Here is a 70,055-nt window from a genome sequence, read left to right as displayed (position 1 = left end):
CAAACAAAAAAGTTCAAAAGTAACCCAAAATAATGCATCAAATAATGCAGGGGTATTTTTGTCATATAAACAGTATTTCTTTAATAATTAAATTTTTTGTACAGTGTCTTTTTTTTAGTTTTTTTTTGTTAGTACCTCACAATGGGCTAATAATAATGTTATTCAATCAATTGTTTATTAAATATTATTTTCTCTATTTTTAAACACGTTTAAAACATCTTAAGAAGCGCGTAGTGCCGATTATAATAAAGGTCATTTGCACACGCATAACAATGTGATTCAATTAGTTGTCAAATTTTTTTTTTTTAACAAACGATATTATCTACACTAAGGGAGATGGGGTGAGCTTAGCCTCACAATGGACTAGCAATAATGTGATTCAATCAGTTGTTTATTAAACATTATTTTCTTTATTTTTAAACATGTTCAAAACATGTTCAAAACATCTTAAGAGGTGTGTACCGTTGGTAGTAAAAAATGTCTTTCACACGCACACAATAATGTAATTCAATCATTTGTTTATTAAATAGGTCATTTTGGTTTCGGTCCTTAATCAACCTAGTTGTTAGAATGAAACCTTATTTGTTTAAATAGTTTAATCAATGTCCCTAGCATCATTTAAGGGATTTAACTCATACATTTATGCATTTAATATCCCACAAATTATAAAATTTAAACAAATTCAAATAATATTGTTACAAATATAACAATTACTTAAAAAATCAATAATAGAGTAAATCATTTTTCTCATAGTTCTAGCAAAAAAAAATGTATTCATGTAATTATTAATATAGTGCAAGAAATAACTTTTGACATATTTTAAAACATAAAATAAACACATATAATTAGCATGGGTACGTTCATAAAAAAAAATATTGGTATAAATTAAATTAAAAATTTTGGGTACATATTAAAATTCAAAACTATGGGTACAAATTAAATTGAAAATATGGGTACATATTAAAATTCAAAATTATGGGTACAAATTAAAACTAAAAAGAATATTGGTATAAATTAAAAAAAGGGTACAAATTATAAATAGAAATATATGAAGAAAAAAATACTAAAAAGATTATATTTGAAAATGATTAATATTTTTTTTAGTACATCGATATTTTACGTTAGGGGGAGCAGAAGTTCAGCTAAGCCACACAATGGGCAGCCTAATTTGGTATCGAAGTCGCCATCTATGAGATTCGAACTAAGACCTCTCACTTCTAAGCGAAGAGAAAAAATAAAAAAGGAATAAGGTTTAATCAACCTAGTACTAATTTAATGACTTGTAATTAAATTTAATATTCAAATAATGATGTGATGACCCGTCCCGAATAATTATATATTTTATCCTTGAATACATGGAAATGACTATTTTACCCTCGTTGGCCTTGTGAAGTGGATGTACGTAGATAATCTTAAATTATTTTTCGCCGACGTAATTAAATTGTGCTCAACATCACTAGAGAATTGACGCGAATTAGGGTCGCATCGGATTTGTAACGAAAATGTTACAAATAGATAAAGATAATTTGGGTTGTCATCATATGCCACTAATCGCCTTAATTCCTACAATCCATAACCCAATCAAAATTGGATTGGTTTTATATTCAATTGGACCCAATTGTTATGCCCTAATTTCCATAGCCCAATTAGGGCTTATGATTTTGTTTATTGCTGGCCAACCTGTGACAAAACACACACACACACACACATGTAACCTTCATCTTTCCTCTCTCTTCTCTAAATTTCCTTCCCGTCCTTATAACTGTGATCTCCAACTCATAAACATCACCTAAACACCACAGATCGAACCTTTAAGGACTTCCATCGTGTTCCTCGTAAGCTCATGATCCCATTTATACCATTTGTTTGACGCAAAGACCTCGAGAACCCTGGAATTCGTGAGCTCCAGCGAGACACCCTGTTACTCCGACGTGATCGTGGATATTTCACGGGATTTTAAGGCTCAAAAAGGGTCCTAAGAAATTCTATTAGGATCCTAGGCTAATTTTGGAGTGGTTACAACGTCGGAACATTTGGGTTTATCAAGCTTCTAGTTTGGCATGTTGTGTCGAGCTACTTTCTGACTGTTTTCCATCGGTTTTAGGACCTTTAAGAGGTAAGAACATGTTCTTCTTGTTTAGGGCTTCAAATTGATATAAAATTCGTGGAATTTGGTTGAAAACTGAGTGAGATATTGAAATTTTAAATTTTTCCAGAAACCGGCGACGCAACGGCGACCGGCGACCCACCGGAGAAGAAATGAGAATATTCCATCAACTTTGACGGAATATACTAACGGCATCAGGTATATTTAACGGAATATTCTCTAACGGCGTTAAAGTTTCCATCCAACGTGCCTGCACGTGGCCAGCGCATGAGGGTGTGTGGGTCATCGAAAAATTATTCTAAAAATATGGATGCTTGTGGTGTTGAGTAGGCCACGATGGTATATTCAAACACCCCAATTGAGCAATGTATGAGAAGTTATTATACGGTTTTGATTGTGTGCTTAAATTAACGTTAAATTAGTGGTTTCACATATAGGCGAGACGTTCCCGGAGGATGAGCTTAGCCAGGTGAGACTTGGGGGTTACGACCCTGCTACATACCAGTGAGTGGGCTTTTGTTATATATATATATATATATATATATATGTTTTACATTTTCCCAAAAATTGTTTTAAATGGATTTACAATCTTAAATGCCATGTCGATTGCAATACATTTTAGTATGTGCATTACTATAGCTATGCATATTATAGCATGACGTTGTGGACGCCCATGTAAGCTTCAAGTGAGTATATATTGATGGTAGTGATTGCAGTGTGTATGGTATTGTTTAAAGGCATTTAGTGCTCATTATCCTGCACCCTGGTGTTAGTGCTCCGCCCAAGGCCAAGGCCTAGCCTTCACGTGATCATTCACTTCCCACACCGTATGCTCACCTTGGATCCAAGGCAGGTGTCAACCTGTCGTATAGACCACATTAGGTGATTCCGACTCGTAGGTGACTTGCGATTCATCGCACAACCTTCACATGATCATAGCACTTGAGTGTATTTAATTACACCTAGCCTGTCGTACAGACCACATTAGGTGGTTCCGACTCGTGTGTAGGATTTGGTAGATGAGCTATAGGTTCAGCCGTACAGGTCACTTTAGGTGACTCCGGCTGACATATCACTTTATATTGATTTATTTCACCTGGCTTACTTATTTCATTGTTGGAATACTTGACATGGCATATACTTGGTTTTCACTACTCTCGAGCATAATTTCTATATACATATGTATTATTATTTTCTGGGAAATTATACAGATTTTACAGTGAAAGGTTATTGTTTTTGGAAAGATAAATGATTTTAAAAAGCTTTGTTTTTGCCCACTCATGTTTTCTGTTTTGCACCCCTCCTGGTTCTAGTTAGAAGTTCATGTTGGTGGCTCATGAGGACTCTACATCGGTTCTGACAGACATCCATCAATGTAGGGTTTTCTTTCATACCCTGTATAATTAGTATTTAGCATGTTGGACTGCACTTTGATATCTACGCTCTGATTATGTGCATCTACAGTTCCACTCGTACTTATATACTAGTCTAGTGTAAGTTAGTTTGATTTTTATTTACCCACATTATCTTATCACCTTCACTTCCGTACAGCGGACATGGCTATGTCACCCTCACATGATGGCCATCATGCCTCGATTTAGGTCCAAGTGTGTTAATAACATGAAGAAAAGTCAAGGGACCTTGATCAAAAAATGAAAAAGGAATAAGGTTTCAATTAATGAGAAGGAGAAATGAGAGATGAGAACCTAATTTATCATTATTAAATATTATTTTCTCTATTTTTAAATACTTAAGAGGCGTACTGCCAGTTATAAAAAAGGTCTTTCGCATTCCCATAATAATGTGATTCAATTAATTGTCAAATGATCTTTTTTTTTAATAAATGATATTATCTACACTAAGGGGAGAGGGGTGGGTTTAGTCTCACAATGGGGAAGCAATAATGTGATTCAATCAGTTGCCTATTAAATATTATTTTCTCTATTTTTAATGTAAATTCAATAGAATGTAGATGAAAATTAAAAGACCGATTTTATTATGTGGATTCAGTTGCTTTGATTAGTTTATGAGGAATTTCTTCTAGCAAGATCTAATATTATTCATTTAGTCCAAATAGTTGACTTTCTTTTTGTCATAAAAAAAAATATTGAAGCAATTCATGCATATAAATATATTTAAAATGTGTAAGTTGTGTGTAGCATGCCGTGATTCAAAAATGGATGCGCTTGTATGAAGGCTAGTAATATATAAAATGAATAAGGAAATATTGAAGAATTAAGTCACCACTAAGAGCAAGTCCACCAGAGGTGGAATAGCCCAGCACCCAGTCAAAAAACTGGCCTGGCACATAGCCAATTCACTCCAGCCCACGGGATTGACTGGCACCCAGCCTAAGCTGGTCTCTAGGCCAGCCCAAAATTGACAGACCTGGGGACCAGGTCATCTGATGCCATGCGGACGCCAGCGTGGCGTCAGACACTTTTTTTATATTTTATTCGGGGTCATGGAATCTGCGGGATATACGGATGTGATGCAGCCGTGAAGTGTGAGTCCACCGCGGAGAGGGAGAGACAGAGACAGAGCGTTCAAACCCGGAAAGGGATTCGAATCGCTGAGAGAGATCTAGCAGCACCGAAACCCTTGGACCCGCAAAAGCGAACAAGGGGAGAGAGATCTAAGGAGAGGTCAAGCTCTCGGCTTCAATAGTAGGACCTCCCACCATGCACCGATGCCGCATGCAAGGCCATGGTTGGGTTCCTTGAGCTCCAGGGATTACAAAAATAATATTTTGTGTTTGATTTGTTGAAGATTTTGAAGAGGAAGAAGAAGGAAAGCTCACGGGAGTGAGCTGGAAAAGAGAGGGAGAAAAAAATAGAAAGAGAGAGAGAGAAAAAGAAAGGACCGGAGAGAGAAAGGAAGAAAAAAGAAAAAATAAATTAAATGATAAAATATTAATTGTTTTGAATAAAATAATATAATATTAGATGGGCTGGATGCCAGCGTATTTTTAGGGGTGGAGATGCTTTGGCCTATTACTGTTCACTGTGATCTATTACTGTTTATTTAAGTAAATAAATGCACTGGATGCTGACACAAAGTCTTTTGAAGTGAACTTACTCTAAAGGAACTCAAACTACAGCAGAACACATTTGGGGTTGCTAAACCCAATACAGAATTGTTTAGTTGGGCCTTAGAAAAAAACTATGGGCTTAGTGGTCCAAAATTGAAGTTATTTTGGGCCGTTTGGGGTGGGTTAAAAAGTAAAAAAGTGGAGTCTACGGGTAGGAAGAACACACGACTCAGTCTCAGACTCTCAGGGGACCTTAATATTAATATGGGGTGTGTTATCCACACACATTTTTTTACATCTTACATACCTTATTAATTTTTATCCGTTGATCTTCTTCAATTCATCTAATCTGACAGCTGAAAACCAAAAAAATATGAAAGAAGTAAAAAGGGATGTAAGAATATCACAACTCTATTAATATCTGGCGGTTAATATTTCTTTTGGTCAGAAATTGCACAATTGGTGGTTGAGGCTTTAAATTGGAGGCGGCTTCGAGGTTTGAACTTTGAGCAGCAAATCAAATATACATTTTATTATTTTGTGTGTAGAATCGAATTGAATTAGAAACAATCAGAGAGAAAAAAAGAAGAGAGCAATGGTATCATGGGGAAAGTGGGGGAAGGACGTAGGGAGAGTGGTGAAAGGGGTGTCTCTAATCGCCAAGGAGTTGGCGAATCGATCTCCCACTTTGCAGAGCGCCAAAAATGGCGATTTGGAAGCCCTAATCAAGAAAGCCATTGTGTCCGCCACCGACCTCTCCGGCCTCACCAAAGGCACCCTCTCCCAATTCACCAACAACCACCCCATTGGTACTAATGACTCCAATTCCAATACGAATACCAGAGGCCAAGATTCCGTCGTATACTTCACACATGAACAAGTTGAAGTTGAAGCAGCACCAGCACCTCCTCCTCCTTCGTCTGCTCCTGCGGCGGAGCATGAACAAGAAGAACACAATCAACAACAGTTGCAGCAACCAGTGCAACAACAAGAAGAACATCAATCCACCACAGTGGAGGTCCTTGATTCCGCCAAGAAGGAGAATTTGGTGGAACAAGAGCCACAACCTCAGCCATTGCAGAGGCGGAAGCCCAGAGAGAGACGAGTTCCTTCCACCCCCTTCTCCAGAGCACTCGGGTTTCTACTCTTCTCTTTTTTAGTTTCCTTATGAATGATTGCTTTTCCATATGAATGATATCATGAAAATGTATGTGATTTGTGATTGTGATTGATAATCTAAAAAGGTTTGCTGGTCTCGGAGCTGGGCTCGCGTGGGGAACCATTCAGGAGTCTACTAAGAGGCTCGTTTATGGTACACCAACCTCATCAGACAAGCAATCTCCTCTTTCTCCATTTTTGTCCCCCCAAAATGCAGAACGTTTGGCTCTCGCACTCTGTAGAATGCGTGGAGCTGCCCTCAAATTGGGACAGATGCTCAGTATACAGGACGAATCCCTCGTCCCTGCTCCCGTAACATTCTACTTCTCTCTTTCTTTTTTAAATAAAATTCATATGCATTACAGCACATTGCATTGCATGTTTTCAGTTTCTTAATGTCTTTTATATTCATTTTCTTCTAGATCTTGGCAGCTCTCGATATTGTCCGTCAAGGTGCAGACGTCATGCCCAGGAAACAGCTTAATCAAGTTTTGGATGCTGAACTAGGACCTGACTGGCAATCTAAGCTTTTTAGTTTTGATTATGAACCTTTGGCATCTGCAAGTATAGGCCAGGTGACAGTAACAGATACAATACTGCTTGTTTCTTGTTACTTGTTACCTGTTACAGACACTCACTCACTCACACCTACCCACTGTATATGTACAACCTCTGGGGCATCCAAATTGCCGTGTATTAGAAAATTAACCACATACTCTAAAGACTCTGCATGCTGGCAATCAGTGTACTTGTAATGCCAACTTTGTGCCTAAGAGCACGATCATAATCCAACATGAACTTCTGCATCTCTTGATAGATTTCTGTAATAAAATTTGTCATGTATTTTACTTTGTTCAGACAGTTTGTCTTACCATCTATAGCATTTTTAGGTTCATCGAGCTGTCACAAAGGATGGTATGGATGTTGCAATGAAAATTCAGTACCCTGGTGTTGCTGATAGCATTGAAAGTGACATTGACAACGTCAAACTTCTTCTAGATTATACAAATCTAATCCCCAAGGGACTTTATCTTGAAAGAGCTATGAAGGTATTTTTATTTTGTATGCCTTTGGTTATTGCATCTGCATGACTTACATTGTATATTAGGAGTGAGCCTAATTTTACTAATTGCTTCACTTACAAATTTGGCCATTATACTACTCTTTCTTTAGTGTGGATGTGTATCTAATCCTCATTGATCATTCCCTTATGCTCATGACTTCAGAACTTGATTCCATGTGGAATGTATCGGGATGACATGGAATTGTGGAGGATGATTTCAAACTCAGAAGATGATGAGATATCTTAAAATTTTCAAAATGCATGCTTATATTCTTCCTTGGAATCCTTTTTAGGTGGCAAAAGAAGAATTATCCCGTGAATGCGACTATGTGTTGGAGGCACAAAGTCAAAAAAGGTTTCGTGACTTGCTATCCAATGCACAAGGATTTTATGTTCCATTGGTAGTGGATGATATATCGAGCAAAAGAGTCTTAACTACTGAGCTTGTTTCCGGCAAGTAAACTATGCCAATTATGCTATTACATTGTTTAAACTATGATATAGTGATTTTTACCCTGAAAAATTTATGTTGTTGCTTGGGGTGATTTCTCGATGATGAGAATTTAAAGAACTGATTCCCAACATGTTTTGCTTTGTTTCGGGACTTTCTCATGGACAAAATCCAAAGCTGATTAGTTAATCTTCAAACACACTTACTTGAAGAAGCAGTGTATATTTCAAGATTTGTTTTGTAATATTGAACTGTACAACATGTTGTGGGCACACAAATACTGGTCGAGAGACCACCTTTTATTTTCTACTAGTACAGCAATCGGAATTTATATCAAAATTGTGTGTGAAACTAATTAAGCTTATGAATCAAGGGATGATATTGAAAAGCAAGCTACTAATTGGATGATGTCATATTCTTTTCATGCTCCATATGCACAAGTCATCTTCTATCATAAATGACTGTAATTACGGACTGCTTATAACTTCTGGAAATGAGTTGCAACATTTCCTTGGACCCTTTTGTTTTTGGTTAGAGATTTCCCTTCAATCTTAAGTTACACAGATTCAGAATTTTATACGTTGAAAGTTGCATTGCTGCAATTTGAAGCACGCATAAAATGGTAATGATTAAAAATAATTAACCAGCTCTAATGATATTTTTTTCTGTCGTATATATCACTTAACTTAGCTGTCTTTTCTAGGTTTTTCCTATTGTTATCATTAAAATGGAGCTTTCATTGTAGCATTGGTTGTATCATCAATAGAGAATTTGTGTTGATAACTTGATACATCTTTGAACATGATATTGCTTTCTCTTGCTGCAGGAATACCTATTGACAAAGTGGCACTCTTAAACCAGGAGACTCGCAACTGTGTTGGCAGAAAGTTGCTAGAGCTCACTTTGAAGGAGTTATTTGTTTTTCGTTTCATGCAGGCATGTTCTGTGTTATATCTCTTCACCAATGCAAGCATACGTAGCGTTTTATTTTAATCTTTGCTTTGCTTTTCTTACGTTATTTTTATAAGCATTCACTTTGCACAACCTTAAGAATAACTTACTCTCAACAATGAAGTTGATGTCTTAGTATTTTTCCATCCATCGAGGTTTTTTTTCATTTTATTAGTCAACTTAAAGTATGTCTCCTACTAGCAATCCCACCAAGTTTATTTGTAAGGGACACAGCGTAACAATATTTTTTAGCGGCAATAGCCAGTAGTTTGATGTAAAGTTGATGTAGCACAAGTGCACAACACAAAGTAAGTGTCCCTATGATTATGGTGGGCTGAAGATGACAGAAATTTTAAGAAAGACGAGCTTTAGAAGAAAGAATAGGCTGGCAATGATTTATGAGTGCTTCCATTGGAAAAGAAATAAGTAAAGGAACCAACGGAGGCTCAATGGGAGTGGTTGAGGCACTTAGGTTTGCCCTATGTGGTCTTGGGTTGAAGTCCTTATGCAGCACTTGCTAGTGCTTTCTTGCCCCTAAAGATTGTGGGGTTTGGTGATGGGCCCCAGTTTAGAAGCTAGCACATATGCTGAGTTTTAATCTCCAGCTGCAGATTTAAGGTAGCTAAGTTAAGCAAGACCTATGGTCTAGTCCAGTTCCTATGTATGAAAGATATTTAGTTCATTTAACATATCAAAATTCAGTGATATCCATTTTGCTGGACAACTGATCCAGCGTTATTCATCATGTGAACTTTATTGTATGGTTTCTGTCTTATATTTTTTTCTACGCTATGCGTATAGGAATTAACATTCTGAGATTTTGTAAGTCATGCATTCTTCCTAGTTTTAGGCTTGCAGCTCAACTTGCTTTAATTGTGCCTTATGGAATACAGACTGATCCTAATTGGAGTAATTTCTTGTACGATGAGGCTAAGAAATCAATCAATCTGATCGACTTTGGAGCAGCTAGGGATTACCCAAAGAGTTTTGTTGATGATTATCTAAGAATGGTGAAATCTCCTTACTCTCTATATTTTACTGAGTTTTGTGGTTGAGTATTAGTTGTTTGTTTGTTATTTAAAACGTTTTAGACTGAGCTGCAAGTTGCTGAGGACTTTGCATTGCATATGTGACTGATCAGGTTCTTGCCTGTGCAAATGGTGATAGAGATACAGTCCTAGAAATGTCTAGGAGACTTGGATTCGTCTCAGGAACGGAGTCAGAAATAATGTTAGAAACGCATGTTCAAGCCGGGTTTGTTGTGGGATTGCCATTTGCGAAGCCTGGTGGGTATGACTTCCGTGCATCAAACATCACTCAGAGTGTTTCAAACCTTGGGGCAACGATGCTGAGACACAGGGTGACTCCACCACCTGACGAGGCGTACAGCCTTCACCGCAAGCTTTCGGGTGCCTTTTTGGCTTGCATCAAGCTTGGGGCGGTTGTGCCGTGCAGGGAGCTCTTACTCGAAGTATATGAGCATTATCAGTTTGGCCAAGGAGGGGAGACGTTGTCAAGTGGGATGGGTTTTTAAAGGGCTCATAAATTATTTTGATTAAATTTTAACAAGTAAATTGTAGCAATGGTTCCTTAATTTTAATCAAATTGAAGTCATGGTCTCTCAACTAAAAATTCATTACCATTTGTCCCTCAACTCATCAAAATGTATAGCTATGATCATTTTCGTCAATTTCGTAAATTTTTTGTCAAAATAAGTTATGTTGGAATGATCATTGTTACAATTAGGGTCCCTCAATTCATAAAAATGTGTAGTTGTGGTTATTTTCATCAACTTTGTCAGAATTTTGTCAAAATGGGTTATGTTGGAATAATTATTGCTACAATCGAGTTAAAGTTGAAGAACCATTGTTCCAATTAGGTTAAAGTTGAGGGATCATTTTTTCAGTTAAATTAAAGTTGAGGGATCAATGGTAATGAATTTTTAGTTGAAAGACCATAGCGGCATGTTTTGATAAGTTGAGGGACCAACGATAATGAATTTTTAATTGAAAGACTATTGCTTCAATTGAATTAAAATTAAGAGACCATTAACTACAATTTACTCAATTTAAACATGTAATAACTGGGGGAGGATGAAGTGTTCAAACTTTGGGGTAGATTGATAACTCATGGCGGACGCGCTAGTTTTGCCCTTGAGAGAGATAATTTGTTTGTATATTCATTCAACCTATTAGAATTTAGATATAAAAACATGCTTTAACAGTGATTCTGATTCATAAGGAGGGAGGAGTCCACTCCACTGCTACTGACTACTGCCTACAAGTACTTTCCTTAGAGCAAGTCCACTCCTAAATACTTTGCGCCAGCACCCAGCGCATTTATCTACTCAAGTGAACAGTAATAGACCCTAGTGAATAGTAATAGGCTAAAGCATCGTCACCCCTAATAAAAAATAGCCTAGTCAATATTATTATTTTTTATTATAAAATAATAAAAATAATAATTTTATATATAAAAAAAAAAGTCAGGAACCTCTTCTCTCTCAATCTATCATGCTTTTCTCTCTCTGGTTTCTCACATCCCTCTCGTCGCCTCGTCTCTCTCGCTCTGTCGTCCTTCACTCCTCATGGACTCGAATGTGCGCTCTCTTTCCTTCGAAAGGTAGGTGGCTTTCAGGTTCCACTACCCTCTATAGTTTCACCTCTACATCCTCAACCAGTTCTCTTTGTTTCTCTCTCTCTCTCTCTCTTTTCCAGCTCACTCCGGCGGTTCATAATTTCGACGTTAAAGCGGCATGGGAGATCGTGCATGTAGACCTTGAGAGGCGGGGAAGTGGTGGCGTAGAGGGACCGGACAACCGAAGGCGGCAATGAGAGGAAGAGCGGGAGGAAGTAAGAGCGGATGTCGACGGTGCCGATGAAGATTGAGTAGGTGAGGAGAAGGAGGAAGGCGAAGATGAGGGCATCGGGCAACGGGTCACCAGCTTGATTTCGCCGGCGCCACCAGCTGTTTTTCTTCTTGCTCAGTCGTCTTGCGTTTCCTTGGTGCCATTCCCAAAAAAAACACGCTAATAGCCCGGTCCCTGGCTTTGTCAATTCTAGGCTGGTCTGGAGACCAGCTTGGGCTGGGTGCCAGCCAATTGAACGGGCTGGAGTGGATTGATTGAGTCCCAGCCCTTTTTTTTTACTGGGTGCCAGCCTAATGGTGTTCCGGTGGAACTACTCTTATAGCTCTTCAAATGCAAACGCCTCATCTCTTTGTAAAGTTGTATTGGATCATTTGATGGAAGCAAATACGAATCTCAGTTTGGAGAACTGATTAACTGAATTGTTTATCTTTTTCAAAATAATACTTGTCTATTAAAGGATTAGTAGCAGTTTTTGTTCAAAATTTTTAAGCACTGATTTACTTAACTTGGTACTTATAATTGGAATTAAAATTACTCTGTTTGGATGAGGAAATATAAGGTTACTAAAGAATTTTAAAATGACGGAATTTTATTTTCTAGAATATATAAATTTTCTTATTTGGTTAACCTAAAAGAACAATGGAATTTAAACTAGAATTTGTTATTTTTAAACCCTTACTCATGAAAATTTAGAACTGACACATATTTACATGAAACTTAAACTTGGGAATTGGAGGTTCCAAATTCCAAGATTTTTTTTCCACGTGGAAATTTTGAATTTCTATGTTTATGAATCTAAACAAATGAATTGGTGCATGTTAATTTATAAATTTTGATTTTTATCGAAATTTCAAATTTATTTTTCTTATCCAAACATAGTGTAATTAAGATTTTTTTTTTTTTTTTAGTTAACTCTGTTGATGCACAAAATCAGTGAGGACTTTGGTACAACAGAAAATGTTAAGTTTGTGACCTTCGCTAGATTGTTCCGGGCACTAGTGTGGATAAGTATGTAAATGGATAGGGACAGGGAAGCAAACACAAGATGTACGTGGTTCACCCAGATTGGCTACGTCCACGGAGTAAAGGAGTTCTCATTAATTGTGAAGGGTTTACACAAGTACATAAGTTCAAGCTCTCATTTAGTTAGTACTAGTGAATGATTTAGTACAAATGACATTAGGAAATATTGTGGGAGAATGATCTCTTTTTATAGAAGAGTTTCTAGCTTTGTTCTGACATTAACACATGTCGTGTTGTGATTGGCTTCTGATGTTGATACGTGTCGCACTGTGATTGGCTTCTGATGTCGACACGTGTCGCACTATGATTGGCCTCTTGGTTGGAGGGAAACTCTTCTGGGTCCTTGACGGTATAACGTTGACCGATGCTCAGTAGTTTCGGGATTAGTCAAGTATGGTACAAATAGTGCTCCCTTAAGTTCCCGAGTAAGGGAAACTCCTCAGTTGGGGACTTGCAAGATTCAAGCCGTTGAGTAATCACGAAACTTCTAAATACTGAAGTGTTGTATTGTTTTCACTTGCCTTATCTGTCTCATAGGTAGATGTGGCATCTTCTCTTAAAGTACTTTTCCTTCATCCAGGGGTGGTATCTTTAACCGGTGGAGATGCACAAGGTAATATATCAATTTCACTTGAAGCTTACTTGTAGTTTCAGGCTTGGTCAAGCACGATACAAACCATGTAATAGGAGTCCCCCAAGTCGCCGAGCTAGGAGATCCGCCGAAAGAGGTGACAGACAAGGTAAGCAATCAGAGCTCCCAGCAATCAGTCCCAGATCAGAAGTTTGATTTCGAGTTCCGGCTGATTGTTCTCATTCTCCCTACCTTGCAGGCAGCAGGAAGGATAAAGAGAAGAAAAATGAGAATAGATGATATGAGATACTTTTGCTTTTGAATAAGTAATTTTCCACAGGCTTATTCTTGAACTAGGCTTGAGGGTTTTCTGGTTTCCTCCAGAGTATAAGGTCGACTCAAGAATTTGAGGGTTAAAACAAGTCCATCAAATCAAAAGTGTGTTCAACCTTGATGATATGAGATACTTTTGCTGTTGACAAAGTAATAGATGAATCGGCACGTGTTCTGTTGCGCTTGTCTCCACATGCTTCCTTGTATCCTTCTCACTTGCCCCTATATGTTCCTCAAGCAAATGTGGTATCTTTTCTGGAAGCATAAGATGTTGAAGATGAGTACTCGAGAGCAATGCCAGGTAAGTAATCAGGCAAGGAGTTTCAGGTAGTCAGTTCCTGACTAGAAGCTTAATTCCAAGTGCTGATTGATTGCTCTCATTCTCATTATCTTGCAAGTAAGAACAAGGCCAAAGGAAAAGACAAGGAAAAAGCATGATATGGGATACTCTTGCTTTTAACCCTGATGATATAAAATACTCTGGCTCTGGTGTTGCTTATTTGCAGAGGTATTATCGGGGGGAAAATAAGCTTTGCTAAGAGTGCCCTCTCGGATGTGAAGAAAAGTTGAACATTTTTTTTTATTTGTAGGTTTGCCTGGCTGTGGAGGATGAATGTCGACATATATAGGAATTGTCCCAACAACGAGTAATAACGCTGTTCTTTTACCCTTCTCGGTCATAGCAATGTAGTGGGAGCTGCAAGATTCACGTGTTTTAATTTTGTCAAAGCACTTTGAAAAAGTAGTCTGTGGTATCTAGAAAGCTGATGTTGCGTGTGAAGATTGCATATAAGCTTTATCCAAGGAAATATGGCTCTCAAAGTTCAGAAAGCGATGCCTCTTCGATTTTCGAACAAGCAATCCTGTCGGGGACCTGGTTTTCGAAATTTGGAGAACGATGCCTCTTCGATTTTTGAGAAAGCAATCATGTTGGGAATCTGTCTTTCGAGATTCGAAGAGCGGTGCCTCTTCGATTTTTGAGAAAGCAATCCCGTTGAGAGTCTGGCTCTCAAGATTCGGAGAGTGGTGCCTCTTCGATTTTTGAGAAAGCAATCATGTTGTGAGTCTAGCTCTCGAGAGTCAGATAGCAGTGCCTCTTCGATTTTTTAGAAAGCAATTCTGTTGTGAGTCTAGCTCTCTAGAGTCGGGGAGTGGTGCCTCTTTGATTTTTTAGCAAGTAATCATGTTAGGAGTGTTTTCTCGATGTGAGTAAAGGTTGGGCATTTTTGCCAGTCTGCCTTGCCACGGAGCGCGGAGGTTGACCACACATGGACTTTCTAGTTATCAAGCAGTGGTGTTTACCCTTGTGGGTAATTGTAGGGTAGCTGGACCTTCAAAATTTATGTGTCTAAACTTTGTCAGAGATCTTTGGCAAAGTTATCTGTGGTACCCGAGGAGCTGATGTTACGTGTGGGGATTGTCGACATATTTTATTCAGGAAAATCTGCTCCTTAAAATCCGGAGAGTGGTGCCTCTTCGATTTTTAAACCAACGGCCATGTTGCCCTTTCTTTTATAGGGGCACCAATTGTGTGCAAGAAGTACGTTCAGAGAGTTATTGCTTGTAGGAATTTTCCCTTTATTTTTGTACTTCATAGATTTATTGCACCTCATTTCTGAGAATGTCTGGCCCATCCGACCGTCGTTTTGACTTGAACTTTGATGAAGAGACAGCCATGCCTTCTCAAGACAACATATGGCGTCCATCTTTCTTATCCCCTACTGGTCCTCTTACCGTTGGGGACTCTGTGATGAAAAATGATATGACCGCTGCGGTGGTGGCCAGGAATCTTCTCACTCCCAAAGATAACAGACTACTTTCCAAATGGTCTGATGAGTTGGCTGTTAAGGATTTTCTGGCTCTCAGTGTTCAGTGTGCAGGTTTTGTGTCTAATATGGCCCAACGCCTATTTGCTTGAACCCGCCAAGTTGAATAATTGGCGGCTGAAGAGATAAGTCTCAAACAGGAGATCAGAGGGCTCAAGCATGAGAATAAACAGTTGCACAGGCTCGCACATGACTATGCTACAAACATGAAGATGAAGCTCGACCAGTTGCAGGAATCTGATGGTCAAATTTTACTTGATCATCAAAGGTTTGTGAGTTTGTTCCAAAGGCATTTATTGCCTTCGTCTTCTGGGGCTGTACCGCGCAATGAAGCTCCAAATGATCAACCTTCGGTGCCTCCTCCTTCTGGGGTTCTGCCTAGTACTGAAGCTCCGAATAATCACCCTTTGGTGCCTCCTTTTTCTGGGGCTCTGCCGACTGCTGAGACTTCTCCTGAGCAACCTTTGTTAAGGCTCCCTCTTGTTTGTTTATTTTGATTCACGTATATGTACATATTTGTAACTTATCGGAGATATCAATAAACAAGTTTTGCTTCATTTCAACGTATTGTGTTATATACACCAAGGCCTTCTTCACTAAGTTCTTTGAATTTTTTTTCTTTTGTTGAAGCTTGTATGTTGAAGCTTTGAGATTGAAGCATGTACATTGAGGTAGTGCTCCCTTAATTTCCTGAGCGAGGAAAACTTCTCAGTTAGAGACTTGAAAAATCCAGGTCACTGAGTGGTCGTGAGACTTCTGAGTATCAAGGTGCAGTAGCATATGGTAGGAGTCCCCCAAGTCTCCGGTCGAGAGAATTGACGAATGAGGCATTTCCTTTCTAAGTGTAGCCCAAAACTCCTCCTTCATATATATTTGTTATGAAAGTTGTTAAGCCCAAAGAAGAGAAGGCCTAGGCAATTTTGTTTTGTTTTTATTTATTTATTTATTTTTTTTTTTTTGAATTTTCGAATTTTCAAATTTCCGAATTTTCGAATTTTCGAAAAAAAAAAAATATATATATATATATATATATATATATTTTAAGTTTTGTAGGTGAAACTTTGGTGTTAAAGCTTTGTAGGTGAAGCTTTGAGGTTGAAGCTTTGTTGGGTACCATGAATTGATTTTGCTTCACACTATCTTGATCAAGATAGTGTGAAGCTTTTGTAGGTGAAGCTTTTGTGTTGAAGCTTTTGTGGTGGGTGAAGCTTTTGTTGGTGAAGCTTTTATGGGTGAATCTTTTGTGGGTGAAGTTTTTGTAGGTGAAGCTTTTGTGGAGTAAAGCTTTTGTAAGTGAAGCTTTTGTGGGTGAAGCTTTTGTAGATGAAGTTTTTGTGGTGGGTGAAGCTTTTGTTAGTGAAGCTTTTGTTAGTGAAGCTTTTGTAGGTGAATCTATTGTGGGTGAAGCTTTTGTGTTAAAGCTTTGTAGGTGAAGTTTTGGAGTTGAAGCTTTGTAGGTAAAGCTTTTGTAAGTGAAGCTTTGAAGTTGAAGCTTTAGAGTTGAAGCTTTTATTGGGTACCATGAATTGATTTTGCTTCACACTATCTTGATCAAGATAGTGTGAAGCTTTTGAGAATTTGTAGTTGTCCTTCATTGATGAAGCTTTTGTTGGTGAAGCTTTTGTGGTGAAGCTTTGTTAGGTACCATGAATTGATTTTGCTTTACACTATCTTGATCAAGATAGTGTGAAGCTTTTGAGAATTTGTAGTTGTCCTCCATTGATGAAGCTTTGTTGAATTTCCCTTTATTTTTTTTTTTGGGAAAACTAGAAATTTGTTGAATTTTCCAATTTCCTTTTTTTTTTTTTTGGAAACTAGAAATTTGAAAATGTGGGAGAAACAACATATACAAATTTTGCTTCCACACTATTGAGCAAGAGATTGTGATGCAAGCCACACCTTGTAGTAGTCGAAAGATTGGATGAACCATACAAATTGAATTTGATTCGAATAGTCTTGATCAAGAGTGTGTGACGCTTTCTACGAGTTGTAGTTGCCCTTCATTGATGAAGCTTTTGTTGGCACCATAAATTGGTTTCGCTTCATGATGTCCTGATCAAGAGTGTGTAAAACTTTTGAGAATTATGGTTGAACTCCTTTGATAAAGCTCTTGTTGGCACCATAAATTGGTTTTGCTTCACACTGTCTTAATCAAGAGTGTGTGAAGCTTTTAAGAATTGTGGTTGCCCTCCATTGATGAAACTCTTGTTGGCACCATAAATTGGTTTTGCTTCACTGTCTTGATCAAGAGTGTGTGAAGCTTTTGAGAATTATAGTTGAACTCTTTTGATAAAGCTCTTGTTGGCACCATAAATTGGTTTTGCTTCACATTGTCTTGATCAAGAGTGTGTGAAGCTTTTGAGAATTGTGGTTGGCCTCCATTGATGAAGCTTTTGTTGGCACCATAAATTGGTTTTGCTTCACACTGTCTTGATCAAGAGTGTGTGAAGCTTTTGAGAATTGTGGTTGCCCTCCATTGATGAAGCTCTTGTTGGCACCATAAATTGGTTTTGCTTCACATTGCCTTGATCAAGAGTGTGTGAAGCTTTTGAGAATTGTGGTTGAACTCCTTTGATGAAGCTCTTGTTGGCACCATAAATTGGTTTTGCTTCACACTATCTTGATCAAAAGTGTGTGAAGCTTTTTACGAGTTGTAGTGTTTGCATTGTTACAGAGGAGAAATGTTTAAAGAAGATGCAAGAGAGCTGAATAGCTTGATCTTCGTATGCCATAAACTGAAGTTGTTGTTGGCTTGCAATAAGACTTTGTTGGTGACTATAACTCTTGTTGGGCATAAGTGCTCCCTTAGTTGAGTTGTCAAGCTTGAGAGTTTTTTATTATTTGTGAATGTTAGGAGTTCATATATACAAGTTGTACCACTCGTCTTCTGGTAGGTGGAATGAATGGTGAGTTGCTTTGATCACTTGGTTGGTGGTACGAATGTGAGTTCCTTTATCACCTTTCATCACATTTCATCATCTGGTTGGTGGCACGAAGATGAGTTCCTTCTTCACCTGGTTAGTGGCATGAATGGCAAGTTGCCAAATGATATTAGAGTACGGGTTATACATTTCATCACCTGGTTGGTGGCATGAAGATGAGTTCCTTCTTCACCTAGTTGGTGGCATGAGTGGCAAGTAGCCAAATGATATTAGAGTACGGGTTGTACATTTCATCACCTGGTTGGTGGCATGAAGAAGAGTACGGGTTGTACATTTCATCACCTGGTTGGTGGCATGAAGATGAGTTCATTCTTCACCTAGTTGGTGGCATGAGTGGCAAGTAGCCAAATGATATTAGAGTACGGGTTGTACATTTCATCACCTGGTTGGTGGCATGAAGGAGAGTACAGGTTGTACATTTCATCACTTGGGTTGTGGCATGAAGATAAGTTCCTTCTTCACCTAGTTGGTGGCATGAGTGGCAAGTTGCCAAATGATATTAGAGTACGGGTTGTACATTTCATCACCTGGTTGGTGGCATGAAGGAGAGTACGGGTTGTACATTTCATCACCTGGTTGGTAGCATGAAGATGAGTTCATTCTTCACATTTCATCACCTGGTTGGTGAGAATAAAGGCAAGGTGTCGAGTCACATTGTAGCAAGTGTCGAATGACACAAAGTATGTTGAACCCTTTCGAAGCACAGTTGGCTTATGTATGAATGTGTTTGAATGTATGATTGAACGAATATACTGTGAAGCTGTTCGTTTATTTGTATAGTCTTGTTGACGTATACTTAGACTTTGTTTCATGTTGGAAACATTCATGTTGAAGTTTTGAACCCGAGTGTTTCATTGCTAGGAATGTAAGAGAATTAGGACCGAGTTATTTAAATCACCTCTTTATTGAATTCATGCCAAATAGTCTTCGTTACATAAGATGTCGAACGGCTGAAGCTTAACACTTGTACAATATTAATTTACTTGTAATAGTACTTTAAGTGATCAGCGTTCCATAGATGGCCAAGGTTCTTGCCATCGGAACTTCTAAGCTTGTAGGAGCCAGGGCGACTGATGCCAACAACTTCAAACGGTCCATCCCAGTTTGGACTAAGTGTTCCTTTACTCGGGACTCTGTCGCAGAGTAATCTTTTCTTCAATACCCAGTCCCCCACTTTGAAAGAACGAGGTTTGACCCTTAAGTCATAGTAGTTAGAGATGCGCTGCTTGTAGGTGACATTATTTAAGTGAGTCTGGTTTCTGTGTTCCTTGACTAGATCTAAGTTGAGGGTAAGTTGTTTGTCATTTTCGTTTTGCACGTAGTTCTGGACTCGGAACGTTGCTTGCTCAAGCTTAACTAGGACAACTGCCTCTATACTAAAGGCAAGTGAGAATGGGGTTTCTCTTGTTGATGTTCGATACGAAGTGCGGTATGACCAAAGAACTTGGGGTACAAATTATGGCCAACAACCTTTAGCTTTGTCCAAGCTGGTTTTTAAAGTTCGCTTGATTATTTTGTTGATAGCTTCGACTTGTTCATTAGACTGAGGATGAGTTGGGGAGGCAAAACATAAGTTGATGTTGAACTTAGAGCAAAACATCCTGAACTTATTGTTGTTGAACTGTTGTCCGTTATCAGTGACTATCGCATTAGGAATGCCGAATCTACAAAGGATGTTCTTCCATACGAAGTCTTCTATTTATGCCTCAGTAATGGTTGCCAAGGGTTCTACTTCAGCCCACTTTGTGAAGTAGTCAACTGCAATGATTGCAAAGCGGACCTTACCCTTCCCTGCAGGCACTGGGTCGATCAAATCAAGTCCCCATTGGGCCAAGGGCCAAGGGCTGATCATATGAGTAAGCAGCTTGGGAGGGGAGTGAAGAATAGTTACGTAGCGTTGACACTTATCACATGAGAGAGATATTCTAATGGCATCTTGGTGGAGTGTTAGCCAGTAATATCATTGGCGAAAAGCCTTATGTGCTAGGGATCGAGATACAGCATGATCTCTACAGACCCCTTCATGTATTTCACGAATGATAATTTTCGCCTCTGCAAGCGTAAGACATTTTAGGTATGGTAGGTTAAAACCCCGCTTGTAGAATTGGTAATTAATGATCAAGTAAAGGGTAGCCTTGTATCGAATCTGCTTAGCTTGGACTTTGTCATTTGGAAGGGTGTCATGAGCAAAGAATCTATAAATCGGGGTAATCTAACTATCCCCATGTTGTAAGTTACACACTTTTGCAGCCATGGTGCTTAGTGCTGCCAACAATTCGACCTGAATTTTTCTCCCAAACTTGTCTTCCACCGCTAAGGCGAGGTAAGCCAAAGCATCTGCATGACTATTTGTCGCTCGAGGAATTTGGGTGATCTGGTAATGGAAGTGCTTAAGCAACAATTGTGTTTGTGCCAAATATACTGCCATGGAGCTATCTTTAGCGTCAAAGTTGTTGGTGACCTGGTTAACCACCAATTGGGAGTCACTGAAGATATCAATTCGTTTAACCTCAAGGTGTTTGGCTAAACGTAAGCCTGTTATGAGGGCTTCATATTCGGCCTCATTGTTCGACGCCTTGAATTTGAAACGAAGAGCATACTTCATCGCCACTTTGTCAGGGGTCATAAGGACTAGTCCTGCTCCACAACCCTGTTGGTTGGACAAGCCATCAACATATAGACTCCATGCTGGGGCTGTTGGTTCTATTTTCTTAGCTTCCGAGGGTAATAAAACCACTTCTTTAAGCATAGAAACAATGTCAACAGGATATGTGAAGTCAGCGATGAAGTCTGCCACTGCTTGGCCCTTCTCAGCTGGCTTTGGTTGGTAGGAGATGTCAAACTCAACCAATGCTATCGCCCATTTTATCATTCATCCCGAAGTGTCAGGACTTTGGAGTATCTGTCGAAAATTATGATTGGTAAGCATGATGATGGAGTATGCTTAGAAGTAAGGGCGAAGTTTTCGAGCAGACATGACCAATGCTAGAGCCAATTTCTCAATGTTGAAGTATCATATCTCTGCATCTTGTAAGGCCTTGCCAGCATAGTAGACATCTCGTTCGACATTACCATCCTTTCAAATGAGAACGGAACTTACTGCTGAAGCCGATACTAATAAATAGATAATAAGAGTGTCACTAACCTCAGGTTTAGAGAGCAGAAGGGCTTTATTTATGTAGTCTTTGAGGTTCTTGAATGCCTCAGCACATTCATCAGTCCATGTAATGTACTTCTTACTTCCCTTAAATGTTTTGAAGAAATGAGCACATTTGTTTGATGCCTTAGAGATGAACCTAGTTAAGGCTGCCACCTTGCCAGTAAGGCTCTGGATGTCTTTTGAAGTTACCGGTTCCTTCATGTCAAGGATTGCTTTGATCTTCTCAGTATTAGCCTCAATGCATCGTTCGCTTATCATGAAGCCTAAGAATTTCCCAGAGCCTACGCCGAAGGCACATTTGTTGGGGTTCAACCTCATTCGATACCTATTTAGAATGGTGAAAGTTTCAGATAGGTTAGTGATGTGTTAGTCAACATGTTTGCTCTTGACTAGCATATCATCAACGTAAACTTCCATGCTCTTCCCAATCTGTTTGGCGAACATTAAATTGACTAGTCTCTGATAAGTCGCTCCTGCATTCTTTAGGCCGAAGGGCATGACTTTGTAGCAATATAGTTCGCTGTCAGTAGTGAAGGCTGTGTGTTCTTGGTCTGGAGGGTTCATGAGGATTTTGTTGTATCCTGAGTAAGCATCCATGAAGCTCAGAAGTTCACACCCTGCCGTAGAGTCTATAAGTCTGTCAATGAGAGAAAGAGGAAAGCTATCATTCGGGCATCCTTTGTTTAGGTCGATGTAGTCGACACACATTCTCCACAAGACCTTTTGGAGCAGGAGACTTTCTTTGGTCGGATTTTTCTTAACAAGGACCACATTTGATACCCATGTTGGGTAATTAACTTCGCGGACGAAGCCTATGCCTTTAAGTTTTTCAACTTCTGCCTTCATTGCTTCGTATCGTTCAGCGACATAAGATCTTCGCTTCTGTCTCACCGGCTTGGTCTTGGGGTTAATACTCAAGCAATGACATATAATATCGGGAGAGATGCCTGGCATGTCCTCGTATGACCAAGCGAAAACCTCAGTGTTCTCTTGCAAAAAATAGATCAATGCCAACCGAATGGGTGGTGACAATCTTCAACATGCGATCTAGATAATCTTTTGATATAGAAACCTTCTCCAACTCTTCAGCGGGTTGTGCTTGCTAGGTGAAAGAGTCATCTCGAGGATCGTCGAGTTGACTGTTGCCACCGTGAACATCCAAGTTGGCTTCGTCCGGGCTGGTCTTTATGACTTGGTCATGTATAGAAAAGGTTTCCTTGGGCACAGACAGGTGTTGTTGCTTGATCGAAGTGTTGTAACATGATCGTGCACTAAGTTGATCTCCTCTGATGTAACCATTGCCATAGAGGGTTGGAAATTTCATCAACAACATATATGTGGATACCATGGCCTTGAGATCATTGATGTCTGTGCATCCAAAGATGACATTGTATGCTGTTGGGCAATCAACTACCAGGAAGTTAGTGGTAATGGTAGCTGTGTAAGGGTATGTACCAATGGTGAAAGGTAAGTGTATGCTCCCTATAGGTTGCACGATATCATCGGAGAAGCTTATCAGAGGAGCAAGTGTTCAGCTACATTAAGTGCCCTGAAAGCTTCAACAAACATGATATTTACCGAAGCCCCCGTGTCTACCAGGATTCGTCATACTTCAAAGTTGGCTATGTGAGCTTCCACGATCAATGGGTCGTTGTGAGGGTAGATGATATCTCTTTCTTCCTCATGGTAGAAACATATTGGATCCCAGTTAGGCTTTTGATACTTGCCTCCTCTGATGTCTTCCACGTGAAACACTTGGTGGCCAGGCCTTAAAGCTCGTTCGCTGTTTTTCATGGCCCTATTGGAAGATTCAGATATGGATGTGTCGCCACTTATGGAATATATCACATTCATTTGGCGTTGGTTACGATTATCCCTTGAAGGGTGAATGAGGAATCGATCAATTTTTCCTTCACGCGCCAAAGCTTCAATATGATCATGAAGGATGATACACTTCTTGCCGTCATGACCGTTATGCTCGTGGTAGCAGCAAAATGTGCCCATGTTCTTCGTGGGCTTGTAACCCTACTGCCTCGGCATTGGCTTCGGTATCAGGTGTGTTATACTGGGGTAAATGGCCACACATGTGGCGTTCAAAGGTGTGTATGTCTCATACCTCGGGGTAGGGCCTGTCTTGACACGTGCTTGGCCCACTATGTTAACTGCCTGAGGGGGGCATTATCGTGGCAATACCCTTGGTTATCGCAATATTGTCCCTTACTCCTTACTAAAATGAGACTGGTAAGGATGGAAATCTTTCCTTTTGCCCTAAGATTGATATGTCTGTTGATTTGGAGAAGTATTAAGTAAGGCAAGGGGAGGCACCACTGCCGTTTGGAAGGTCGAGGTCTTCTCATTTGGTTGGATCTGGCTTCCACTCTCTACTTGCTGATAAGGGGTGGGTGTGGGGGGGTTTCCCTTGATATGTCCTTGCCTCAGCGGAGGCATAGTTGTAAGCCTATACCATTACCTCAAAGTAAGTCTTCCAAGTGTTGGCATTGATTATGTACTTGAAGAAATAATCACGTATGCTTGCCGTGAAGGCTTTGAGGGCAGTCTTGTCGTCTGCCTCGGCACGACGGGAATACTCATGGCTGAAGCAGCCAGCATACATACATAATGACTCGTCTGGCTTCTGGCAAATAGTGTACAAGTCATCCGTAAAGTGTAAGCGATCGGTCTGGAAAATATGTTGAGAAACAAACAGTTTCCTCAATTCCTCAAATGAATATACCGTCTCAGGTGGAAGATGGCAATACCAGTTTAGAGCTTTGTTAGATAGGATGGAAAGGAAGAGAAGACATCGTTTTTCGTCGGTGTGCATCTGGTATGCCATGGTAGACTCAATGAGGTTAAGGTGTTCAATCGAGTCCTCATTTCCAGTATAGAGTTGCAAGCCAAGCTTCTGCTTTGTCTTTGTTTGGAGGGGGTGTCGATGATCCTCCTTGTAAGAGGGCCAGACCTAGGTTGGTTCCAATCAGGTATCTTAGCTTGTCGTTCGGCCTTCAACTTGTTTACTTCCTTAAGAAGCTGTAGGACAAGAGGGTCCTGAGTGGAGTCATGTACCACTGGAGATTTCTTTCATAAATCTCCATCTCCTTTTGGAAGTAGGAAGGTTTGGTCAAGAACATGTGATTTATCCCTGGACTCGTCGTACTGACTTCCAAGGTATATCTGTCGGAACATCTCTGAGTCCCCTATACCTTCGTGTTTTTCTAGGACTTGTTGCCCCTTCCCTAAATTGATAGCTGGCATGGGACATGGGAGGGGACCGAGTCTTTCAAAGACCATTGGGTCATTGATCTTCAAGCTTACATGGATGAGATTGTCTTAATGTTACTTTAGGAAGTCTCAATGAAGGAAATTTTGTGAAAAACATGTTCATTTGAGCAACATCTATATAGCATGCAATTAACAATTAAAGGCGGAATCATGCTTGCATGCACTCAAAACAAAACATTACCTATGAAATTCAAAGCCTAGTAGTTAGGTGAACCAAGACTCAACTCAAAACAAAGTGAGTTGAGAAATTTATACCTTTGTTGATTCCTCTTTGCATAAGCAAAGGATAATCACCCAAGAGATAGGGCCTTCATTCCTTGCTTCTTATCTCCATGGATTTAGATGGAAGAATTGGTTTCTCCAAGTTCTCAAAGTTGATAACCTCTAAGTCTCCACACCAAAGAAAGATTGATGAAGAAATGAGTGACCTAGAGGAAGTAAGATTACTAGCTATTTTCTTCTAGGGTGGCCGGCCTCTTTAGAGAGAAAAGAGAGTTTGTGTTCTCATATTTTCTCCAAAAGAAACCCTAAATGAATTTTGGCTATAAAGTCATATTTATACATACATTCATTGGAGTGACAAACTTGTAATTAAGTCCAAAACCCACTCCTTTATCAATATGGCCGGCCATAGGGTTTCATTGGGCTTTTTAGGCCTTTGTGAATTATTTGTCATTAAGTTGTCATACAACTTAAGTCAATGGGCTTGACGTTCGAAGCCCATTGGGCCTTGAGGCCCAAAACTAACCCGTGCTCTTTTAACGAACTTTATTTGTTTGATTAATTAACATATTAATTAATCCTTGCCATAAATAAATAATTAAATCATTTAATTATCCTTACTCATCTCCGTTGTTTCTTCAATCTCTACTTACACGGTGTACGATCCATTAGGTTCCTTTTAGCGAGGCAGTGGGCGATTAGAACTCTTTCAAATTGATTGTGAATTGAAACTTACTTTCAATTCTCCCTTTAGTGATTATACACGTTTAGGGCTTCCACAAACCATGAGTGACACCTAGCAGTATGTCATGGTTACCCAAGCTAATCAGAAGAGGTGGAGAACCTATTCAGTTTAGGATTACAATGCAATACGGTCCTTCTCTAATACAATACTCTTGACCACATTGTTTGGTTTGATAGTTTATTCATGTCTACTATCCAATGTGATTCATTTACTTATATGATTACCTTGAATGTGATTTGGAACGACTTCCTAAATCTCATTCATACTCTGGCCAGAGATTCTTAATCATATCATTGAGTATTCTCCCTCAAACGGTTTGAAGGTTAGAGATCCCTTGTTGCGCATTCACTTGCCTCCATGGCTAAGTGGCTTAACCCCAACTATGCCGTGGACACCCGCGAATGGAGTGACTTTGACATAATCAAAGATCAAGGACCTAACCACAAGACAACTATGATGCCTTAGGTCAAAGGACTACTTTGCATTATCCCAACCATGAGTTCTCATGTGACATGAGTATGAGAACTCTTCGTTGATCGTGTTCAGTGAACTCATTCCTTATTGAGCACCTACGTACTTGTCTTGGTGTCAGTCACACCAATGACTCGAGACCAGTCACTCTAATTAAGAGAAGACATAGCACATACTGATCTTAACGGACTGTCAATGCCCAATTGGCAATCCTATGATCATGAACGTTTAGGATATGTATACGAAAGATAATGGTCTCATGAATCTAACTTCTTTAAATTACATTCTCCTAATTACATATTCCTTGGACTTATCGTTTAAGCATATAACATTTATATGAGACGGCTTAAAACAATAATCTTTGCCCTTGATATTAAACTAGATTGGTTTAACATGTGAAATGTCCGTAAAGTATCATCATATGATTGGTTTTAGGGCACATTTCCAACACTCAATAGTTACGAAAGACGGTTTTCGATCCTTCCACTCATTCTGTAAAGAGGTGCCTTCCTCCACTCCTCCTGCTTCGGGTCGAAGCAGCTGGGTTGAGAGAAGTCTCATGTTGGTCGCCATTTCGATGAGTAGCTCACTCCTCAACAGGAATACCCATGTCGAGGGCAAATGACCCTCCGTGTTAGGGGGCACCCAGTTGATGGTTGACTTCCACAGGGGTGATGAGCTCATGTTTTTTAGTATATCTAGCCTCGTGGAGCATCTCGAAGACCTTCTCATACTGCTCTTGGAGGATTTCATTCTTCATCGCTATCTTGTTATTCCGAGCCTCCAGCTCATCGACTTTAGCCTGAAGAGCAAACTTCTTTTATTCCTTCTTTCGTTGCTTCACACTAGGTGCGAGGGGGGTGTCATTCTGCGTGCTGTGACTTCCTTCGCTCCCCATGTTGGAAAGGGATGCTTGGTCAAAAGAGAGTATACGAATAGTGGAAACCAGCTTAACAAAGCTGAAGAGAGTGGGAATAAGTGTCGTTCCCACAGGCGGCACCAAATGTTGATGCACAAAATCAGTGAGGACTTTGGTACAACAGAAAGTGTTAAGTTTGTGACCTTCGCTAGATTGTTCCGGTCACTAGTGTGGATAAATATGTAAATGGATAGGGACAGGGAAGCAAACACAAGATGTACGTGGTTCACCCAGATTGGCTACGTTCACGGAGTAGAGGAGTTCTCATTAATTGTGAAGGGTTTACACAAGTACATAAGTTCAAGCTCTCCTTTAATTAGTACTAGTAAATGATTTAGTACAAATGACATTAGAAAATATTATGGGAGAATGATCTCCTCTTATAGAAGAGTTTCTAGCTTTGTTCTGACATTGACACGTGTCGTGTTGTGATTGGCTTTTGATGTTGACACGTGTCGTGTTGTGATTGGCTTCTGATGTTGACACGTGTCGCGGTGTGATTAGCTTCTGATGTCGACACGTGTCACACTATAATTGGCCTTCTGGTTGGGGGAAACTCTTCTGGGTCCTTGACAGTATAGCATTAACTGTGCTCAATAGTTTCGGAATTGGTCAAATATGGTACAAACAAACTCTAATAAATAGTTAAACGGTTCGTTTAGTCAATCAATTGTATCATATTACTTTGGCAATCCTTCCCCAAAATGAATATTGCTATGTTAACTTTGAACTTGACCTTGGGCAATCATCATTCACCACTAGTAATAGGTCGCAAAAGAAAAAGGATGATGGAAACAGCTGTATAAAGGAGAATTATTAAAATTAGATAGACAAGACGAGTCTCTGTCTCTTTCTCTCTCTGCTCACTCAGCAGTAAGCACAGTCACTGTTATGACTGACTAATGACCACTTTTACGGATGCTTTTTTGAACATATTCGAAGAAAAATAGAAAAATAGAAAAATAGAAAAAGAGAGAGAGTTTTTTCTCTTTCCTTTTTTGGACTTTAATGAATTCACTTAACCCACTCGATTGTTATTTTCTGCGTAATTAGTTATATGGAGCTAAATTCTAAATTCTAAATTCTAAATTCTAATACGAGTTTGAGAATTCCAAGTTGACAGAAAGCTTGCTTGAGGAGGAGGAGAGCAGAGAGGATCGAGGAAGAATGAAGCATGTTGTGTGGTGGTGGCTGTGGTTGGTGGTGGTGACGGTGGCATTGGCGGCAGCGGATGCAAACGGATCCCAGAAATATGAGAAACAGCCATCTTCGTTAGAGTTTCAGTTTGCCGACAAGGAGGATGCGGCGGCAGCAGCGGCGGCGCCTGAGCTCATGGTTGGCCTCACTCTTATCGACTCTGCGGCTTCCAAAGGAGCTGGTTCGTCTCGTCTCTTTTGAATTGATTCAACTCAACGTTTATTTATTAACTAATAACCCATTGATTAAATTAAATTAAATTAAACCCATTGTTAATTATTAAATGAATACTTAAATGGCAGTCTGTTTGGATGGCACATTGCCTGGTTACCATCTTCATGGTGGGTATGGATCGGGTGCAAATAGCTGGCTGATTCAGTTGGAGGGAGGTGGGTGGTGTAATACAATAAAAAATTGTGTTTTCCGTAAAACCACTCGCCGCGGTTCTTCCAAGTATATGGAAAAGCAATTACCGTTCACTGGATTATTGAGCAATAAACCTCAACAAAACCCTGGTTCGTTGGTTTGCTTTGTTTTCCCGCTGCTGCCGTTTTTTTTTATTGTATCAAATCAAAATCAAATGCATTTTCAGCTCCTCTCTCGTTGTCTTGGTTAATTATTTGCACGTGCTTAATTTTTAATTGATAATTTATATGTTGCATGTTTGCAGATTTCTTCAACTGGAACAGAGTCAAGCTCCGTTATTGCGACGGGGCATCTTTCAGTGGAGACAGTCAGAATGAGGTTGGTGTTGGAATCGATCACCTTCATACTTAAGACCTATAACCGCTACAACTTTAAGGGAATCATTAGCAATTCTGGATTAGTCTGGTGACCCACAAGCATTTTGTAACCCTTTAGCTTCGCTTAATTCAAATCTGAACCCGTCACTGCATCGTTGGCCTAATATTTTCAACATGGTCAACTAGAGATAATATCTACATCGACGAATGAGCATTTTTAATTCTTGAGTGAACCACACAACCATTCTTCTGAATGCCTATTTAACGCATGAGGACTGCAGAGTTCATTATTTTGAGAACTAAAAGCTTTTGATTGTAAATCTTATTGAATATTCTAATCTCTCCTTTTCAGGCTGCACAACTTCAATTTCGAGGGCAAAGGATATGGTTGGCTGCCATGGACGAGTTAATGTCAAAAGGAATGCAGAAAGCTGACAAGGTTTTGCATTGAACTTGCTTTTAGTAATGGGAGTCAGCTTCGATATTTTTACTTTCTATTCACTAAATTGTGTTTCAGGCTTTTCTTTCTGGATGCTCTGCTGGGGGTCTGGCATCCATACTACACTGTGATGAGTTCCGGGACATGTTTCCAGAAACTACCACGGTGAAATGTCTAAGTGATGCTGGAATGTTCCTTGATGCGTAATGAGCTGATCTTCTATAACTTCTATCAATTTGCATTCTTCAGTTGAGGTTCCAGTGATTGTTTTTTATTTTATTTTGCAGAACTGATGTATCTGGTGGGCACACATTAAGGAATTTTTATGCAGGTGTAGTTAGCTTGCAGGTAGGGTTCTTCAGTCTCTGCTTTCATGGTTGACTAACCTCCAATTTTAAATTAAAAACCTAGGTTTACTTCTGGGTCTGACCTTTGAAGGACAGAGCTTGTATTATAATTGTAAATTTCTTTCTAAATTAGTCTAGCTTTTTCTATGTATTGCTTGTGAGCTTGTCACAAGACTCGCAACAATAGTAGTCATGCTGGCCTACAAATTAATTGCAATACCGCAGCTATCTGTTCACAACTTCAGTTTGAGTTGCTTTTGGTCATTTGAGATGAGTAGCACAGATTTGGGACATTAGTATTTGTTGACTAGTAACACAGACAATATGGACTTCAATTGTCATCTTATGGGCTTCTTTTATAGAACTCTCCAGTCACTTTGCTTGTTCTGATGTTGATATTTGTTATGAATTTTAGGAAGTGCAAAAAAATCTGCCAAAGACTTGTCTCGATCATCTAGACCCAACTTCGGTAATCCTCTGTTTAATTGAATTTTATGGTATGTGTGTGAATACAATTTTAACTCCCTCCCTCCCTCCCTCCCTCTCTCTCTCTCTCTCTCTCTCTCTCTCTCTCTCTCAGTGCTTTTTTCCTCAGAATTTGGTTGCAAATGTTAAGACCCCCATGTTTCTTCTCAATGCAGCCTATGATGCATGGCAGGTAATCTTCTTTTTATTTTTTTTCATTATACGATTTGGAGGGCTTGTTGTTATTGGTTGACAGTATTTATCTATACCTCCTCAAACACCGTCTGCTTGGTGCAACTACTGGATTGTCAAGCCACTGCATTGTTTATTCTTTATTTTTAAAATGCTCTTCTTATAAGAGGCATAGTTGAAAGCCGTAGTTTTTAACCATATGACTGTTACTTTTAGGACAACAATCAGTACTAATAAGACCAATTGCCAAGGACTTACTGGTATTTCATGGCCCCAATGATTAACAAAATCTTTGATAGTTTGACCCAAGTCCTGTATATGTTTTCTTCAGGTGCAAGCTAGTTTAGCCCCTCGATCTGCTGATCCTCATGGAGTATGGAACGAATGCAAAGGAAATTATGCACTTTGTAACTCATCCCAGATCCAGTTTCTCCAAGGTGATTCTCAGTTTTTTTGCTTGTCTTGATTTTATTTGCTTTATTATCATGTATTCATAACTTAAACAGGCTCACATAATGATCTTCTCTTTTCTCTTCTCTTCTATGGAGCAGACTTCAGAAATCAAATGCTCAATGCTGTTAGTGATTTCTCAAAGTCTAATAAAAACGGATTATTCATAAATTCCTGCTTCGCTCACTGCCAGTCTGAGAGACAAGATACATGGTTTGCTGATGATTCTCCTCTTCTTGGAAACAGGGTATGACCCCATCTATGTTTTCAAATGGTTGTGGAAGTCATAGTAAGAGTTTGAGATGAGAAAAGGTTACTATAGTGAATTCTCATCTGGGGCAGAGGCATCCTTGAACTCACATAATTGTTTCTGTAATTATCTATTTGAAATATTTCGGTTAAATGAGAATGGCAGAAGCATTCTGTTAATACCGTATTACAGGCAGTAAAATGTAGCAAACACTTTTCATTGAATGATTAAATGTAGCATTCGAAATCTCAAGATGCACATATTTGGCTTCTAGTCATTTATGATGAAATGAAATTAGTTTTTGAAAGACATGGATTAAGTTACATTTCTTTTATGCAGGCAATTGCTGTGTCTGTTGGAGACTGGTATTATGATAGAGTGCCGGTTAAAGCTATTGACTGCGCATACCCCTGCGATAACACCTGCCACAATCTTATGTCCAAGTGAGTGAGAATTCATGGCTTACTCCATTACCATTTCTGGAATTTGTATCTATTCATTTATTGGAATAAACTTACTACTTGTTTTTATGAAAGTTTTTGTAATTGCTGGAGTCATCCTCATTTTCTCTGACATTAAGAGATTCTGGTGGCTCAATATGATTTAGAATCTTTTCATGATTTTAAATCTGATGGCTCCTAAGTAGTGTACTCCTTATGACTCAGTTAGTTGCAACTTGTAGTAGATTCTATTGCTTTTGTTTCAAAAGGTCAATTGGCCCACAAATCACTAGATTTGTAGTGACCAAGAGATCCTTGTGGTGAGGCACTGGCCAATAAAATGGAGAGCTTTGAAAGAGTGCCTCCGTCCTCGAGTTGGGAAAGTGTTGGTTTCGATAGTTGTTCATGTGTTTATTCGGTGTCCAAGTTTTCAACTTGTTAGCAACATACGAGTAAATTCAGCATCCAAATGAGCAGATGTCTTTCTCTTCTCAGATTTCTACAAATTCTTCTCTCGATTTCAATTTTGAGAGACTGAAATGATTCTTCTACTATGCAGCGAGGATTTATCTTCGTCCGTGACATATTCTCAGTCCACAAGGTTGTCTTTTACCGTGCTAAATCTGCTAAGTGTCTTGACGGTGCCCATAATTTGCTCCAGATGCATCATGTGGTTACAGTATGCCCAGTGATAATAGGTGGTATCTCTGTCTCTCTGTGTGCAGAGACTGCAAAAAGCTAGGGCTAAAAACTTTACCTCGATTTTATCTCCTGCACCCAGAGTTTCACCCAAATAAGTATGACGTTGTTTCTTCGTCTGTCTCTGTTTTAGTTAGTCATTCTTGTTTAAGAGCTTTCGAGCAGTTTTGGTAGTACAACATTTTTGGACAATAATAGGACTATGCAGAGAGGAGAAATTTTTTGGATACATGTTGCATAACTAATACAATATCAATGCCAATCCTATTTAGGATATATACTTAAACCAATATCCAATTGGAAACTGAAACTTCCAAATCTTTCATACACGATAAACTTAATCAAGCGTGTATCTAAGTCTACCATCATGAGACAATCATTGATCGTGTCGTATTTACAATGTGGAGAAGCTGCAGAGGTACGAGCGAAAGATGGTGAACTCGATACAGATGGAGCGTCAATCATAAATTCCGACACTCACAGGAAGAATCTACCCAAAAGGCAGAAGAAAGAAAAATGTGCTTAGCGGAAGGCTACTACTATACTATCACTATGTTCAATCCCCATACTGGGAACTCTCCCTGCGGACCCGAAATGCCTCATTGTTCTGTTCTGTACTCAAACAAAAGTGTCAGGACTCAGGAGTAAACTAAATACCTATTAAGAAATCAAAACTGAGATGATAGACGATTTTTTTGTGAATGAGTCAGCTAGCTCAGCTTCCTGGTCGTGATGTGGATGCCAGTGCCACTGCCTGCGCCCAGACCTTGAGTCGAGCCTTGACTTCCCGTGGGTCGTCACCTGAAGCAGAGACATTTAGTACTTGGGATGATGCAGTTTAGAACTCAAAATTTCAAAAAGAAGCAACTCGAGGTCTGGCATACATACCAGGGCTGGAGATGCGCCAGTTAGCAATGGGGGAGTTGGCACCGCTACTGCAGGCAGTGTTCGTGTCGACGGTGGAGGCGGAGTGAGAAAGACGGGAGGGGGTCTCGTGCAACATCTGGTGGTGCTCCAACTCAAATCCAAGATCTCTGCAAGCCTTTACTTCGTCCAAGTCCATGCAGAGGGACCTCCTCCCTCCCTTGGGCCTGGTTATGACCACCACCCCTGTACCTGGACCACTAGTGCCGCCCTGATCACTCTCCCCGCTAAAGCTGTGACAATGATCAAGCTGCTGCTGATGATTACTAATAGTGCACATCCTCATCATCATCATTTTCATGCTCTCCTTATTGTCCTCGTCCTTGTCATTTTCATCTTTCTTCGTAGCAAGGGTTCCTCTCTCTGGTGATGCCGATAGCCATGAGTGTCGGTTCCTCACTATTCTCCTCCTGCTTGTCCTCCTCCTGCTCCTCTTGGGATGGTGGCTCGTTGCTGTTTGGTCTTCATTCTCGCTGGCATACTCTTTGACCAAAAAGGGATTGGGATGTTTATAACTGAACAGTTGGCCCGGAGCAGCAGCAGCTTGAGTCCGCCTTCGCCTTGGGGGTGTTGAGGGAAGCGAGTAGCATCCGGGTTCCCCGTCGGAGTCGGATGCGAGGCCAGCTTCTGGTAGGACTTGTTTGGGCCGTTTGTGATAGGATGTGTCGTTCTCCTCGTCGTCTATATAACCATCGTCAAGGGTTTCGATGGACAAGAGCGACATTTGCATAGTCATGCCTTGTTGCCGGGCATGAGTTTGATCTTGTTGCTGTTGGCCTTGATGGTAGTAGTCGAGGGCGTAGGTAGCAACCTCCTCCTCATCAGCAATAATAATATCTTGGTCGTCATCATAGTCGTCATAGGTGGAACTCCGACTCCGAGTGCACATGGAAAGCCTGGACAAGTTGTGGTGATGGAAATAATGATGATCATACCCGTCATCGGTATCACCGTCGTCATACTCGTCTTCCTGCATGGAGATGCAAGAGCGGATGGTCATACTCTCATCCGACGCCATCATATATATGTGTGTGTGTATGTCAGTCTGTCTTGACTCTCCGGACTTCCTCTTCCTCCGATGCCGCTGCCGCTGGCGAGGTAAAGCGTTTGAGGAATGGATAGCTAGCTAGTGGTGGTAGCTGTTGAGTAGTAGTGAAAAGAAGAAGAAGAAGATGAATTGATGATTGAGGAGTTGAGTTGAGCAGAGTTGGTTGATGGTAAGAAGAAGGTAAAGGCGTGGTCCATGGTCATTATATTTATATCCATAATCCAACCCCACCTAGTCCTCATCTCATCTTTACCCTATTTCCTCTTTTTTCTAATACCTTTGTGTCTCACTCAGTTAATCCCTGCAATGCCCTCCCCCTTTATAAGATTCTACTACTAATTTTGGAGCACTAGCCATTTGCGATACAAGAAAAAAGTTTCCTCCCCACGGTGGTGCTGGGTCCCTTGTGTATAATCTTCTTTATATAAAATACCACTGCTTTTCTCTTTTCATTTTTATATAAAAAAAAAATAGTACTAGATCGTAGTGTTAAATAACATTTTGTTTCAATTTTTACCGAACTGAAATATATAATTGGTCATGAGTTCAAATCATATACCTTCACATTACATATTTGTAACTCTAATTAATATCCCACATAAGAATATAGATTTAGATACAAGAATTTGTCGGAATCAAATTAATGGCCTCCGAACAAAGAGTTGGTATTGTTTGCATGCTAAGAGAAAGAACAACTCACATGACATTAAGAAAGTGTACTCAATTCTTTGCAAGTCATTCTTGCTTTAGAGAAAATGAGGAAACGAACAAACATAAACCCAATGCATGAACAAGATTGATTAGCCGGATTACAAGTACTTTCGACACACGGTTTTTAGAGTTATTTATTTATTTATATTTTATCTATCTAAGTTCTTGTTTTGATTTTAAGCAACATTTGCATGAGATTGAGTTATTTTAGTTTTTATTGTGAACGATACTATTAATTAGAACTTACGAAAAGAATAATAGAGTTTAAACTCGAAACACAATGAATTGACAATCTAGTGCTTGCATTTGAGTTTTAAAATCTAATAGAACGTTGCATTATTGTATTGAGGGAGGGATGAGTGAGACTTGTGACTTGTAAGTGAATAATTAAGATAGTTTTTTGAGGGAAAATTTTATTTAAACTCGTATAACCTCTTTCTACACCAAACTTACCCTCTACACCCATATTATTTTTAATGAAAGTAGTAATATTTCTTTAAACCCAATTTTATACCTAAATTTACAAGAAAACTAATGAAATGGGCTTAAAAACTTTGAGTTTTAATGATAAGGACAAAATAAATGGTCAAGTGAATAGTATCAGGATTGACTTTTTAGTGTAAAAATATGGTTTTTCGTTAAAGTGAACAGTACCGAGAGCTTTTCGTTAAAGTTCCCTAAATTTACCCTCACTAACGCAATTGAAACTGTGAATTTATCTTTACACCCATTTAAAAAATAAAATCTCAATTGAATAATTTGGTGAAATTTCTACTTGTTTACGAATCTTCCATATACTTTCTTGACATCCATGTCCCCCATGATTGTATTTGCATAAGCATAAAGTACATGCTTTCATATGTCTATACTTAAAACACCATAGAAAATAAACTGATATTAACTTTTCTTTCTATGCAGATATTGTGATATGCGGCTGTTAGGCGGGAATGCTAGGGGTATTGACAAAGCTGTCATAGGTGTAGAGAATGGTGATGCACAATTTGTGTGGCCCGTAGCGGTGGAGGATGAGCTTGCCAAGCTCTACCATGGAGATGATGTGTTATACTTAGAGGTGACTTATCGTCGGGAACACTCACCTCCTTCTCAAGCTGGGAAACTACTTCTTTTCCGTTTGAAATATTCAACCAAGAATATAGTCTTAAGTCCAAAGTGAGGCTTCGCCACCACCTACACAGCGAAACCCAAACCCCCCAAACCCATCTTCTCAACTTTATGTGTTGATTGAAACTCAAAAACTCTCATCTTCTCAACACTATAAAAAATAGAAATCAAACGAGAAAAAAAAGCATTTCAACGTAGGATCAATGTAGGGTTTTAGCCAACATAGGATAAACATTATATGATGTGGGTTTATTGATAAATTTCATTTTATTATTAATTTCATTTTGTACTTAATAGTAATCATGCAATAAGATAAAAAGGATAATTCACATTTAAAGTTTAAGCTGAATGTAGAAAGAGGTTATACAAGTTCAAATAATTTATTTATTTTTTTTTTAGTTTTTTATAAAATGAATGTTTCCATGTTTTTGATAACATATAAAATTGCTGAGTAATGGGTATTTATGTAGAAAAGAATCGTAGATATGGACGTGTGATGTAATATACAAAACCGCGTTTGAGAAGGACGCGAGACACCTGTCCGCCTTTTAGCTCATAACTTAACATGGAAGACAACAAGTGGTTGTGGTTGTGGGGTCCGTAAGACTGATGGATGGTTTTATGGATGTCCAACACCTCTTCCCTCCTCCGCCTCAAATTAATACCAAATTTGGCCCATTTGTGGCCCATTTGTCCATCAACTACCACTCGCAGTCATAGAGAGACAGGTGGCAGGCAGGTAGGCATGGTGGTCAGACCTCATCCCCACAGGCCACAAGTGCCCTCTCAAGTTCCAACCACGACAAATTTTTCAGTAAGCACTAGGTGTTGCACTACAAGTCACTATAGAATGAAGAAAGTTTTATTTTTTAAACGTCCCTCCACTTGCATAATAAAATATGTTGTGCTACTCCATATTTTGAGTATAATGAAAAATTTCTACCAACCTAGACCACCATTCTATTTCTACCTTGCTTTCAGAGGCAGAGGCAAAGGCGGTTTATCTATTTATCCATTAACATTAATTATAATTAAATATGATTTCTTGAGCAAGCCAACGCTAACCCTATGAATTTGGAATTTTGGAGGGAGGGAAACAACTAGTAAAACCTTATGGGTTAAAAGGAAATTATTATTGACACTCTAAACATCTCATTTAGTATTCTAAACTTTTTAAAGTTAGAATGAAAAATACACTTATTGACAATATAGAATAAGATTTTCGAAGTACTAATAACAATTCTTTAATTAAATAACTCAGTAGACCTGTAAACGGGTTGGGTTTATTGGGTTTGGATCAGGTTCAACCCAACCCGTTAAGTTAACGGGTCATCCGAACCCAACCCGCTAAGCTAACGAGTCACCCGTTAACACCCGTTAACAATTATTATTATTATTATTTTGCATAAAGTTTATTTTTTGTTATTAAGGCTTTACTAAAATTACTAAAATATCCTCAACTAACGGATGTTAATGGGTCCTAACGGGTCTAAAGGGTTGACCCAAAGTGACCCGTTATTTAACGGGTTGTTAACGGATTCACCAGTTAGCGATCCGACCCGTTAAGCATTCATCCAAATACAAATATTAACAGGTTAGGTCGGATCGAATTAATGGGTTGGGTCCAAAATGCCAACCCTATAACTCAGCTTATATTTTAATAAAAAAAAATAACGCAGCTTATTATTATTATAACTGCCGTTAACCGACCGTTGATTATTCGTCATCCAATTCCTTGCTATGACCGATCGCCTTCTCAATTCTGATTGCAAACGACGGCTCCAGGCTCCAGCTGCTACTGCTGGGTCATCTCATCTGATCATGCATATATCACAGTCCCTGGATCCCTATCTTCTAATTTACCAAATCAGGAAATCCGTGCCATTAAAATTTGATCCAACGACTGAAGTTATTATAACTTTTCAAGTGAGCTCCTATTTGTAGATGTTCAATCAAATTTCAACGACACAGATTTCTGATTTGATAGATTAAGAGGAAATGATCTGGAGAAAGGATCCCTTGACGTGTGTTGACGAGAGGCCCCCTCCACTTCCAGATTAACAAAGACCTTATATTCTACTGCTCATCGCCTTATGAGTTTGATACATAATCATTATCATTGCTTGAGTGTGTGATTTAATCGTTGTGTCCAAGATAAAAAATAAAAATAAAAACAAATGGAAACTAGAGGATAGGAAGAACAGGTGTTCATTTGCTAAAACCCAAAGAACATGGAGTAAGGAGGGTGATTTTTGGAAGGATTGGATCCGAAGCAAAGGTCCCAATTTCCATTCTTAAAGTTTTATTTCGGATCACAATTTTCAATTTTGAGTTTTTTTAAATGTTTGTATTCTGAATTTTTCAGGTAAAAGAATTGAAGGGCCGAATAAAAAGTTCCAATAAAAATTGCACCCCTAGGCAGTAGGCAGGTCACAGGACATAGAATGATAGAATCAAAGAAACTATGGAACGTATGACAGTCGTCCATTTACAAAATTGACCCAATCCGTCATTCACTGGGTTAATTTTGATATTCTTGACAATGGCTATTACAGGGTTTTTACTACTTATGTACAAATACTGTACAAGGAATTAGTAAAGTAATACTCACCAGTTGATTCTGTCATGTGGGAAATCTTAGGCAGTTTGAAGCTCAGACCTCTCTGTTTTCTTGTTTCTCTTTGTTTCAGCAGTGCCCTCCTCAACTGCTGGTATCCTTGCTTGACCATCATCTACAAGCTTCAGATTATATAAAGAGTCTATCAATGAATCAGCTGAGTCTGAAGCCTCTGTTTTCCCCGGGCTGTTAACCCTGCTGCTCAGGATTGGTTCGTGAAGGTTTTCACGTCCTATATCCAGCTCTAATTTCTTCAACTCCTCTTCAATGCTTTCTTCATCATTAACTGTGTAAAGGGAAGTTGCTTCTGTGAAAGCCAAATACATCAGATAGGATATTAAATACCAAACGCATTCCTGACAATTCAACCACTGCTTAATTGATTTTAACTCAAGAAGAGAAATTACCTAGAACATTTTCTATTTCCTTTTGTGTATCAATGCATTCCTCTATTTCTTGTAAGCTATGCTGGACTTCTTCCACACTAATCTTATTTTCCTTGATAGCTTGAGCTCCAATTTGAATGGCTTCAGAAACCTGCCAACAAGCCAAAATGGATCAGCTTACTAAAGATTCCCCCATTTCAAAAATTATTCAATTGCTTCAATTATTTACACACTAATACATATGATTATCTTCACTCCTACAATTACCTTCTTCGTTGATTCGGCACTTGCAATAACATCAAGGACTTCCTCCACTCTATTCAAGAGAGCTGCACATTTTTCTCTACTCTCATTGGCCAACTTTAACTCCCTTGCATGCCTCAGCGCTGCTTTCTTGTTTCCAGATTTCAAACAAGCTAGTGCTGATTTTCGTGACCTGCACATGAAATAAAACACACTCAATCACTAGGACAAACACGCTTGTTTTTATCCACATAAGAAAACAGATATAAATCAAGGGAGCATAGAAGACAACAATTATAATGTAGATCTTTAACAGTTCTGCACCCAACATTTCTGTAACAAACAAATCCATTCTAATTGTCCATGGTTACTAATGTTGACGGAACTTTCCAACCAGCTGGCACAAGCCAGAGATATCAAATAAGTCCAGAAATGATGAGCCAAGGTAATGATAACGTAAATATTATCATGATACAGCAGAGGCAATCTCTGTTACAGTTCATATAAGCCCATTTGTTTATAAGTGATTTGAGCTACCATAGATGTCATCATGTCACACAATGCCATTGACTGAGAAATGAGTGAGTATGTTGATTGAGATCTATGAAAAGATGGTCTCACATTCTCCAACAAGAAAGTCAGAAAGTAGAGTAATAAGAGTGAGAAAAAGTTACGTTTCATAACGTTGGTCAATCACATGAAGTTGCTGTTGAAGCTTTTCTGTTGTCCAAATCAAGTGCAGAACATCACAATCTAGACTTGAAATACTTGGAAAGGAAGATGCTGAGAGGGAAAGTTTCACACCCTGCAAAAGAAGAAAGCCAGAAACCAAACAAATCTCAATTTACGTGATCATATGAAAAATGATTTTCAAAGCTAAAGGAAACAAATCCATTGTGCATAATTACAAAGAAATAGGATAGAAGAATGACAAGTAGAACTCGTACTACCTACCTCTATGAGGTCTCCCTTGGAAAGAGAGAGATAGCGTGCCTTGGCTTGCTCTACCAAGTGAGACAAGACCACTGAAGCTTCATCGGGTCCTCCACATAAGTCCTGGAACCTCTTCAGGGTGATGACGCATGAAGAAGTCCAATGGCATTCAGATAAAAGCTTCACAACTTGAGCAGCTTTATCCTATACATTCACACCCAACAAAAACCCCAATCAAATGACCAAGAATAAGAAGTAAAAACCAAAGTGATGGAGATGGAGATGGAGATGGAGATGGAGATGGAGAAGAGAAAAACGAATGCCTTCAAAAGTGAGGTAAGGATGAGACGATCTTGGGACATAAGAAGCTCCGGATTGGACCTCCTGGTCCCAGTCCTACTGAGCATTGCCATGGAATTGGAAAGTCTGGTAAAAATCTGGGAGAGACGCCCTGCAGTGGGGTCCACAAGATCCACACTGAGAACAACCTCACCTTCATTATACATTTCATACTGAAATAACAAACAAAAAAGAAATCAAGAAAATGTTGATGTTCCTAATCCTTAGTCCGTAACCAAAACATGCATAGATGATAGGGAGGGATACCAGAACTGTGGGGAGGCAGAGAGGGGCGAGGCCTCCTCGATTGAACCAGTGGGTGTTGAGGCGAGAGGGGGAAATGAAGAAAACGCCCAACTGGCGAGCGACGCAGAGGATTAAATCTCTCCAGAAGAGGTAAACGGGTTCCCAATCGGATCTCTGCCCGCTAAACGCCTTGAATCGGGCTCTCGTCATCACTTGGTCGTCCCAATCGCCCACTGCTTTCCCTATCAACTCCCTCACTCTCTCACTCTCACTCTCTTCCATTTTTCGACTGTCCACCGCTTCCTTCCCAGTTTCAATTTCAATTTCTAAACCCCAACCAAATTCAAATAATCAACTCAACTCCAATTTGCAAACCCCCAACCTAATGAAGATGGTGTGTCGTCTCGTTGCTCATCTCCCAGTTTGTGATCTTGGCCCATTTACTTATAATGATTTAGCCCAATCCATTGTCCATTATCTATTAGCTAGCTCGAGCTTTGCTCTTCTAAGCATTAAAGATAATAAAGGACAGTTAAAAATTAAGAATTTTAACGAAAAGTTCACGGTACTGTTTATTTTAACAAAAATTCATATTTTTACACTAAAAAGTCAAACTTGATATTATTCACTTTACCCTTTATTTTGTCCTTATCATTAAAACTCAAAATTTTCAAATCATTTTCATTAGTTTTCCTTTAAAAATAATATTATACTTCCAAGATCACACAATGGTAGCAAGAGACAAGTTGAAATGTCTCTATGAGTCTTTTCAGTCCCCAAAAAGATGAACTGTCGTAGCGAATCCACTAACTGGTCCATTTCTAAAAGAAAAGTGAAGAAAAAAAAAAGGTTGAAAATATTTATATGTATCAAGGAACTTAGGGCGAATGTGGGGAAGACAAAGGCCTCGTATATGGACATCTGTTATGTAATGTATTTAGCCTAAGTTCTTATTCTCTGTCTTACCTTATGTTATTTGAAATGTTTGTTTTATATTTTGGTGACCAATTGATAAAAAATACAAAAACAAAGAGAAACCAATAAACAGGTGAAACGTGGCACAACTAGGGGTGGTTCGGTATGGGATCTCATACCGAAACCCTTGTTCCGATTCCCAAACCAAATTTTTCGGGAATCCCAATTTAAATACCGATCCCAAACCAAATTTATGGGAATCCCAATTTTCGGGAATCCCGAAATAGTTTTGGGATTTCGGGACAAATCGGGAATCCCGAAATGGTTTTGGGCTTTTGGACTAAAATTTGACATATTATGCTTATGTAACTCATTGAATGAATTGTTAGATTGTGCAAACATATCAAGTAAGTCTCATTCACATCTCTTGATGGTTTAAATGCAAATATAATCTCATATCGGGGCACAAGCATTGGATTGCAAACTGTAAACTTTGCTTGAAGGCTCTTAACCTGACTGACAAGCATTGCTACCTTGCACTGCTTTGCTGTCCATTTACTAGTAATCTGCATATGTAAAATACATATTTACAATGCCAACAAGCTCCATTTATTGGTGTAAACAGTAAAGAGACTCAAGCATAGTAATTAGCTGATCCAACATTCTTGGTTTCGACATAAATAAAACAACATTGCTTACGTCATATCATAATTCATAACATATTCCATTCTCTGTAATAAGTTCAAACCATAAAGTCCTAATCAATTATAAAAGAATAATATATATGTATAAATATATATATATATATAATAATTTGTTTGTACCATACTTGACCAATCCCGAAACTACCGAGCACCGGCCAACGCTATACTGTCAAGGACCCAGAAGAGTTCCCCTCCGACCAGGAGGCCAATCACTACTCGACACGTGTCAAGATTAGAAGCCAATCAGAGCGCATCACGTGTCAACATCAAGAACCAATCATAACATGACACATGTCAATGTGACAAAGCTACAAGTTTTTCTATAAATAGGGGTCATTCCCCCACAATATTGCCTAATGCCATTTGTGTTAAATCATTCACAAGAACTCACTAAATTGAGAGCTTGATCCTTTGTACTTGTGTAAGCCCTTCACTACTAATAAGAACTCCTCTACTCCGTGGACGTAGCCAATCTGGGTGAACCACGTACATCCTGTGTTTGCTTCTCTGTCTTTATTCATTTACGTACTTATCCTCACTAGTGACCGAAGCAACCAAGCGAAGGTCATAAAACCTGACACTTTCTGTTGTACCAAAATCTTCGCTGATTTTGTGCATCAACATTTGGCGCCGTCTGTGGGAAACGACACTGATTCCTACTCTCTTCAGCTGTGTCAAGCTGGTTTCTATCATTCGTACACTTTCTTTTGATCAGGCATCCCTCTCCAGCATGGGAAGCGAAGGAAGCCACAACACACAGAATGACACCCCCCTTGCACATAGTGCGAAACAACGAAAGAAGGAAGGAAAACGAGTTCTTTTTCAAGCTAAAGTCGATGAGTTGGAAGCTCAAAACAACAAGATAGCAATGAGGAATGAGGTCCTCCAGGAGCAATATGAGAAGCTCTTCGAGACACTCCACGAAGCTAGGCAAGCTCAGACACGCGAGCTTGTTGCCCCCGTGGAAGTCAACCATCAACTGGGTGCCCTCCAACATGGAGGGTCACATGCATTCGACATAGATATCCCTGATAGGGAACAGATTACCCCTCGACTTGATAATCAACATGAGGCTTCTCTTAACCCAGTTGCTTCGACCCGAACCATGAGAAGTGGAGGGAGACACCTCTTTGCTGAAGGGGCAGAAGGATCGAAAGCCGTCTTTCGCGATTGTCGGGATTTCCTGAAGCAACGTCGAGAGAATTCCATCCATATAAGCTCAAAGATTAATGACCCAAGGATTTCTGAGAGACTCGGTCCCCTGCCACGGCCCAAGCCAGCCACCAATTTGGGGAAGGGGCAACAAGTCCTAGAGAGACATGAGGGTACAGGGGACTCAGAGGTGTTCCGACAGACATACCCTAGAAGCCAGTACAGCGAGTCCAGGGAAAAATCACATGCCCTTGATCAAACCTTCCTAATTCCAATAGGAGATGGAGATTTACGAAAGAAAGCTCCAGTGACACATAACTCCGCTCAGGACCCCCTTGTCCTACAACTTCTTGAGGAAGTAAACAAGTTGAAGGCTGAACGTCAGGCTGAAATACCTGACTGGAACCAACCCAGGCCTGGCCCTCTTACAAGGAGGATCCTCAACACCCCCCTTCAAGCAAAGACAAAGCAAAAGCTTGGCTTGCAACTTTATACTGGAAAAGAGAACCCGATTGAGCATCTTAACCTCTTTGAGTCCACCATGGCATACCGGATGCACACCGACGAAGAGCGATGTCTTCTCTTCCCCTCCACCCTCTCTAGTGGAGCTCTAAATTGGTATTGTCGTCTTACACCTGAGACGGTAGACTCATTTGAGGAATTGAGGAAACTATTTGTTTCCCAACACATTTTCCAAACCGATCGCTTGCACTCTGCAGATGACTTGTACACTATCCGCCAGAAGCCAGACGAGTCATTACGTATGTATGCTGGCCGCTTCAGCCATGAATACTCCCGGTGTGCCGAGGCAGACGACAAGACTGCCCTCAAAGCCTTCACGGCAGGCCTACGTGATTGTTTCTTTAAATACATGATCAATGCCAATACTTGGAAGACTCACTCTGAGGTGATGGCGCAGGCTTATAACCATGCCTCCGCCGAGGCAAAGACATATCAGGAGAAACCCCCTACAACCATCCTTTATCAACAAGTGGGAGGTGGAAGCCAGACTCACCTAAATGAGAAGACCTCGACTTTCCAAACAGCAGTGGCACCTCCCCATGCCTTGCATAATGCTTCACCGAATCAACAGACATATCAATTTCAAGGCAAGAGGAAGGATTTCCATCCTCACCACTCTCCTTTCAGTAAAAAGAGTAAGGGACACTATCCCGATAACCAAGGGTATCGCCACAATAACGCTCGCCCCCAGGCAGTCAATGCAGTGGGTCAAACCCGCGTCAAGATACCCCCTACCCCAAGGTATGAGACACACACGCCCTTGAATGCCACATGCGCGGCCATTTACCCCAGCATAGCTCACCTGATACCAAAGCCAAAGTCGAGGCACCCAGATTACACGCCCCCGAATAACGCGGGCATGTTTTGTTGCTACCATGAGCATAACGGCCATGATAGCGAGAAATGTATCATCCTCCGTGATCGTATTGAAGCTTTGGCACGAGAAGGAAAAATTGATCAATTCCTTCTTCACCCTCAAAGGGATAACCGTAACCAACGCCAGGTGAATGTCATATATTCCATAAGCGGCGGCACACCCATATCTGAATCTTCCAATAGGGCCATGAAAAACAGTGAACGAAGTCTGAGGCCTGGTCACCAAGTGTTTCACGTGGAAGACATCAGGGGAGGGAAGTATCAAAAACCTAACTGGGATCCGATATGTTTCTACCCTGAGGAAGAAAGAGGCATCATCTACCCTCATAACGACCCATTGATCGTGGAGGCTCACATAGCCAACTTTGATGTTCGACGAATCCTCGTAGACACAGGGGCTTCGGTCAATATCATGTTTGTCGAAGCTTTCAGGGCACTCAGTGTAGCTGAACACTTGCTCGATCGCTCGATTTCTCCTCTGATAAGCTTCTCCGGTGATATCGTGCAACCCTTAGGGAGCATACATTTACCCTTTACTATTGGTACAGGCCCTTACACGGCTACCATTACCACTAACTTCCTAGTGGTTGACTGCCCAACGACATACAATGTCATCTTTGGGCGCACAGGCATCAATGATCTCAAGGCTATGGTATCCACGCATATGCTGTTGATGAAATTTCCAACCCCCCATGGCAACGGCTACATCAGAGGAGATCAGCTTAGTGCACAATCATGTTACAACACTTCAGTTAAGCAACAACACTTGCCCGGACCCAAGGAAACCCTGTCTGTACATGACCAAGTCACAAAGACCAGCCTAGATGAAGCGAACTTGGATCTTCCTGATAGCAACAATCAACCCGATGATCCTCGAGATGACTCTTTCACCCAGCAAGCCCAACCTGCTGAAGAGTTGGAGAAGGTACCTATCTCAAGAGATCATCCAGACCGCATGGTGAATATTGGCACCACATTGTCACCACCCCTTCGGTTAGCATTGATATCTTTTTTGAAAGAGAACACTGAAGTCTTCGCCTGGTCATACGAGGACATGCCAGGCATCTCTCCCGATGTCATCTGTCATCGTTTGAGTATTGACCCCAAGATCAAGCCGGTGAGACAGAAGCGAAGATCTTATGACGTTGAACGATACGAGGCAATGAAAGCAGAAGTTGAAAAACTCAAAGGCATAGGCTTTGTCCGCGAAGTCAATTACCCGACATGGGTAGCAAATGTGGTCCTTGTTAGGAAAAATCCGACCAAAGAAAGTCTTTCGCTTCAAAAGGTCTTGTGGAGGATGTGTGTTGACTACACCGACCTAAACAAAGGGTGTCCGAAAGATAGTTTCCCTCTTCCTCTTATTGACAGGCTTATAGACTCTACGGCAGGGTGTGAGCTCTTGAGCTTTATGGACGCTTATTCAGGATACAACCAAATCCTCATGAACCCCTCAGACCAAGAACACACGGCCTTCACTACTGACAGGGGACTATATTGCTATAAAGTCATGCCTTTCGGCCTAAAGAATGCAGGAGCAACTTATCAGAGACTGGTCAATTCAATGTTCGCCGAACAAATTGGGAAGAACATGGAAGTTTACGTTGATGATATGCTAGTCAAAAGCAAACATGCTGACCAACACATCACCAACCTATCTGAAACTTTCACCATTCTAAAGAGGTATCGAATGAGGTTGAACCCCAACAAATGTGCCTTCGGCGTGGGCTCTGGCAAATTCTTAGGCTTCATGATTAGCCAACGAGGCATTGAAGCTAACCCTGAAAAGATCAAAGCAATCCTCGACATGAAAGAGCCAATAACTTCAAAAGACATCCAAAGCTTTACTGGCAAGGTGGCAGCCTTAACCAGATTCATCTCTAAGGCCACAGACAGATGTGCTCCTTTCTTCAAAGCACTCAAGGGAAATAAGAAGTACATTACATGGACGGAGGAATGTGCCAAGGCATTCAGGAACCTCAAAGAGTACATGAGTAAAGCCCCTCTGCTCTCCAAACCAGAAGTTGGTGACACTCTCATCATCTATCTATCGGTTTCGGCTTCAGCAGTCAGTTCTGTTCTTATTCGAATGGACAGTGGTGTCGAACGGCCCGTCTACTACGCTAGCAAGGCCCTACAAGATGCGGAGACACGATACTCCAACATTGAGAAATTAGCTCTAGCATTGGTCATGTCTGCTCGGAAACTTCGCCCTTATTTCCAAGCACACGCCATCATCGTGCTTACCAATCACCCTCTTCGACAGATACTCCAGAGTCCTGACACGTCTGGACGAATGATCAAATGGGCGATAGCATTGGGTGAGTTTGACATCTCCTACCAACCAAAACCAGCCAAAAAAGGCCAAGCAGTAGCAGATTTCATCGCCGACTTCACATATCCTGTTGACATTGCTTCTACACCTGAAACAGTAGCTTCATTACCATCGGAAGCTCAGAAGGTAGAATCAACGACCTCAGCATGGAGTTTGTATGTTGATGGCTCATCCAACCAACAGGGCTGTGGAGCGGGACTAGTCTTGACTACGCCCGACAAAGTAGCAATGGAGTATGCTCTTCGTTTCAAATTCAAGGCATCAAACAATGAGGCCGAGTATGAAGCCCTTCTAGCAGGATTACGTTTGGCCAAACACCTCGGGGTTAAACAAATTGATATTTTCAGTGACTCCCAATTAGTGGTCAACCAGGTTACCAACAACTTTGATGCTAAGGACAACTTCATGGCAGCATATCTTGCGCAAACACAACTTTTGCTCAAGCACTTCCACTACCAGATCACCCAAGTTCCTCGAGCGGCAAACAGTCATGCAGACGCCCTGGCTCGCCTCGCCTCAGCTGTGGAAGACAAGATTGGAAGAAAAATTCATGTCGAACTGTTGGCAACACCAAGCACCATGGCCGCAGAAGTATGCAACTTACAACAGGGGGATAGTTGGATCACCCCGATCTATAATTTCCTTGCTCATGGCACCCTCCCAAATGATAAAGTCCAGGCTAAGCAAATTCAATACAAGTCTACCCGCTACCTGATCATCAATGATCAACTCTATAAGCGAGGTTTTAGCCTGCCATACTTAAGGTGTCTTACGCCTGCCGAGGCGGAAATCGTCATTCGGGAAATACATGAGGGAGTCTGTGGAGATCATGCTGGATCTCGGTCCCTAGCACACAAGACTTTTCGCCAAGGATATTACTGGCCAACACTCCACCAGGATGCCATCAAAGTATCCCGCTCATGTGACAAATGTCAACGATATGCAACTATTCCTCATTCCCCTCCAGAGCCTCTTACTCCTATGATCAGCCCTTGGCCCTTCGCCCAGTGGGGACTTGATTTGATCGGCCCAATGCCGGCAGGGAAGGGCAAAGTCTGTTACGCAGTCGTTGCAGTGGACTACTTCACAAAGTGGGCCGAAGTAGAACCCTTGGCAACCATTACTGAGGCAAAGATAGAAGACTTCGTGTGGAAGAACATCCTTTGTAGATTCGGCATTCCTAATGCGATAGTCACTGACAATGGGCGACAGTTTGACAACAAGAAGTTCAGGTTGTTCTGCTCTAAGTTCAACATCAACTTATGCTTTGCCTCTCCAGCTCATCCCCAGTCTAATGGACAAGTTGAGGCCATCAACAAAATAATCAAGCGCACTTTGAAAACCAGCTTGGACAAAGCTAAAGGCTGTTGGCCAGAATTTGTACCCCAAGTTCTTTGGTCATATCGCACTTCATATCGGACTTCAACAGGAGAAACTCCATTCTCACTTGCCTTTGGCACAGAGGCGGTTGTCCCTGTTGAGCTCGAGCAAGCAACATTCCGAGTCCAGAACTACATTCAAAGTGAAAATGACAAACAACTCACCCTCAACTTGGATTTAGTCGAGGAACACAGAAACCAAGCTCACTTGAGGAATGTCGCCTACAAGCAGCGCATCTTCAACTATTATGACTCTAGGGTCAAGCCTCGTTCTTTCAAAATAGGAGACTGGGTCTTAAAGAAAAGATTACTCTACGACAGAGTCCCGAGTGAAGGCACACTTAGTCCAAACTGGGATGGACCGTATGAAGTCATTGGCATCAGTCGCCCTGGCTCTTACACACTTAGAAGCTCCGATGGCAAGACCCTTGGCCATCCATGGAACGCTGATCACTTGAAGTACTACTACAAATAGACTCACGATGTACAAGTGTTGAGCTATAGCCGTTTGGCATCCTATGTAATGAAGGCCATTTGGCAATGAATTCAATAAAGAGGTAATTTAGCCAACTCAGCCCTCACTCTTTTACATTCATAGCAAGCGATGCCGGAACCCTTCTCAATCAGAAAGCAATCCGTCTTCCACAGTCACTACAAAACAAGCAAATGAAGACCGTGTCAAGCGCCAAAAAAAAAAAAAAAAAAAAAAAAACAGCTTCATCCAAAAAGCTTCACCCGAAAAGCTTCACCTCCAAAGCTTCACCTAAAAAGCTTCACCCAAAAAGCTTCACCCGAAAAGCTTCACCTCCAAAGCTTCACCCACAAAGCTTCACCTAAAAAGCTTCACCCACAAAGCTTCACCTAAAAAGCTTCACCCGAAAAGCTTCACTTACAAAAGCTTCACCTACAAAGCTTCACCTAAAAAATCTTCACCTAGAAAGCTCCCTCTACATACTTTCACCATCAAAGCTTCACCATCAAAGCTTCACCTAGAAAGCTTCATCTACAAAGCTTCACCATCAAAGCTTCACCTAGAAAGCTTCAACACCAAAGCTTCACCTACAACGCTTCAACACAAAACCTTGCTCCAAATAAACAAATTTTGTTCACAAAACCCAAGATGCCCTTGAACTTGTACAAAAACACTTGGGTAAACATAAACATTTTTTGTTTTACACCCACAAGGGCCCAAAATTTTCCTTCTTATTTATTCACTTATATATGTTCCCAAACATATTATAATAGATCCAACAACAAGCCAAAGTCCCAAGTTTCATAATGGACAAAAGTACAAGCAATTCATCAATAATGAAGGTGCTACAAAAATTGGAATCTGCCCCAAAATAGAAATCCAACCCAAGAGACTTTTTCTCTCTCTCCCTCTTCCGCCTCCTTTCATCTATCAAATTTCTGCAACCTCTGCTCTTCTCCAATGGAGCTGAATTTTGGACACCCTATAGTTCTTGAGCATATGAACAACTTTCAAGAAGGAACCATTTCTGTTTGAGCGACGGAAATTAAAGTGTTGAAGCTCCAAACATGATAGTCGGCTTCTTGCAGATTTCGAAGCTGTTGTGATGTTTCGAAGATCTGGAAATATTTAACCGTTAGTTCATCCTGAATTTTTGATATGTTATGAAAGAGTCGATGAGGAACAACTTCAATGAAGAACGCATACCGATCTGAACAAGAGAAAATGGAGTTTCGAAGCTCACAACAAATCTGACGGGTTGACAGAAAAATAATAACCAGTCATTCATCATACCTGGATTTCTGGAGTTATACTGCTCCGAGGGATCTCAAATTTGGATATGTTGTAGTTCACGAGCTGAGGAACAACTTCAATGAAGAAAGCATACCGATCTGAACAAGAGAAAATGGAGTTTCGAAGCTCACAACAAATCTGACGGGTTGACAGAAAAATAATAACCAGTCATTCATCATACCTGGATTTCTGGATTTATACTGCTCCAAGGGATCTCAAATTTGGATATGTTGTAGTTAACAAGCTGAGGAACAACTTCAATGAAGAAAGCATGCTGATCTGAGCAAGAGAAAATAGAGTTTCAAAGCTCACAACAAATCTGACGGGTTGACAGACAAATGATAAACAGTCACTCATCATACCTGGATTTCTGGAGTTATACTGCTCCGAGGGACCTCAAATTTGGATATGTTGTAGTTCACAAGTTAAGGAACAACTTCGATGAAGAAAGTATGTTGATCTGAACAAGAGAAAATGGAGTTTCGAAGCTCACAACAAGTCTGACGGATTAACAGAACATTGATGAACAGTTACTCATCATACTTGAATTTCTGAAGTTGTACTACTCCGATGGATCTCAAATTTGGATATGTTGTAGTTCACAAGATAAGGAAAAACTTTTATGAAGACGACTTTGCAATCTGAGCTATAGAGAAAGGTGTTATCTTGCATCCACTCAGGCTGATTAGTGGAAACGAAAAGCAATTCCACCAAAGAAAAGATGAAAAAGAGAGAAAAGCTACTAATTGCACTTGATCTTGTCTAGTCAATAGCATGCAGCATCAAACACACAAAAGTTGGAAATATTTTTAGATAAAGCATATACGAATGTGTGACATCGAAACAAGAATTCGTTACTTTGACAAATTAGTAACACGCGAGACACCTCATTCGGCAACTCTCTTCGCCTGAAGACTTGGGGGACTCCCACCATATGCTACTGCACCTTGATACTCGGCAGTCTCACAACCACTCAGTGACTTGGATTTTTCAAGTCTCCAACCGAGAAGTTTTCCTCACTCGGGAAATTAAGGGAACACTACCTCAAACTACATGCTTCACTCACAAAGCTTCAACAATACAGGTTTCAACAAAAGCAAAAATTCAAAGAACTTTATGAAGAAGGCTTTGGTGTATTTAACACAATATGTTGAAATGAAGCAAAGCTTATTTATTAATATTTTCGATAAGCCACAAATATGTACATATACATGAGTCAAAATAAACAAACAAAAGGGAGCCTTCACAAAGGTTGCTTAGGGGAAGTCTCAGCAGTCGGTAGAGCCCCAGAAAGAGAAAGCACCGGAGGGTGGTTATCCGGAGCCTCAGTACTTGACAAAACCCCAGAAGGAGGAGGCATTGGAGGTTCATCATTTGAAGCTTCATTACCAGGTACAGCCCCAGAGGACGAAGGCAATAAATGCCTTTGGAACAAACCCACAAACCGCTGATGATCAAGTAAAACCTTACCATCAGATTCCTTCATCTGGTCAAGCTTCCTCTTCATGTTTGTAGCATAGTCATGGGCGAGCCGGTGCAACTGCTTATTCTCATGCTTGAGCCCTCTAATCTCCTGTTTGAGACTCATCACTTCAGCAGCCAATGATTCAACTTGGCGGGTTCTAGCAAATAGGCGTTGGGCCATATTAGACACAGAACCTGCACACTGAACACTAAGAGCCAAAGAGTGCTTAACAGCCAACTCATCAGACCGTTTGGAAAGTAGTCTGTTATCTTTGGGAGTGAGAAGGTTCCTGGCCACCACTGCAGCGGTCATATCATTCTTCATCACAGAATCCCCAACGGTAAGAGGACCAGTGGGGGATATGAAGGATGGGCGCCATATGTTGTCTGGAGAAGGCGTGGCTGTCTCTTCTCCAAGGTTCAAGTCAAAACGACGGTCGGAGGGTCCAGACATTTTCAAATGTGTTGAAGAGGGAAGAGGTCAGACAAATCAAGATCTTAGAAGTGCAAGAAATGAGCTTCTACTGGTAGAGATTCAAGTGTGCTGTGGAACTTAATGCCAGCCTCTATAAAAATCTGCACTCGACGGAGCTTCAGAAATCGAAGAGGCGTTTGCTTTCTCAAAAGCTGGACTGCTCAGAGACCACGAGGGCCGATCTCAGAAATCGAAGAGGCGTTTGCTTTCTCAAAAGCTGGGCTGCTCAGAGACCACGAGGGCCGATATCAGAAATCGAAGAAGCACCTGCTTTTTCAGCCTCGTCAGCACCTGTCACATGCACAATCAGCTTTGCGGAAATTACGGGCACTCTGTCGAAGATTTCTGGTGAAGTAGAAAGCACGTGAATCTTACTGATCAATCACCGCTCTCCATATGCACCATCAACTCCTCGGGTACCACATATAACTTTGTCAAAGATCTCTGACAAAGTTTAGGCACGAGAATTTCGAAGTTCCAGCTACCCTACTATTACCCATAAGGGTAAAGGAACAACACCACTGCTTGACAACTGGAAAGTCCCTATGTGTGTCGACCTCCGTGTTTTGCGACAGGACAGGTTGGCAAGAACGTCCAACCTTTACTCACATTCGAGAAAAGACTCCCAACATAATTACTTTCTCAAAAACCGGAGTAGCACCGCTTTCCGAATCTCGAGAGTCAGATCCTCGACGGGATTGCTTGTTCGAAAACCGAAGAGGCACAACTCTCAGAACTTCGAGAGCCAGATTTCCTTAGATAAAGCTTGTCTGTAATCTCCACACGTAATATCAGCTTTCCAGATACCACATACCACTTTTTCAAAGTGCTCTGACAAAATTAAAACACGTGAAGCTGGCAGCTCCCACTACATTGCTGTGACCAAGAAAGGTAAAGGAATAGCATTACTACTTGTTATTGGGAAATCCCTATATACATTGACCTCCCTCCTCAACGGACAGGCAAACCTGCAAAAATGCTCAACCCTTTCTCGCATTCGAAAAGGCACCCTCAACATAACCTCTCGAAATACTCAGCTTTATTTCCCCCCGATAATACCTCAGCAAATAAGCCACACCAAGAACAAGAGTATCTCATATCATCAGGGTCGAAAGCAAGAGTATCCCATATCATGCTTTCTCCCTGTCTTTGTCTTTGTCCTTGTCCACACCTGCAGGACAAGGAGAAAGAGAGCAGTCAGTCGGAACCTGAAATCAAACCTCCAATTTGGAACTGACTGCCTGGAGCCTTTGCCTGGTTGCTTACTTAGCATTGCTCTCGAGTACTCATCCTCAACTGCTGTCAAGGTCACGAATTCCACCGGCAAATACCTCATGACAGTTGATCAGATATTGGCTCTTTACACTGAAGCTGCCAAGCGTGGATGAGTCACTATGAAGGAATGTTCTGAAGGACCATTTAAATGCAAAGGTTGCACACCACTTCTGCCATGCAAAAGATTGAAGCAGAAGGTTCAACGGTGAGCTGAAACAGATCACTACAGCACGACACCTTTCCATACCACATTCATTATTCCGTCAACAGCAAAAGTATCCCATATCATCAAGGTCGAACGTACTCTAGATTTGATGGACTTGTTTTGACCCTCAAATTTTTGAGTCGGCCTTATACTCTGAAGGGCACCAGAAAACCCTCCAGCACAGTTCAAGAATAAGCCTGTGGAAAGTTACTTCTTCAAAAGCAAAAGTATCTCATATCATCTCTTATCCATTTGCTTCTCCTTATCCTGGCAGTTGAATGAGAGACAAGGAGAATGAGAACAATCAACCGGAAGCCGAAGTCAAACCTCTGATCCTGGGTTGCTTACTTGGAAGTTTGACTGCTTACCTTGTCTGTCACCTCTTTCGGCAGATCTCCTAGCTCGGCGACTTGGGGGACTCCTACTATAGGGTTTGTATCACACTTGACTAAGCCCGAAACTACAACTAAGCTTCAAGTGAAATTGATACATTACCTTGTGCGTCAACATCAGCTAAATACACCATTCCCGGATGGAGGAAAGGTACTTCCAGAGAAGGGCAGATGAAGATCAGACCACACTTCGGTACTTAGAAGTTTCGTGATTACTCAAGGGATTGGATCTTGCAAGTCCCCAACCGAGGAGTTTCCCTCACTCGGGAACTTAGGGGAGCACTGTTTGTACCATACTTGACCAATCCCGAAACTACCGAGCACCGGCCAACGCTATACTGTCAAGGACCCAGAAGAGTTCCCCTCCGACCAGGAGGCCAATCACTACTCGACACGTGTCAAGATTAGAAGCCAATCAGAGCGCAGCACGTGTCAACATCAAGAACCAATCATAACATGACACATGTCAATGTGACAAAGCTACAAGTTTTTCTATAAATAGGGGTCATTCCCCCACAATATTGCCTAATGCCATTTATGTTAAATCATTCACAAGAACTCACTAAATTGAGAGCTTGATCCTTTGTACTTGTGTAAGCCCTTCACTACTAATAAGAACTCCTCTACTCCGTGGACGTAGCCAATCTGGGTGAACCACGTACATCCTGTGTTTGCTTCTCTGTCTTTATTCATTTACGTACTTATCCTCACTAGTGACCGAAGCAACCAAGCGAAGGTCATAAAACCTGACACTTTCTGTTGTACCAAAGTCTTCGCTGATTTTGTGCATCAACATAATTAATAATATATATTTTCGGTTCGGTATGGGATTCCCGAAATATCAAGAAGCCAATCCCGAATCCCGTACCAAAATTTCGGGATCGGTTCGGGATAGCATCCCAAAAATTTCGGGAATTTCGGTTTGGGAAATTTTTGGTTTGGGATCGGGATTTTTGGGAATTTTTTCCACCCCTAGGCACAACATGTAAAATTCATAGAAGTTTAGATTTGGAAATGAAGAGGGAAGAATGATCAAACATCAAACAATTAACTTATGTTTTTTGTTATCATGGAATTTGTAAGTATTTGTGCACTTTAAGTTAACAGGGTCAATTTTTATTTTTTTCATGCGACATTTTTACGCTAAGAAGTGGATAAATAAATTAGTTTTGAACTCGTCATTTATGAAATTTAAACCTCATACGTCTTACTCACAAGTAAGAGGAAAGAGGAAAACTACTATACTCAAATATCAAGGACCATTTGATTTGAGCATTTTATAACACTATGCTTGACATACCCCGTCCCGAAGGAGGGCATGCTGGCCGTCACGTGAGAGTGACGTAACCATTTGCACAGTACGGAAGCTTTAAGATACAATTTATAAGTTGATACACCCGAAGGTGAGTCCTAATTTTGTCCAATCTGTCAGAACACCGTCGAATTCCTCGTAGTCACCACACCTTTGTGATTCCTGAACCTGGAGGGGCGCAAAACCAAAATTGAGTGGGTCAGTAAAACAATTCTTTTCCAAATCCAAACATTTCTCAAAACGTTGTAACCCCTCTCCGTAAAACTTGTATACTTTCCCAGAAATGTAAAATATAAATATACATATATATTCTCAATACTTCAATTCATTAACTCAACATTTTTCAGTACAAATATGCCATGCCATGTCGGAATTCAACAGTTAAGTATGAATGCATCAACAATAATTATATCAGGTGCAAGAAGTAATCAACCGGAGGCCCTCTAATAGCCCTGTACGGTTGAACCTAGAGCTCAAAATCTATCACTATCACTCTGCCGGAGTCACCTCTGTGACCTGTACGACATTCTGCTCATAAGTCGAAACCACCTAATGTAGTCTGTACGACTTAATGGTTAATATTACGCTCTAGTGCTTTCTCATCAATCATCTGTGCACATAATCTAAGGTCACCCACCAGTCGAAATCTCACTAACACTCTTCGACTGGCCCGTCGCACCCACTCCGCGTGGACTGTGCGACCAGCATCTACTTGGATCCAAGGCGAGCGTGCGATGCGGTGAATACTATAAGCACTAAACCATGGTGCAGGATTTGAGCTCAATATATATCAACATCATCATAACAGTATTTAAATACTCACCTGATACTCACCTGTGCGTCCGCCGCACCAATTCATACATATGCATCATATATCAATTCATATCATTTCATGCATGGCAATTCGATTCACGTTTTTCATATAATTCTATATACTTTTCGCATACTTCTATGCATGGCATTTCAACTAATATATCTCATATACTTTTATACATTTTCATTTAAAGCATAATTTCATGCATTTTCAATTTCTGGGAAAACGGTAAGTATATATGTATACGGAAAACAAAACTGCCCACTCACAGAATACATCGACGTGTCGAAGGTCCCTGAGCCTCCCTTAGCCATGCCCAACGTCCGTATAATCCTCGCCTATACGAGAAGTAACCAAATTGACGTTATTTAACGCATAATCCCACTCTTAGCTAATAACTCCTCATATATTGCTCAAATTGGGTATATGAATATACCACCATGACCTACACAACCTAAGGATCATCCCCATATTTTTAAAATAATTTTTGGAGTCCTCACGCGCCCCCACGCGCCTGACGTGGCACGGACCTACGCGCCCCCACGCGCGGCCACGTGCCAAGCACACTGACGGTGTCAATTGACGCCGTCAGGAATATTCCGTTAAAACCCCGGAATATTCCGTTAAACTTAACCGGATACCGTTACTGCCGTTAGGAATATTCCGTTAAAATAACGGAATATGCCTTCTTCTTCTCCGGTCGTCCCTCGCCGGACTCCGGTCACCGGAAACTGGGGAATATTTCAAATCCACTATTCTCCTTCGTTTTTCATCCAAATTTCTCGAATTTTACACCAATTTGAAGCCCTAAACATCTACTTTCACGTTGGACTAGTTTTAGGGCCTAAAAACTACGAGATCAAACTTTTCAAAAATTCAAGAAATCGGCCAAACTTACAACTCGTGATCCTGACGTCCAATTCATGCCAACGAAGCACTCCGAGCTTCCTTGGGACTTCCTTAAGCTCACTGTGAGCTTGGTTTCACCTAAAACAAAGCCAATTCAAAGCTCATGAACAGTACACATTCACGGCAACTTTGAAACTAGGGTTTTCCGAAGCAAAACTTACCTGAAATGGATACCATCGTGATCGTGAAGTCTTCAGGGTTCCAATGGTGGTCTTAGATTCGTCGTTGGTATAGATTTAGGGTGGTTTTGTGGTGGTCCGTGTGAGTTCGAAGGAGAGGGAGACAGAGAGAGTGAGAAATCGTGAAGGAGGAGAGAGAAAGACAGTGAACGGGAAATGAGGAGGGTTTTGAGGGATGTGGGGATCCCACGTGGTCCTTTTTCCAATCCCAAAACACCAAACTTTAACATGTTCATGAAATTCTTGGTCTAAGTTTAGACCCTAAAACTAGTTAATATTTCAAATTAACACTAGTTTAAGAACTTTAGGTTAAACTAATGTCACATTTATGCACCTTAATCCCGTTTAAGGGCACTTTAGTAATTTCACGTCCTCGGAAATGAAAAATTCCGGGACGGGCTGTGACAATGCTAGTCATATACGCAACGTTATATGTTTGTAATTTAAATTTGTCTATTATTTGTTATAAAAATCTTTTTATCACCTCTTTGAAAATCAAAATTTGGGCGTGAAACTTTGAAGAAGGGGTTAAGGGGGTGGCTTTGAAGTGGGAGACGTAGGTTTAAAGACAAAAACTCCTCCATTTTTCTTTTTATTTTTTTTTATTTTTTTTAAATAGAATACATGACATTTGAGGTTCATGTAAAAAACTGGAAATTTGAGTAATATGTAATTACTAAATTGCCATGTCTTTTAATTTTGTTTAGGTTTAATGAGAGGGTTATAATAGTATTTTCATGAAGTTACTATTGACAAACAGAGTTCTATTAGGTTAGATGAATTGTCAAATCTAGTTTTGACCAAACACCCGCTCTTTCAAGGGAGGAGAAAAGTCATATGTATTAAGGTGATTAGTCTCAATTTCCTGTGAACGAACCGAAGAAATCCGGCCGAGTCTCGCTTGCTTTCCTTCCCGTACTCCTGCTCTAGGCTTTTACTACATCATATTCATTCTTCAACTGTGTATATTCATGCGTTACATGAAATCACATTTAACGAAGGATGGGATAATTCGTACCAAGTACCAAATACAGACAGACTCAATGAGATCACTGTTATATTTCTACGCAGGAAATGCAAGAGAGCAAGCCATTTGGTTACTTTCAAGGCCTGCAAGAAGCAAGCTTCGGGTCTGGGGCTATCTGGTTCTAAATCTTTCTGTGTGGTGAGCTGAGCTGTACGCAGTTTGTGTATCAACTTAGAATGCCCTCTTTCAAACACAATGCCAGTTCGTGTTTCAACTGGAGCATCTTTCCACGCGCCATCTGCATTTAGTGAGACAATAAGTTAGCTATACCAGATGCCTACGCATTATCCCAAATAAAAAGAGCTAGATGAGATGACAGGCTGATTATTACAAAATGACAATTTTTTTAAGCATCTTAAGTTCTTAACCCAACTACGAAGTCCATGACTCCACAGTCAGTGAATGACACCTGCGGGATTTCTTTTTAGGGTGTTAAGAAGATAAATCCCTGCTAGATGAGAGTCCAAGATTGAGAGGATTTCGTAGGTCCTGTTTTTCTCACGAGGTCTATTGAGTGACACGCACTGAAAAGTGTATACTATGCTGGAAGTGATATAATAGCTAGCTAGATATATACACAAACTATATGCCGCACCAACTTATTGTAAGTTTATAACTTTATAGCTATGTACTTACAACCAAGGCAAAACCAACATGCAACACAGTTACATTATGCAAATAATTGCACGAAACTCCATAATAAATTTGACATAGATAGAAGGAAAACTTGCCTTTTGAGTGACTTGGATTCTTCTTTGGGCATCATTGAATTGGGTCTCAATTGCTTCTTCCACTTGCACGAGAAGCTTTCTGTGTGATGCTTCTGTAAGTGAAACATAATCAAAAGAGTGTACCAGGATTTGGAATGTTGTTTGTTTGCAATGAGAGTACAAACACTTTTAGCTCATCTAAAAAGGCCTTTTACAGTACGGTCTGGGTTCAACATCAATGATTTTTGCTGTATAACATAATGCGGCCATGCAAACGGAGTTCTAGCTGCTTATTTAGTTCATCATTATCATACCAATAAATGCTGGATTTGTGTTGATTTCAACGCATGTAGTCTATATAAGCATAGGATGCATGGAACTTTAATGTATGTAGTCAGCATTCATAGACTCCTGTGACTATGGAGATGTCACCATATTAAACTATCATCGGGAGGCTTGTATATCTATTATTTAGCTTATTGAAAGTATAATTTATCGGCAGAATCATGATTGACATGATATAACACCTATACAAACACATTTCAGTAATGAATTGACACAAGAAGACAATACAAATATAATACATGTAGAGAAGCTGCCATACTTTGCTTATCAACAGTTCCCTTAAACTCTGTCAGGTACACTTCCAGCCCTTCAAGTGTGCTCCTGCATTCCTGAAGATGCTGATTGACTTGTTCCTTGAACTTGTCATAAATCACTTTCAATTGTTCTTGTTGCTCTGCATAAAAAAGGTGGGTTTTCAGGCATAGCTTCAATGAGAAGAAAATCCCAATTCCAGGTGCATGCAGGCTAAACTGATTATATACTTTGTGATTTCCATGAAGCCCTCCCTCCAAGAAGAAAATATGGAGTGTGATTTTCAACAAAAAAAAGTACTCAGTGTAGATTAGGGATTTCCAATATATTAAATGTTAAAAAGCTAGAGCGTCCAATCTAAAAACCAATATAATGTTTGGTGTGAGATTCTTTATTCTCAAAATCACACACCCCCCCCCCCCAAAAAAAAAAAAAAAAAAAAAAAAAAAAACCACCCCCCATGTGCAACCTAATTGGGTCAAACACGTGGTTTATCATATTGGGGTGATGTGGAACATATGTGGCCAAATTGGACAAGATGAATTGTTGTTTTGATACCATGTTAAGCTGGACCACCCAACCAAAACCAGTTACCAATTGATAGGGAGGCCTAGGATTTACATATTACGATGAAAGGCTTAGAACGTTTGATGCTAGACTTCATATTCTCAACAATAAACAATTTAAAACATGTCAACATTAAAACAAGCTAGCTCTGTTTCCTATTATGATATTGGTATATCATATCATCCTATAGCCAAACAAACCACCGCATGACATAGGGGATAACCTATTATGATATTGGTATATCATTTATTCCTATAGCCAAACAAACAACCTCATGAATTAGGGGATAGAAGGAACAAATGCCCCAGTAGAACTTGCAAAATCACCCAATGCAGGCGAGTATTGCCAAAAAGCCAGCAAATTAATTTTCAGGAACTAATCACATGATAGAACACACTAAAGGAAGGGTGAATATGATCGATGATATAAGTGATTACCTAGATACATTTAAATCTAACAATAACTCTTTTCACATATGTCATAAATATCTGTCAGGAGTGTGTACAGTTCAGCTTGATCAAACCACCCTTAAACAGAAAAGTGGAAGGACATAAGTATTTGGAGATGGAAACATATTTTTAAAATTAGTTACTTATAAGATTCAAATAACTCAATCCAAAACATAATAATTATAATAATAATAAACTGAAAATATCAGAAATACAACTTTTACTACCTTCAAACCTTGATTCCAGCCTTTTTCTCTTTGATTTACTGAGGTTTGTGAGCTTTCCTCTGAAAATCATCCAAAACATCTAAGAAATTGTTGAAATTAATAGAGAAACCTCAAACCTGTCAGTTGAAAGTACCTACATGTCTGTTTGAATCTGAGACTCAACGGTTTGCAGCTGCATATGTACCTCCGCAGCAACAGACATTAAAATTTCAGAGGATTTCCTATTAGTTGCTGACCTCATTTTGGCTTTAAGTTTTTCTAATTCCAATGTAAACAATTCAACAGCCCTGAAACATTATCATGTGCCACACATAAATCACAAACGGGTAGCAAGTATAACTGCACCAAATCACATATGACAACACAAAGAACAGAGAGGAGAAAACCTAGCCAGTCCATCCACTAGATTAGGCTCTGAAGGTTCCTCTATCCAGTTATCTTCTTCAGTCCCTGCAACATCAAAATGTTAATGCATATTAAGAGAGGGTGAGGTAGCTGAAACCTTTAAATGAATAAATGTGTTGCTTTGTGGCTGCAGAGCCTGTCCTGTAGAAAGTTGGAATATAGTTTTTCAGCATTACTTATTTCTGGAGGGAATGTATATTTTTCTAAGAAACCTACAGAACAGTTAGATAACTGAAGTGGCTATCATTCTTCCACGGGGCAGGGGAGGGGGAAAGAAACATACGGCAGCTTCATATATCATACAATTTGTTAGGGTAAAATTGGCTATTCCTAAACAAAACGCCTGAGTCTGTAATGTCTTAGACTAGTACATGTTTTCGATTTTATTTACTATAGTCTAAGTTTGTCTCTCGTGCTCTCGATCACAAGAATAGTCAACGTTTCAGAGCATCCACTTCTGTAAGTTTGTCATGCATAAGGATTTCATGTAGTTAGGTTTATCTTGGTTCAAATACAAATACATTTAGTTTTGGCTGCATGTTCTTGAACTTACGAATCGACTGATTTGGTTATATGTTATGGACTAAACTATAGGTTTGTACTTAATGAATCAGTTCACTTTTGTTGCCGTGTTTGTATAGGATGTTAGTTAACATCTAATTAACTTGATAATTTTGCATGTTTATCAAGTTGATAATTACAAGAGTTTTTTTTCTTTTTGTTTTGTTTTAATCCTATCACATGCATATCTATTTTGAATGCATTATCTGATTCACGTTTGGTTTAATTGCATTGATTGGATATGATTGGATATTATATATAGGATTAGATTTTGCCCCTTAAAAGCGGCTGCATATGCATTTAGGTTTTTCCGTATGGTATAAACACTAGCAGCAATGCATTAAACAGACAGAAAATTCATGTGCCGCATGCCCAGGGATAAGTCAGTTTACATTTTCATGAGTCAGAGTATGTCTTCAGTTTGCTTTTACCACATAATGTATCATTTGAAAGCAAACGTTTGTTAGCAGCCCTAAGTGCACCAAGAGTTATTTTCGTTTCAGAAAAATCAGTTTTATTGCCAAGTGTTTTTTAAAGAAAATATTAGTTTTTGTTCACTGATTTTTCATGCGCTTCAATTGAAATCAATTATGAAAATGTGCCTTGTGATTTTCATAATTGGTTGATTTTCAAAATCATTTAATTTCATATATTATGCATGATCGCGTTAGTATCTTGCAAAGTTCGAGGAGACAGTGATTGACGGCCGCGTTAGTGTTGTGTCATTTCCACTCGAAGGCTGAAGAGAGATCGAGTAGCAAAGCGCGGAGACAAAACTGCCTACTAGTATGCATGTCTAGTTGATGAGTTTTGTAAGTCTTTCTGTACTTATTTCTCTTAGTGTTTGTCCTGGCTTGGGAGCCCGAGGATTTTCCCAGTGGTGGGTTTTGCCTTGTTAAATCCTACATCATGTGTGCACTTTTTATTTATCGTTTTAATTGCATATGAGTATGATAGTTTGATAGGTGATGTGAATGTGGATTTAATTTGAGAACTGAAAATTAAATTGAAAATTGAATTGGATTTTTAAATTGGAACCTATTCACCCCCCTCTAGGTTAAACTAGTACCCATCCTAGAACTTTCACAATTAAAATCAATTGTATTCTAAAGGTGCTTAATCAATCAAGCATGCTTAAGTTCAGCAGTTAATTTTGAGAAAAAAATGCATTTATCCTACAATATAGATAAGGGTCTGGGTGAACATACAGTCAAGTCCTTGGATAATAGGAGAACCTTCTCCACAATTCCTCAAGTCCCCCTCTTCAGATGATGATGAAAGAAGGCCATCTTCTGCAGCATTTTCTTCCATATCCGGTGTTGTTTTTCTCAATGGTGAATCCTTGAGTTCCTCTACAGCATCCTGAAGTTCAATAAGGAAAGACAGAAGGCAGAAATAAAATACTAATCAAAGAATGGTATACTGTGAAACTATCTTATCAGAACCATTCAATAACAAAGGATACAGAAGATTTTGCTTGTTCATTATCACAACAATCTTGTTTTGGAGTCCAGAAAGTACTGAAACTTCGAATGTCTCCCACAGTAAATCTCCTCTCTGTTACAGCAGGACTACTAGCATCTACCATTTGGTCTGAGTTTGGGATTGAGGTAGGGGAAGAACTTGATGTGGGTGTTTTAATTCCAAATTTGGGACTCAGATCATCTGCTTCTGGATTAGTAGCTTTCTTCAAGCTTGGATTGCCATTGTCTTCCTGGTAGTCTTTATTTGCTGGAGTGACAAAATCTGCCTTAAATTTCTTGTATTTGAGTGGTGATTGGCAGATTTCCTGCTCTTGAATATTTTTTTCCAGTTCATGATACTCTCTTTTATTCTCATGTTGGCAACCACGAGAATCTCCTATTTTCTTGCCTACAGAACTATTTTGCTTGGCAGGTGATTCTGGCTCACTCCTAATAATCTCTTTTTGAGTCTTAGTTGATTTATCCTTTTCAGGAAGGCAGATCCCATGCGACTCAGTTCTGAAACTTTTGACCCCTGTCTTCTTCCGCATAGACTTTGAGGATCCACCACCAGAAAAGCCATGTAGCTTCCCATCGCAGTCTTGTTCAAAGGAAAATATGTTGTTCTCTTGCTGTTTCAGTTTGTAACCAGAGGATGGACCATTTTTTGTACTTGTCTGCTGTTTTTTGGTTGGACCTCTCTTTCGGCTCAATGAATAAGTCACAGGTCTCCTGACAATATTATCAGGACTTTCAGAATCCATTTCTATAGTATCTGAATTTTGTCGGGGTTTGATAAATGCATCACCCTTGTCATCATACTTTTGCTCTGGTATATGGTTAGGCTTGACAACTGTGGAACCCATTTGATCAAATTCTGGCTGTGGATTTAAATTACTATCACCAACCTCAGGAGGCTGAGATTTGGAATGCTCATCAGGTGAAGAAACAGTTCCCAATACCTCCCAAAGCTTCATTTTGAGAGTTTCGGTTCTCCTGCTTTCTGTTGCATCTGTTTTATCCACTGTCACCTCCTTGTCTGTTGCATCTGTTTTATCAACTGGTGAATCCTTATCCGTCATTACAACTTCCTGTGCAGTCACAAATGTGAAATCCTGAAGTTCCACTGATCCATCCTTCTCTCCCCTCTTTCTGTAGCTAACTCCATCAAAGTTCTGCTTCTTACCATCAGACTGGAAAAAGGAAGTCTGGTTTGCAAAAAACTGAACAGAATTTGTAACCAGTGCATTCCTTGTTCCATCACATTTGGACTGCTTCCCACTACAAGATGGCAAATCAGAAGACTGTTTTGCATGAAGAGGGGGATCTGAAGTACGCATTTTCTGGTGGAATGATGCAGTACTAATCCATGGGGAATTCACCTGCTCTGGATCCCTAGCTTGTTTTATTTTCTTGGCAGCTGTGACATCTTGCTCCTTGCTTATTTCCTCTGTGGTATTGCCTAAATTAGATGTTCCCCTTTCTGCATTTGGCACCACAGGTTCACCTACCTTGGTGACTCCAGACTTTTTCTTGGTTGATGGGTCTACCACAACTCCAATCGATATCTTTCTCGATTGGCTAGATGGATGATTAATGCTTCCAAAACTCCTACAATTGTTTGTTTGGTCCTGAAACGTAATTGGAGAGGGATTAAGCATATAATTTTTTTTTGTTTTCAATATCGACTAAAATTTCCAAGGATTCAAGTTCATTGGGGATCGCAAATCCCAATTCCACTCTACCATCCTGTTTCCTTTATATATATTATAAGATGTATATCCAAAAGATCATCAAGCAAAAGGGGAAAGACATATCAGGTGAAACAACATTTTCAGATTGAGCAACTCAGTCATGCATAACATGCAAATAACTTATTAAAGAAAGTAAAACCAAAATGGCAACATGAACAACTCAGTGACACAGATGTTAAAAATTAATAGATGAGTAATCATGAGTAAACGATAGCATATATATAATGAGCTTCATAAAAGCTTATGCACCAAGTACCAAATAAGACGATGAACATGAAAAAATTAATTGGAAATTTTAAAGAAACTCAGTCGTTAGCTATATAACTAGGACATATTCAAATGTTAGTACTTACATCCCGTAAGTATTGTAGTGAATCCACCTCCATTGTTTGAGAACAAAGAAGCAGCAAAACTGCAGCTGTGACCTGGACAGTAGACTAAGCAATTTAGTTCAAAAAACAAAGAGAGTTGCGTAAGAGGAGGGGCAGGGCAAGGCAGATAGAAAGATAATATTATTTGCTGAGGAAGAAAAAAAAAGTGTGAAATGAATCTAAAAGAAATTCAATATCATGATAATTCATTTCAGACCATACACAGAGAACCAAGATGGATGGGTAACTTTATTACATAGTTTAGGGTTTCAAAGTTTCTAAAGGAGTGTAAAAAGCACGCACAAAAGTAAAGAGGGATTTACTATTTCTTCATGATTTCTTATCCCAAATTCCTAATTAAACATAGTTTGTAGCACCCAAGATAAAGCTAAGGCGGTGAGAACATCGGAGGAGAACCACCCATCTACAATTTCGAATTCGTCAACCAACACGAAAAAAATCAGTAATTGGTAAATAATCACCAAGTAAAGTATTTCATTGGGATTAAACGATGGTGATACGAAATAAACCCTAATTCACCGAAAATTAACTTTCAGGCGCTCACAAGTTCACAACCTTGATGAATTGCAGATTTAGGTTCTGACTCTCAGAGATCACATGACACACCATAGCATACCAAACCAGGAAAATGTACGAATGTGAGAAATTCAAACAATGAAATTAAACAAGTCAAAATCGGAGTTCAAAATCTCATAACCAGAAACTACACGGAAGAAAATGAAAATTAAAAAAAAAAAGTCATAGTAAATAGCCTACTGCTTGTTGAGCGTTGATGATCGATGACCTCCAGCTTTCAATTTTCACAATCCAATTTTTTTGCCGACGGCGAATCAGAGAGAGAGAGACGCGGAACACTGAAAAATGTATGAAAATACACGGCGGGAAATACATGTGAGTTTTTCTCCTGGCGCCTGACCGGCTCTATTTTATTCCAGAGGTGTATTGCGCACTCACTTTAAACTCAGTTGACGATAGTACCCCTGCCCATGATGGATACAGGTCCGTTGGGTTACTTGGGTTTCGATATTGGGCTATCTGTAGCTTCATGGACCAGCTTCTCTATTTTAAATTCTCTCTTTAGAGTTTATCCTTTTCTTACATGCAAAAAAATTTAATTGACCCTATAATATTTTAACTTGTTATATTTATTTGTTGATATATAACTTATATTACTCGAGAAGTGTTGAGATGGGCTCAAATTATTCTTTAGGGATCTCAAGTAAGGCTCGACACAAGCTGGGTTAGGCCTAATTTTGAAGGAACAGAACCGGATCAGAGTTTAAAAGAAACTGGTTGAGTCGGGCCGAGTACATCATATTTCATTACAGGAATCAGACTGAATCTGGCCCGTTTGATCCAGGCGGGGTCCATGGGTCCTTGGTTTATTTTTTTATTTTTTATTTTTATTTTTTTGCGAAACCGCCACAGAAAGGAATGAGGACTCTGTTTTTCAAATCTCCGTCTCCGTCGCCTTCAAACTCTCCCTCCAGAACCACCGCCATGCTGCCTTTGTCGCCGCGCCACAGCTTTTCTAACTCACTAATGGAAGAGAATATCGAAATCGCTGAGGCCATAATCGCCATGCAGCACTTCCTCATCTCCCAAACTACTAACACCGAGAAGCTCATTCGAGCTCAAATCTCATGCAATCCGCCATGAAACGTCTCGAGAAGGAGTTTTACCAGATTATGTCCGCCAATCGGGAGTATTTAGATGCCGAAACGATCTCCAGTCGGTCCTCTAGAGCCTCGACCTGGACCAGCGTATCAGATCAAGATTCCAAGTCGGATGATGAGTCACAAGTCGCCATCAAGTAGGTGAACCACATCTCTTGGGTTGTGATGTCTGATTTGAAATCCATTATTGATTGCATGATCCCATCCGGATATGGCAAAGAGTGCTTGAGAATTTACAACATCATCAGAAAATCGATCCTTGACGAAAGCCTTTACCTTCTCGGCGTTGAGAATACGATGTTCTCACAGGTTCAGAAGATGGATTGGAACATTCTAGAGACAAATATCAAGAACTGGTTAACCCAGCTAGGATTAAGAACTTGAAGAATATGAAGAAGAAGAAGAAAAAGAAGAAGGTTCGGAAAGAGAGAGAGATTGGAGGAGATAGAGAGGCAGCTGAGACTGATAGAGTGAATTTTGAAACCTTGGACTTGGGTAGAAACTAGGGTTGAAACCAACGGTTGAGATTAGATGATAGGTTATTATTCAATCTTGGCCGTTCATTATAATTAGAAACGGGTCAATTCAGGACCCGTTTTTCTAAGTATCTAGACTCAGCCCAACCCGTCCCGCCCTGTTTGTTCTCTAAAATATTAAGAATCGGCCTGTACCAGCCCAGAACCGTAATTACCTGCCCCGACCCGCAGTTCATATACCCATTTGCCCACCCCTAGTCTCGAGCAATGGAATGGAACGAAGCAAAGGATTAAGACTACAAGGTTAGTTAATTCTTTTCACATGTAGAAAATAACAAAAAAATTAGCGATTTTAAAAGTAGTATCAAAAGTCGATAGGTAGTTTTAAATAACAAAATTCAACATAAAGGGTTTTTTTTTCAACAAACAGTATTATCTATACGAAGGAGAAGGAGTGGGCTTAGCCTCGATAGGTAGTTTTAAATAACAAAATTCAACATAAAGGTTTTTTTTTTCAACAAACAGTATTATCTATACGAAGGAGAAGGAATGAGCTTAGCCTCACAATGGGCTAACAATAATATGGTTCAAATTCGCCTTTGGCGAGAGTCGAACCTAAGACCTCTCACTTACAAGTAAAGAAGAATACCACACCGTAGTACTAAGTGGCTCTTTAAAACTTATGTTGAACTGCCACTCAGTACTATGATCTGGTGGTATTCTTATTCACTTGGAAGTAAGAGGTCTTAAGTTCGAATCTTGTAGACGGCGAATTCAATACCAAATTAGGTTGCCCATTGTGTGGCTTAGCCGAACTCCCTCTCCCCTTAGTGTAAAAATATCTCGATGTACTAAAAAAAAACTTATGTTGAATTGCCACTTAGTATCACGGTCTAGTGGTAATCCTCTTCACTTGTAAGTGAGAGGTCTTAGGTTCGATTCTTGCCAAAGATGAATTTAAACCACATTATTGCTAGCCCATTGTGAGGCTAAACTCACATTTTCCCCTTAGTGTAGAATATCGTTTGTAAAGCAATAAATAATCCCAAAATTCCTAGAGGTGACACATGGACTTTTAGCTAAAAAGACAAAACTGCCCTTATTAAATGAGCAGTCATCCCACACGTAGCTTAGCATCTTAAGACATGCAGGCTGCAGACTACGACTACTTAGAGCTCCACTGCCCATGGAAAAAGTCAAAAGTATTTAATAACATGATTATCCCTAAATCCTATTATTAATACTTCCAATTGAAGACAAACTCTATCAAGTAATCTCAATTATATTTAATTAGGATAATTACCTTTATTTCCAAGATATTATTTACACAATATCTTGGGAATATTCTCACCAAATTTAACCTTAATGGTTAGCCGCTCTCCCTATAAACACCCCATTTCTCCACACAAAAATTGGACGTCTTTTCTACATACAGAAAGACCCTAAACACTTCCATCTTTTTAGAGAAAGCCTAAATACTTCCCTTTTTTCTACATACAGAAAAACCATGATGTCCCCCCACTCATCGTAAGCCTATAAGGCTTTTGGTCTTTGACCAAAGGTGTTGACTGTTTTGCAGCCAAAATTTACATCGACAAATTTGTGCTTTCATTAAGAGTTTGATTCAAACACTCGAAAAAGACTCTCACATTCAACGTTTCTTCGTTCATTCGTAGATTTTCCCACACTTACCTTTCTATAGAATTTTCTTATAAATTTTTAGAATTACCCTGAGGAAGAGATATGATGACAGGAAATTCAAAAACCAGGACGAACGGAACCTTCTACGTTCAAGGATACGGACCAGACAATGAGGGTCGCAACATGGCTTCATGTCATCGCTCGTCGAGGCTTACCACGGCAAGAGTCACACCATTACCATCTAGGACACCAATCATGGCTATGCTAAAAACAGCGCATGGAGCATCCCTGCCCACGATGAAGAAACTGCGGAGCAGCAAACCAACGATGTAGCAGCACTAGCCTAGCAGGCTATGGCTCAACTAGCAGCAGTAGTCCAAAGCACTGCTGACGTAGTAATAGTCCTAAGTTGAACGAATGATTAACGCCCGTGTACCCAGCAGGCAGCCCCGCGCCCACGTACACTGCTTGCAATCCAGCCCACCTAAGCAACCCAAATTGGTCCAAGACCAGTTCAATCGT

The 70,055-nt window shown here is 40.0% G+C and overlaps 5 protein-coding genes and 1 long non-coding RNA gene across 10 annotated transcripts; 2 read left to right on the top strand and 4 right to left on the bottom strand.

The window, feature by feature from the left end:
• The first annotated feature begins 5,622 nt into the window (after positions 1-5,622).
• Positions 5,623-10,988, top strand: LOC126583161 (protein ABC transporter 1, mitochondrial). 2 transcript variants are annotated; one of them, XM_050247466.1, is made up of 8 exons: positions 5,625-6,275; positions 6,383-6,608; positions 6,719-6,871; positions 7,187-7,345; positions 7,653-7,812; positions 8,637-8,746; positions 9,655-9,771; positions 9,903-10,988. In XM_050247466.1, exons 1-8 carry the CDS (start codon positions 5,734-5,736, stop codon positions 10,293-10,295), a joined length of 1,860 nt encoding a protein of 619 aa, XP_050103423.1. In that variant the 5' UTR covers positions 5,625-5,733; the 3' UTR covers positions 10,296-10,988. The 2 variants fall into 2 exon arrangements, with proteins under 2 accessions (XP_050103424.1, XP_050103423.1); XM_050247467.1 differs by lacking the exon at positions 6,719-6,871 and having other exon boundaries at positions 5,623-6,275.
• A 17,108-nt stretch (positions 10,989-28,096) lies between these two features.
• Positions 28,097-36,445, top strand: LOC126582450 (pectin acetylesterase 3-like). Of its 3 annotated transcripts, XM_050246603.1 has the most exons (12): positions 28,102-28,502; positions 28,624-28,836; positions 28,992-29,065; positions 29,417-29,503; positions 29,582-29,706; positions 29,791-29,851; positions 30,266-30,319; positions 30,431-30,508; positions 30,839-30,944; positions 31,059-31,204; positions 31,547-31,650; positions 35,948-36,445. In XM_050246603.1, the coding sequence occupies exons 1-12, from the start codon at positions 28,292-28,294 to the stop codon at positions 36,201-36,203; spliced, it is 1,515 nt and encodes a 504-aa protein (XP_050102560.1). In that variant the 5' UTR covers positions 28,102-28,291; the 3' UTR covers positions 36,204-36,445. The 3 variants fall into 3 exon arrangements, with proteins under 3 accessions (XP_050102559.1, XP_050102561.1, XP_050102560.1); XM_050246602.1 differs by having other exon boundaries at positions 28,097-28,502; positions 30,266-30,508; XM_050246604.1 differs by lacking the exon at positions 35,948-36,445 and adding an exon at positions 32,207-32,636 and having other exon boundaries at positions 28,101-28,502; positions 30,266-30,508.
• On the bottom strand, positions 32,548-34,601 carry LOC126582451 (uncharacterized). Its single transcript, XM_050246605.1, has 2 exons — positions 33,235-34,601; positions 32,548-33,147 (listed from the first exon to the last, which is right to left on the bottom strand). Exons 1-2 carry the CDS (start codon positions 34,289-34,291, stop codon positions 33,062-33,064), a joined length of 1,143 nt encoding a protein of 380 aa, XP_050102562.1. The 5' UTR covers positions 34,292-34,601; the 3' UTR covers positions 32,548-33,061.
• A 2,080-nt stretch (positions 36,446-38,525) lies between the features above and the next one.
• On the bottom strand, positions 38,526-41,333 carry LOC126583911 (uncharacterized). Of its 2 annotated transcripts, none has more exons than XM_050248457.1 (7): positions 40,937-41,333; positions 40,654-40,842; positions 40,352-40,534; positions 40,072-40,202; positions 39,422-39,590; positions 39,176-39,305; positions 38,526-39,054 (listed from the first exon to the last, which is right to left on the bottom strand). In XM_050248457.1, the coding sequence occupies exons 1-7, from the start codon at positions 41,195-41,197 to the stop codon at positions 38,789-38,791; spliced, it is 1,329 nt and encodes a 442-aa protein (XP_050104414.1). In that variant the 5' UTR covers positions 41,198-41,333; the 3' UTR covers positions 38,526-38,788. The 2 variants fall into 2 exon arrangements, with proteins under 2 accessions (XP_050104414.1, XP_050104412.1); XM_050248455.1 differs by having other exon boundaries at positions 38,526-39,075; positions 40,937-41,329.
• Positions 41,334-49,983: 8,650 nt separating this feature from the next.
• On the bottom strand, positions 49,984-51,490 carry LOC126634519 (uncharacterized). Its single transcript, XR_007627375.1, has 4 exons — positions 50,926-51,490; positions 50,745-50,842; positions 50,564-50,661; positions 49,984-50,388 (listed from the first exon to the last, which is right to left on the bottom strand). It is a non-coding gene; the product is annotated as an uncharacterized LOC126634519 (long non-coding RNA).
• Positions 51,491-58,402: 6,912 nt separating this feature from the next.
• Positions 58,403-66,658, bottom strand: LOC126582857 (meiosis-specific protein ASY3-like). Its single transcript, XM_050247085.1, has 10 exons — positions 66,497-66,658; positions 65,702-65,773; positions 63,597-65,225; positions 63,340-63,493; positions 61,552-61,615; positions 61,303-61,452; positions 61,166-61,224; positions 59,930-60,064; positions 59,347-59,438; positions 58,403-58,853 (listed from the first exon to the last, which is right to left on the bottom strand). The coding sequence occupies exons 1-10, from the start codon at positions 66,629-66,631 to the stop codon at positions 58,782-58,784; spliced, it is 2,562 nt and encodes an 853-aa protein (XP_050103042.1). The 5' UTR covers positions 66,632-66,658; the 3' UTR covers positions 58,403-58,781.
• Positions 66,659-70,055: the final 3,397 nt, after the last annotated feature.

Source organism: Malus sylvestris, chromosome 9, assembly GCF_916048215.2.
Source record: "Malus sylvestris chromosome 9, drMalSylv7.2, whole genome shotgun sequence".
NCBI classification, from domain to species: domain Eukaryota; kingdom Viridiplantae; phylum Streptophyta; class Magnoliopsida; order Rosales; family Rosaceae; genus Malus; species Malus sylvestris.
The sequence above is the reverse complement of the archived record's forward strand: the minus strand, read 5'-3'. Positions and strand labels throughout refer to the sequence as shown.

What these genes read in the sequence shown, in the direction of transcription:
- LOC126582451 (XM_050246605.1), bottom strand. Translation starts at nt 34,291, where the DNA reads ATGATGGCGTCGGATGAGAGTATGACCATCCGCTCTTGCATCTCCATG. An exon ending in CTGGCGCATCTCCAGCCCTG is followed by an intron (nt 33,148 to 33,234) that starts GTATGTATGCCA and finishes TCTCTGCTTCAG; the next exon opens with GTGACGACCCACGGGAAGTC.
- LOC126582857 (XM_050247085.1), bottom strand. Translation starts at nt 66,631, where the DNA reads ATGTATTTCCCGCCGTGTATTTTCATACATTTTTCAGTGTTCCGCGTC. An exon ending in TCTCAGATTCAAACAGACAT is followed by an intron (nt 61,225 to 61,302) that starts GTAGGTACTTTC and finishes GATGATTTTCAG; the next exon opens with AGGAAAGCTCACAAACCTCA. An exon ending in GGGAACTGTTGATAAGCAAA is followed by an intron (nt 59,439 to 59,929) that starts GTATGGCAGCTT and finishes TTTCACTTACAG; the next exon opens with AAGCATCACACAGAAAGCTT.
- LOC126583161 (XM_050247466.1), top strand. Translation starts at nt 5,734, where the DNA reads ATGGTATCATGGGGAAAGTGGGGGAAGGACGTAGGGAGAGTGGTGAAA. An exon ending in AATCCCTCGTCCCTGCTCCC is followed by an intron (nt 6,609 to 6,718) that starts GTAACATTCTAC and finishes ATTTTCTTCTAG; the next exon opens with ATCTTGGCAGCTCTCGATAT. An exon ending in CATCTGCAAGTATAGGCCAG is followed by an intron (nt 6,872 to 7,186) that starts GTGACAGTAACA and finishes TAGCATTTTTAG; the next exon opens with GTTCATCGAGCTGTCACAAA.
- LOC126582450 (XM_050246602.1), top strand. Translation starts at nt 28,292, where the DNA reads ATGAAGCATGTTGTGTGGTGGTGGCTGTGGTTGGTGGTGGTGACGGTG. An exon ending in CCAGATCCAGTTTCTCCAAG is followed by an intron (nt 30,945 to 31,058) that starts GTGATTCTCAGT and finishes TCTATGGAGCAG; the next exon opens with ACTTCAGAAATCAAATGCTC. An exon ending in CTCCTCTTCTTGGAAACAGG is followed by an intron (nt 31,205 to 31,546) that starts GTATGACCCCAT and finishes TCTTTTATGCAG; the next exon opens with GCAATTGCTGTGTCTGTTGG.
- LOC126583911 (XM_050248455.1), bottom strand. Translation starts at nt 41,197, where the DNA reads ATGGAAGAGAGTGAGAGTGAGAGAGTGAGGGAGTTGATAGGGAAAGCA. An exon ending in TCCTTACCTCACTTTTGAAG is followed by an intron (nt 40,535 to 40,653) that starts GCATTCGTTTTT and finishes GTGAATGTATAG; the next exon opens with GATAAAGCTGCTCAAGTTGT. An exon ending in CCAAGGGAGACCTCATAGAG is followed by an intron (nt 40,203 to 40,351) that starts GTAGGTAGTACG and finishes CTTCTTTTGCAG; the next exon opens with GGTGTGAAACTTTCCCTCTC.